At 46.6% G+C, this 72,089-nt stretch overlaps 2 protein-coding genes across 2 annotated transcripts; both read right to left on the bottom strand.

Annotated features, from left to right (window-relative positions):
• Positions 1–11,156: 11,156 nt before the first annotated feature.
• On the bottom strand, positions 11,157–12,400 carry LOC132395062 (uncharacterized protein K02A2.6-like; the record flags this gene model as incomplete). Its single annotated transcript, XM_059971375.1, has 1 exon — positions 11,157–12,400. A coding segment is annotated over exon 1 (858 nt), but the record flags the coding sequence as incomplete, so codon positions are not given.
• Positions 12,401–30,808: 18,408 nt separating this feature from the next.
• Positions 30,809–68,548, bottom strand: zgc:153675 (uncharacterized protein LOC768179 homolog). The gene is made up of 3 exons (XM_059972725.1): positions 68,377–68,548; positions 41,388–41,466; positions 30,809–33,771 (listed from the first exon to the last, which is right to left on the bottom strand). The coding sequence occupies exons 1-3, from the start codon at positions 68,383–68,385 to the stop codon at positions 33,479–33,481; spliced, it is 381 nt and encodes a 126-aa protein (XP_059828708.1). The 5' UTR covers positions 68,386–68,548; the 3' UTR covers positions 30,809–33,478.
• Between the last annotated feature and the right edge of the window lie 3,541 nt (positions 68,549–72,089).

Below are 72,089 nucleotides of genomic sequence, written 5' to 3'. Positions count from 1 at the left end.
CTCCCCAGTGCCTGCGGGTTGGAAGAGGAGGTTGATAGAGAAGATGTTGAAATTGGAAGGTGTCTTTTCTACTGACGAGTTTGATGTGGGTTGTTTCAAGAACACTCACCACACCATCTGGGTGACCGAGAACACGCCATTCAAAGAGAAAACGGCATTTATATGTCCTCTGGGACGCTTCCAGTTTGAAAGAATGTCCCAGAGAATATCGAGAGCCCCTGCAACCTTCCAGCGTGTTATGGAGAAAACAGTGGGGGATATGAAATTTCTTGAGGTGTTGGTGTACCTAGATGATCTCATAGTGTTCGGGTCCACTTGGAGGAACATGAAGCGAGGCTACTGAAGGTGCTGGGCTGCCTGAAAGCTGAAGGGTTAGAACTTCCCCTGGACAAGTGCCAGTTCTGCAAGATGTCTGTATTGGGCACATTGTCTCACAGACTGGAGTAGCTACAGATTGTCTAAGACAGAGGTGGTGACGACATGGCCAAGGCCCCAGCCTGTGAGCACTTTGTGCTTGTTTCTTGGGTTTTGTGGTTACTACCAGAGGCTCGTGAAGAGTTAAGTCACCAATTGAATCAGCTTCTGTCTGGTTACCCTCCCTTGGGGAAGAAAGGGAGGAGGACAAAAGGAGAGGAGGGTAAAGAGTATCTTAGCCCTTTGGAGCAAGTTAGGATGCAAAATATGAAGAGGCCTTTCAGTTGCTGAAGGAGCTGCTGCCAGGTGCCTGTGCTGGCTTTTGCAGACCATATATGCACAAGTTTTCCCTACCGAGAATCAGAGGGTGTCCATGGTGGCCAAAGTGTTATGGGAGAAGTATTTCATTTATTATGGCCTCCCCAGGTGGAGACATAGTGATCAGGAATGGGATTTTGAGATTAGGCTGATACATGAGCTACTGAGCATGCTTGGAGTCAAGAAGTCGAGGACTATGCCTTATCACCCGCAGGGTGATCCCCAGCCCGAGAGGTTTAATCAGACCTTGCTAGACATGCTCGGAGTCTTGGAAATCAACAAGGAGAACATGTGGAGTCAACATATTGGACATCTGGTCCACTGCTACATCTGTACACAAAATGAAGCTACCGGGTACTCGTCAGATTATCTGATGTTTGGGCGTGAGGTGAGGTTGCCCATCGACTTGGTTTTGGGACTGGTGAGGAAGACCTACCACCGAAGACTTATCTGAAGTATGTGAGGGTCAGTAAGGTTGGGCTTGGGGTTTTTGAGAGGGGAGAAGGGAGAAGACGTCAGAAGGGTCGACCCAGAGCGGGGGCATGATTCGACAAAGGGGTGAGATTGAAGGAGGATCGGAGAAGGGGAAACTGTGAGCTCCAGCGTGTGCACGTTAGACTGTTTTGTTAAAATGGGCCCTTTTCTTTTTTTGCTTTTTCTTTACTAGCCCTGTAGTCAGATTAAGAATTATAAAGCTAAATCTTTTAATTGTATGTGGTGTACTGTCTGTTATTTTGTGGTTTTGATCTGTTACAGGGGTAACGAATCACACAGCACCCACACCAACAGGGGGCTTTGGGGGGCTCACGCCTCAATCTCACATTTGGCGGGGTGGAGGGTGTCTTCCCTAGACTTATGCAGCCCAGGGAACCAGAGTGTTTCAATTGTTTGCTCGAGCATTCTTGTTCGCTTAACTGATTAATTATGGGTTATCGGTAAAAAATACATTTATTGCATACATTATCACATAACCACGTGATACATGCATGCCTCGCTTTAAGTAAAGATGAAGTTAGACCCATATTCTTGGACTCTTCTGTCTTCCTTGGAATTAGTTTAATATTTCAAAGTTACAAAACATAACATTAGTGACAAGGTATTTTAATACGACCACGAGGCGGCTACTAAGCTGTTAAAAGCAGCGAAGCATTCTATACATGCATCAAGAGGACAGGGAAGGACCACTCAAGGACAAAGGGGGGAACATTTTTTGGATGCAGAGAATGTGTGTGAGGTACTTAATGAGTACATTGCTTCAGTATTTACCAAGGAGAATGATATGGAGGACCAAGAGGTCAACACTGAGTGTATAAATAAGTTAGGGTGTTTAGAGGACAAGGAGGAGGTAGTGTTGGGCCTCTTACTGAGTATTAGGGTGCATAAGTCCCCAGAGTCTGATGAGATTTACCCCAGTTATTGAAGGAGGCAAAATACAAGATTGTTCTCTGGACACAAGCAAGGTCCCGGAGGACTGCAAGTGGCTAATGTTGTACCTCTATTTAAGAAGCGAACAAGGGAAAATCCTGGGAATTATAGACAGGTGAGTCTCACGTCAGTTGTATGGAAATTTTGCTGGAGAAAATTTGTAGGGTTAGGATATATGAGGCTTTGGAAACCCATGGCCTAATTAGGGAGAGCCAGCATGGCTTTGTATGGGGCAGGTCCTGTATTACCAACTTGACTGAGATTTTTGACAAGTTGATGAGAGAGATTGATGAGGGTAGGGCAGTGGAATTTGTCTACGTGGATTTTAATAAGGTGTTTGACAAATTCCCTTGTGGGAGGCTAATCCTGAAGATTAAGCTGCAAGGATCTGTGGCGAACTGGCTTCATGCATTCAGAACTGGTTTGCACGTAGAAGGCAGGGTAGTGGTTAAAGGGACTTATTCGAGCTGGAGGTCTGTAATTCGTGGTGTTCTACAGGGGTCTGTGCTGGGACCTCTGCTGCTTCTGATGTATATAAATGACCCAGATGAACATGTAGATGGGTGGGTTAGTCGGTTTGCGGATGATACCAAGACTGGAGGAGCTGTGGATAGTGTAGAAGACTGGTAAAGAATACAGCACAATATAGATCAGTTGTAGATATGGGCAGATAAGCCCAGATAAAAGTGAAATGTTGCACCTCGGTAGCACTAATGCAAGGAGACAGTATGCAAGGGCAAGGGCAAGACTATTGCAAGGGCAAGATCCTTAATGGTGTTGCTGAGCAAAGAGATCTTGGGATCCAACTCCATGACTCCTTGAAAGTAGCTGCACAGGTTAATAAGCTGGTAAGAAGGCTTATGGAATGCTTGTTTCTATTAGTCGAGGCATTGAGTCAAAATTCAAGAGGTTACTTTGCAACTTTATAAACTCTGGTTCAGCCACATCTGGAGTATTGTATTCAGTTCTGGTTGCCTCTCTATATGAAGGATGTTGAAGCTTTGGAGAGGGTGCAGAGGAGGTTTACTAGGATGTTGCCTGGTTTAGAGAGCATGTGCTGTCATGAGAGGCTGGATAAACTTGGATTGTTTTCTTTAGAGGAGTGGAGGCTGAGGGGAGATCTGATAGAGTTTAATAAGTTTATGACCATAGGACCACAAGAGATAGGAGCAGAATCAGGCCATTCAGCCCATCAAGTCTGCTGCCAGCTTTTCATCATGGCTGATCCAATTTTCCTCTCAGCCCAAATCTCCTGCCTTTTCCCTGTATCCCTTCACAGCCTGACCAATCAGGAATCTATCAAACTCTGCCTTAAAGACTTAGCCTCCCCAGCTGCTTGTGGCAAAATATTCCTCAGATTCACCACACCCTGGCTAAAAATATTCCTCCTCATTTCCATTCTAAGACAACACCCTCTCTTCTGAGGCTATGTCCTCTGGTCTCCTGGGCTCTCCCACCACAGGGAACATCCTCTCCACATCCACTCTCTCAAGGCCTTTCACCATTCGATAGGTTTCAATTCAGTCACCCCTCATTCTTCTGAATTCTAGTGAATACTGGCCCACAGCCATCAAACACTCTGCATGTGAGAAGCCATTCAATCCTGGAATCATTTTCGTGAATCTTCTTTGAACCCTCTCCAGTTTCAGCACATCCTTTCGAAGATAAGGGCCCAAACCTGCTCACAATATTCAAAGTGAAGCCTCGCCAGTTCTATAAACTTCCAATGTTACATCTTTGCTTTTATAATCTAGTCCTCTTGTAGTGAAAGCTGACATTTGTTGGCCAGAAAGAATGACAATCTACAAATCAATGAATTCAAATGAATCAAGCACAGTGCAAGCGGTCTTTGGTCTTGCCGCATGCATGGGGATGGAGGCTGCCATTTTGTGAAGACAATCTATTCTCCATTTTGTGAGCTTGACATGCTGGGCTTGATCAATGTTTTAAAGAAGACGCAACGATACTTCAGGTAATCTGCTGGACTGGAGATCATTTACAAATAAGAAGTTATTTGTGAGATGTACTTTGGTTGGCTATAACATACAGATTTGTGAATGTTGGGGTTGATGCCTGCCTGAAGTGATTTGAGCTCATTGCTGATTGAGAACAAAGAACCATAAATTATTGACTGTCACTTGATGGGAAGAGGGTAATAAATGAATGCTGGCTTGGAGGAGAGCCAATAACAAGGTGTTAAAGGACAGACACGCGACCTGTGGCCAATGACACTGAAATGTGATATTTGCATTGATAAGGAAAGGATATAAAAGTGGATGCTTCGTGTGTGCTGGCAGTGGTAACTTTGAAGAGTAATCATCGCAGATACAAGCGTAAGCAACCCTGTGTGAAACAGGACTGAATCGGGACAACGAGGAGTGCCTTGCCAGTGTCACCTCCTTTGCCCGGGTAATACCTTTGCTATTCTTTGACTACTCAGGAGAGTCAGGGAAACTTAGTGGGCGTGCACACAAGGTATTTAGTGTAAGAATTCATGTACTTGTTAGTTTGAACAATAAAGTAACTACAGATCTCTCTGTGCCTCACTGAGCATCATTATAAGAAGAAGTAGTATTTTTTTACAACACATTGCAATTGCCTTCCTCACCACAGACTCAACTTGCAAGTGAACCTTTAGGGAATCCTGTACAAGGACCCCCAAATCCCTTTGCACCTCAGTTTTTTTGTATTTTCTCCCCATTTAGAAAATAGTTAAACCTTTCATTTCTTCCAACAAAGTGCATGACCGTACACTTCCCAACACTGTACTCCACCTGCCATTTCTTTGCCTATTCTCCAAATCTGACTCAGGCCTTCTGTAGCCTCTCTGTTACCTCAAAACTACCTGCCCCTGCACCTTTCTTTGTATTGTCTGCAAACTTCACAACAAAGCCGCCAATTCCACCATCCAAATCATTGACATATAATGTAAAAAGTATTGTTACCAACACAGACCCCGTGGAACACCATTAGTCACCAGCAGAGAAGGATCCCTTTATTCCCACTCTTTGCCCTCTGCCAATCAGCCACTACATTATCCACGCTAGAATCTTTCCTGTAATACCATGAGTTCATAGCTTGTTCATAGCAAGGCTTGTTAAGCAGCCTCATGTGTGACACCTTGTCAAAGGACTACTGAAAATCCAATGACACCTGCTTGTTGTTTCTTCAAACAAGATTTGTCAGGCAAGATTTTCCCTTGAGGAAACCATACTGACTATGGTCTATTTTACCATGAGCCTCCAACTGCCCTGAGACCTCACCCTTAATAATCGACTCCAGCATCTTCCCAACCACTGTCGGACTAACTGGCCTAACTGCCTTTCTCTCTTCTTGATGTGTGAAGAGACATTTGCAATTTTCCAGTCTTCCAGAACCATTCCAGAATCCTGTGTTTTTTGAAAGATCATTACTTCTGCCTCCACGATCTCTTCTGCCAACTCTTTCAGAACTCTCAGCTGTACACCATCTGGTCCAGGTGACTTATCTACCTTCAGACCTTTCAGTTTCTTAAGAACCTTTTCTCTAGTGATGGTAACTTCACACACTTCATCCCCCCGACACCTGGAATGTTCACCATACTGTTAGTGTCTTCCACAGTGAAGACTGATGCAAAATACTTATTCAGTTCACCTGCCATTTCCTTGTCCCGTTACTACCTCTCCAGCGTTGTTTTCAGTGGTCCAATATCCATTCTCACCCCTTTTACACGTTATGCATTTGAAGAAACTTTTGGTATCCTCTTTAATATTATTAGCTTACTTCTCCATGGTTTGTCACCTTGTCGTGGTGGAGAAGCTGGTGTGGTCCTGAGATCCCGAGAGCGATGCCGTCTGAAGCTCTGCTCCTGGTAGGGTCACCCATGGCGGTAAGGTCGAGGGTGAGGTCCCTGACAAAGAACAATCCAACCAAGACCTCAACGGTGGAACAGGCGAACAAAGTTACTTCAAACTCAATGGATGAAGGCTGCAACAAATCCATCAGCTCCAGTCGTCGTGGTTTCCATGTCATTGGAATCAGCTGGTTGATTTGTGAAGTATCATGTGCTTCTTGGAGTGCAACATCAAGTACACATTAAACAAATACACGCACAGGCGTCTTCGCTCTGTGATAGATCAACGGAACGAACGCCATCATCCTCGACCTTAAGGGATAGCCACAACAATGAGTTAGCTTTCTGTCATATTCCATCATTGCCTTAATCACTTTTTTGTTGTTTTCTGTTGGTTTTTAAAAGATTCCCAATTCTCTAACTTCCCTCTAATTTTTGCTCTATTATATGCATTCTCTTTGGCTTTTATGTTGGCTTTGATTTCTCTTGTTAGCTATTGCAACATGCTGTGAGGTTTCACTGCTAATGTAATGGCCTCTCTGTAGCAGCAGTGTATGGGTTATGACTAGAGATAATGGGGTTTTGGAATGCGGGGCTAATCAATGAGAGAAATGTTGTTCTTTCTTGTGAGTCTGAAAGAGATTTTGTCGGTGAAGAGGAAGAAGGAGAGAGCTGGTGGACCACCGGACGGAGTGGACTGGGGGCGAAGGTCCGAAGGTCGGTGATACTTGGAGGAGGTCACTGGTTGATGAATAGCCGTGTTTGTGAGCTCCAACGTGCACTTTGGACTTTTTCCTTAAAATGAGACTCTTTTGTTTTATTTTCTTTACTATATTCAGATTAAGATTTACAAAGTTCAGTCGTTTATTTGCATACGGTGTATTGCCTGATATTTTGCGGTGCGGATTTGTAACCGGGAAACACATCACGCAGCATCCACACAAACGAGATTTCTCGGTTCGACGGGGCCAGAACTTGTCCTCCCCTAGACGAACACGTGCTTGTGGGGGTTACATTCGGGACTGATTCCGTGTGATAGCCCGGAGCATTGAAACAGTGCACTGTGTGTTTCAATGAGTGCTGGGCGGAGCAGACTTCTCAGTTGTTAGATGATTGGCAGTGCTCTGATGACGTAAGGCGAGAGGGATTGGTTGAAAGTTTGAAGGGGCTGGCGGCTACCGTGAGACTCGCAAACCCTTCGTTCTCCTTGCCGAATATCGAGACGCATTGGAGAGCGCTTTTGGTACGACAGGGTGCCCACTGGAGCCCTTGGCGGGGTTTCAGGAGAGCGGGGAGAAGTTTTCTGCTTACATTTTTCGGCTAGAGAGGCAGCTGAATTGCTCGCGGCGCGGGGTGTGTGTCATTCAGGCGGCTGAGGTGAATATGTTAAGAATGGTCCAGATAGCTAAGGGCGCTCAGTCCCAGGTCCTGATTGCTTGGGGTCTCAGGCAGTACCGCAAGACGCGCCACCCTCCCTCCTTTGTTGAGCTGATTAAAGAGGTACGCTTCGGAGGCGCGGGAGGGCTCCGTCGGCAGGGTACAGTCCTCGGCAGTAGTCCCGTTGTGGTGAAGGGACCACAACCCGGGCAATGGTAAAGGAGATTGTGGCAGAGCTCAGAGCTGAGATGTCCCGGGTGGGGACCCTCCATATGGTAGGATGGGTAGAGAGGGGGTTCCCCCGAAAGGGACGGGCTACGCAAAGGGCTGCGGGTGTCCAGGGTTCCGCGAGCAGGGGGTTGGCCGGTATCGTCTGCTCTAACTGTGGTGAAGAGGGCCACTTCAGACGGGAATGTGAGCGGTGGGAAGCCCCTCGGAGAGCGAGTTCCCGGACGCCTAAGCAGTCGTGTCGGGAAACTTAGAGGAGACCCACTGAGGGAGTGGCCTGGGGTCTCTGGGCGAACACGTTCCCAGCAATGTATCAAGGAACCCCCGAAAGCGAAAGACCTTATTCCTGAAGGTTTGGTGGGGCCGTGCTCCAATGTGTCGCTACGGATAGGGAGTATTTATGCTAAAGCCACACTCGACACCAGGTCACAGGTCACATTGTTGCACCGTTCGTTTTACAACCGGTATCTGAAGCATTTACCATTGACACCATTTAGTGCACTGTAGATCGGGGTCTCAGCGCCGGTGATTATCAGTGAAACTGGAGTTCTCGGAGGCCGATGTGGGAGAGTCTGAGGTCCTTGGTGCATTAGTGCTGGTTTGTCCGGACCCCGTTTCATTTCTGGCGGGAACTGGAGGGGGGAGAGGTCCTTAACTCGTCGGAGCCCTTTGGACCGAGGTGGGATGTAAACTGTGAGGAGGCCTTTCAGTCGCTGAAAGAGCTGCTGATCCAAGCCCAGCTGCTGGCTTTTGCAGAGCCCCGATCGCGTATGTACTGCACACGGATGCCAGCCTGGGGGCGTCCTGTATCAGGATCAGGGCACTGAGTTGAGGCCCATTGCGTTTGTCAGCCGGAGTCTGTCACCCTCCAGTTGGAATTTCTGGCTTTGAAATGGGCGGTGGTGGAGAAGTGGAGTGACTACCTCTACGGGACCGTTTGAGGTGAGGACGGACAACAACCCCCTAACTTATATCCTGACCTCGGCGAAACTGGATGCCACAGGCTTTCGGTGGTTGGCGGCCTTGTCTGCCTGTGATTTCAGCCTGAAGTACCGGCCGGGAAGCAGGAATATTGATGCTGATGATTTGCCCTGACAGGCGCATGAGGGACTGGTCAGGGACGAGGAGTGGGAGAGCGTTCCTGCCCCAGGGGTGAAGGCCATGTGTCAGTTTGCCATCATCATGAAGGCAGAGGAAAAGGAGGGGCAGGATCGAGCAGTGGATCAATTGGGAGCTTCTGATGACGCCATTCCCAAGTTTATTGTAACTTGACTGCTCTGAAGACCAATCTGCTGCCGGAATTGAGTCCTGGGGAAGCGGCAGCTGCTCAGCGAGATGATCCGGGCATTGGTACCATTGGGGCCGCGGTCAAAAAGGGAGACAGGCCTCAGGTGGAGGAGACAAAACACACGTCGGTGCCTCCATTACTGTGAGAATGACCCCGGTTGGAGTTGAAGAACCAGATCCTTTACCGGGTCACGTCACCCCCAGACCGACGTCGGTGTTGCCAGCTGGTTCTGCCCGAGAAGCGTGGGAGGATTGCGTTGAAGTCACTTCATGGTGTTTCTGGACATCTGGGGGTGGATTTCTCAGAGACTGGTTTTACTGGCCCCGGATGAAGTTGGAGGTCGAAGAATACTGCAAATCATGCATTCAATGCATACGGTCCTTCAGAGTGCGGGGCCTCTGGACCTGGTGTGTATGGATTTCCTGTCAATAGAACCCGACGCCAGCAACACGGCGAACGTCTTAGTCATCACGGATCACTGCACCAGATATGCTCAGGCATTTCCTACCAAGGACCAGAGAGCGTCTACGGTGGCAAAGGTGTTACGGGAGAAGTATTTAATCTATTATGGCCTTCCCAGGCAGATACATAGTGATCAGGGATGGGATTTCGTGAGCAGACTCATCCATGAGTTACTGGGCATGCTTGGAGTTGAGAAGTTGAGGACCACGCCCTATCATCCACAGGGTGATCCCCAGCCTGAGAGGTTTAATCGGACCTTGCTAAGCATGCTCGGGACCCTGAAGATCAGCAAGAAGAGCAGGTGGAATCAACATATTGGGCTTCAGGTTCATTGTTACAACTGTATCTGAAATGAAACTACCGGGCACTGTCGTGGTTTTTCGTGCCTCACAAATGACTAGGAGACGCAGAAGATTCTTCAAGAAGGGTTAAACTTTAATTTGCAAATCAAAGCTGAGACAGTCATTGAGCTAGTCGCTGATTGCCCACCGATCCCCGGACACTGCATTTTTTATAGCAATCTCCTGGTCCAGTTGCATTAGCATATGTAATCAATCTATAGTTGCTTATTACACATTCTACACGTACATCATGGGCCTATTGTTCCTATCAATTGGCTTAATCATGTTCTAATCTGCATCTCTTAGCTACCTCTCATTAACATGCCATTGTCTTCTACATTTTTAAGACTTCAATCTCCTACCAAATTGGGTACATGCATAGCAAATAATAAACTCAGAACTGTGCAATGTTCTAATCTACATTTCTTTAGCTACCTCTCATTAACACACCATTGTCTTGTACATTCCTAAGATTTCATTCTACTAAATTGAGTACATGCATAGCAAACTGACTAGTTACACAGCAAATGATACAAGTTTTATACTCCATAATATGTTTATACTCCAATATAATCCTCTTTGAGACCCAAAGGGACTCACACAGAGAAAGAAGACTAAGAGTCCGCGCACAAAAGCCTCAATAAACTCAAGCATTTATTCCCAAACCTCGGGTAAACTATAATTTTCTGCGCCAAGACCTCAAAGTATTTTCTCCTTGTTACCCTGGGCCGCAGAGCCAAAAACCTGTCCCTTTGTACCTGAGACAGGGAAAAAGACTCAGAAGCCCTCACAATCTACTCCCACACTGTCGTTTTGCTCTTGTTCATCCTGCAGGTGTTGTAGGCTGTAACGATACATTTTCGGTGTTTCTTCCTCCATTAAGCTTGCTTCAGTAATTGCCACGAGCATCGGAAATTGTTTGGCTGCAGCACGCACTACAAGAGATTTGAGACAAGGAAGAAAACAGCACAGCACAAACGCACAGCTCAACAATACAATACCGACAGTTATTGCCATTTTAGTCAGCCATGCTCCCCATCCTCTGAGTCTACTTTCTAACCAATCAAAGAACTGATGTTCAAATCCTGCATTCTGTTTGAACTCTGTCCGCAGATTCTTTAATTTATTCATTGCTTTAGTAAATGATCCTTCTGGGCTAGTATTGTTCGGTATGAAAGTGCAGCATTGTTCTCCAAACATTACACTCACACACCCTTTTTCTGCCAAAAGCCAATCCAGTACCTGTCTGTTTTGCCACGCCATCCTGCTAATTGCCTCTAGCTGTTGCCCTAAGGCCTCCAGTGCATCATTGGTGTAGTTGATGAATCTCTGCTGATTATAGTATATATAGTTTATCCATTCAACATTTTTGCTTACCCCTATCACAGGTATGATAGCTTCCCGGCCTGCAACAATCTCATGCGGTGTCAGGCATGTAATTCAATTAGTTTGCATGCGGTAACTCATTAAGTTTAGTGTCTGCACAAATTTTGTTTAGTTTGGCTTTCAGGGTTCCATTAATTCTTTCTACCATGCCCTGCGACTGAGGGTGGTATACACATCCAAATCTTTGCTTTATCCTCAGCGCCTGTAGTACCAGTTTGACCACTTTCTGGATAAAAGCTGAACCATTGTCTGAGCTAACTTCTGTAGGTATTCCAAACCTTGGGATCACTTCATTTGTCAGAAATTTTACCACTGTCTTTGCCCCTTGATCTTTTGAAGGTACCGCCTCCACACATCTGCTAAATTGATCAATTACTACCAGCATGTATCTTTTCCCTCTCACTGTCTTTAGCATGTCTACGTAATCGATCACTAGATGTTTAAATGGTCCTTCAGGTCCAGGAATGTGGCCTATTGGGGTTGTAATTCCCTTTCGAACATTATTCTGTGCGCATACCTCGCACTGTGACAAGACAAAGGCCACTGAAGCCTGTAAATAAGGTGACCAAAAACCATCCTTCTTTATTTTCTTTATCACTTCCCCCCTTGCACAATGGTCCATCCCATGCGCTTCTGAAATCAGAATCGTCAGGAGAGGGGTGGGTGCTACCAACAAACCGTCTTGCGTGCTCCACAAGCCTTCTGGGTTCTGCTTGGTCCCCCTTTTTCTCCACATTGTCTGTTCTGCCAAAGTTGCCTTACCTTGTATTTCAATTACGTCAGGTTCTGGAGCTAGGCTTACCTGGGGGACAATGACAGCTGACGTACACCCAGACACTTTTCTGGCTGCCTCGTCCGCAGCTTGATTTCCCTTTGTTATTACATCATTTCCCTTTTTATGTGCCCGGCATTTTACTATAGCCAATGCTTTAGGTTTCATCATGGCTTCTATTAAGTCTAGAATTTGCTGACAATGTTGTATGGGATCTCCGCTACTTTTTTAAAAACCTCTCTGCTTCCGCACTGACTCGAACAAATGGCATACTCCATGAGCATATGCCGAATCAGTATAGATGTCTACTGTCTCACCTTCCATCACTTCATACGCAGCTGTCAGGGCTTTGATTTCTGCTAGTTGGGCGGAACATGATTGGGGACAGGATTCCATCCTAATAATCTTATAGCTCGACTGATCCTGCTGCACGACTGAGAACCCTGCATGATTTCCATCATAGTCCCTTTAACAAGAGCCATCTACGAACAGAACCTTTTTATCTGCATCCTCTAGTGGTTCTGACCGTAAATCTGCTCTTAATTTGGCAAATGCCATCGTCTTTCCTACACAATCATGGGGTTCTCCTTCATAGTCTAAAGGGACAAAATCGGCTATATTACTGGTAGTGCATCTCTGTATAGTGATGTCTGGAAATGTCAATAGCATCTAATATGCTGCTATCCTAGCTGGCATCAACACAAATTTCCCTCTTTCCAGCAATTCTGCTACTTTATGGTGTGTGTACAGAGTCACGGGATAGCCCAGGGTTACAGATGATGCCTTTTCATATGCATAGTACAGCGCCGCCAATCCCTGATAACAGGGTGGGTACCCCTGAGCCACCTCATCTAGTCTCGTACTGTAATATGCTATCGGCTGCTTTGCTTTTCCTGTGCCTGTCTCTTGTGTTAGAACTGCTGTGACATAACCCTCCTGTCGGTTGGATACATACAAATGAAAAGCCTTCTCGTAGTCAGGCAAAGCTAATGCTGGTGCTGACTGTAACTCCTGCTTAATAGTATTGAAAGCTATCTCCGCCTCTCCATTCCACTGTAAGCCGTTCTTCAAATTTGTATGTCCTGCTTCTTTCATTATCTTTCTTAAAGGTGCCACAATCACAGCATATTCTCCTATCCAATCTGAGCTGTACCCTGCCATTCCCAAAAACGTCATCATCTGCCCTACAGTCTGGGGTTTTGGGGCCTTAGTTATTGCCTCAATCTGATCTGGTGCTATCGCCTTCACTCCCTTGGATATTACCCTGCCTAAGTACTCCACTTGCTGCGTGCAAAATTGCAGTTTCTTTTTGGATACTTTGTCCTCCATGCGCCAGCTTCTCTAACAGAGTTATAGTGTCCTGCTCACACTGTTCCTTACTGTGGGAGCAAATCAACAGGTCATCCACATACTGTAACAATGTACTTTCCAATGGCATGCCCTCTAGGTCTCCCTTCAATACCTGATTAAAAACGTGTGGGGAATGTTTAAATCCTTGCGGCATTCTGGTATAGGTATACTGAGCACCTCTGTAAGTAAATGCAAACAAATACTGACATTGATCGGCTAGAGGAATGCTGAAGAAAGCCGAACACAAATCAATCACTGAAAAGTAACTTGCTTCTGGTGGAACATTAGTCAAAAGCGTGTGTGGGTTGGGGACTACCGCTGGCCAGTCCTCTACCACATCATTTACCGCTCGCAAATCATGCACCAATCTCCACTTAGATTTATCTGGTTTTAAAACCGGCAGCAACGGGGTATTGCATGGACTGTTTGTTCTTTTAAGCACTCCTTTTTCAAGCAACCCCTGCACTGTCGACGCTATTCCCTCTTCTGCTTCTGGTCTTAGAGGGTATTGTGGTCTCCTGGGTGGAATTGCTCCTTTTCTCAGCCTTATTTCCACCGGACTCGCTGTTTTTATTTTCCCTCAGTCCGTGTCATGCTGTGACCACAGAATGGACGGCAACTCATCTAACCTTTTATCTTTCAGCTGGCCTCTTTCCTTTTCCAGCAAGGACAGGTGTGGTTGGGGAGTTATTTCGACCTCTCTCACTGTCCCTACCATATCTACACTTACCATTATTTTAATGCAGCTGTTGTCTTCTGATATCCACACTTCTGGCATGATTTCCCTCCACATTGTTACGGTTTCAGCACTAAGGGTCCTAAGTCTTTAGACTGATATCCCATGTTTACCAACAACGTTACGTGGAGACAGCCTCCGGTATCCTGTACCATTTTTCTAAAAAGGTGTTCCACTTAACTTGTAAAGCTGCCCCTTGCTTTCCAATTATCACAGCCTCCCCTTCCAGGCGCTGCTGGGTACACGCCTCTAGGTGCCATTTCTCTTCTAACTCCCTGTTCTGAGTCTCGTCAAAAATCACTGTACAATGTAGCTCAGATTTGGGCATTACAGCCCTGGATAATATAGCCTGCACGCCCTTTCCCCATTTCTCCCAGGTTTCCTGAATCTGATCTGCGATGTCTCCTATCCAAAAGACATTAGCCTTCTTGTCTTCTCATACTATCAATTGAGCCCCTGCTCTTTCCACACTCAGCCCATTTCTGGTGCATTCTAATTTTAATTCCAGTTTCAATAAGGCATCTCTGCCTAACAAATTAATTGGAGTTCCTTTAAATACTAGCACCGGCAAAACAATTTCTTTATTTCCCATTCTCAACCGCATTGGAGCCGTGCACTGTGTCAACTGCGTTTTACCCGAGAACCCTACCGTCTTAATAAACTTTCCTGACATGGGAAGGTGAAGGGCATACTGTGGCTGCACACTAGTGTCCGTGACTCCAGTATCTATCATCATTGGTGTCAGTTGCCCTTCTAACATAACCTGAACAATGGGTTCCTCGTCTGCCTCCCTTGTTATCATCGGGTAATGTCCCTTCCCATTCAAGTTCTCGGGGCACCCCTAATACCTCGCATAGGGGTTCACAGGTCTGCTTGGGCCTGTGGGGGCTGGTCCTTGGCTAAACTTTAGTTCCCTTCTTATCAGTTCCTGCTGGTGTGTGACAGGCCATAGTGTAAACGGACAATCTCTTCTCATGTGACCTGTCTGATTACATTCCCAGCAGAATCTCTCTACCTCTCTTTCCCCCTGTTTCCTCACTGGTCCCCTCTGCCCATAGCTCCTCTGTTTCCCTCCTTGGGACTTCCAGTCCTGTCTGGGCTGTTTGAATTTAGTCTGTTCCTGATAGGGCATTTGCGGGAATGCTCCCCCAAAGATGTCTATTGGCATGGGGTTTTCCAGCCCTTGTCTTACAGTATGATCAGTCCCTCCACATAGCAGTACTTTGTCCAGTTCAATGGCTGTAGTCGGACCGGTGGTTGCTGGCAGTATCTTTTTGCTTTTCTCTTTTTCCTTCTTTTTGAGTTCTTCGAGCTGCATTTGTATTAACTTCCTTTGCACCTCTTCCAGCTGCTCAGCCAACCTTCGTTTGGCTTTCCAGTATTTCTCAACCGCATGGACTATGTGGTCTCTAAATTCTTGTGGGGTCATTGACGTCAGCCCAACCACTTCCTCCAGTTTGGATTTTACTTGTGGAGGCATTGCATCCAAAATGCTATGTCGGAACAGTGAGGACATAAATAAGCTATTCTCCACCTCTTGCTCAGTCTCCAGTCTCCACCTTTTCAACTGGTTTTCTACGTAGGCTGCTGGGTTTTCAGTGTCTCCCAGTGGATCCCCCTTTTAAGGCTTTGGGGTCCACTTTGAGTGGATAAAGCTTTCTGAGGGCCTGCCATACCCTTTGCCTCACTCTGTCAAACCCGTCTCCATCAGTTCTTGGGTCATTTGAGTTTACTATGCCAGCCATTTCCATTAGTTCGTTAAATTTGGAGGTTCCCATCAACCTTATCAACAGTGCCTTCAAATCTCCCATAGCCAATAATTGTCCCGCTGTTTCTTCTTCAAAGGTTCTAATCCATTTCCCTGCTCCTTCATGTAGACTGGACAGAGTGTTTTTCAGCCCTTCTAGGTCCTGGGATCCCCAAGGGATATACTGCACTTGTTCTGATCCTTTTACTAACAATGACATCATTCTTCCTCCTTCTTCCCACCTGCCCTGGCTCTCCTCCTCACCTGACTCCCCATCTGTCTCAGGGCATGTCTTTACTGCCTCCCACACAAATTTCTCTGGGGTCCCCTTCTTCCCTCGGTCTCCCTGTGGAGTCCTTCCTTTCTGTCCTGATTCAATGCTTGGTTGGCCCCTGGAGTATTTTACGCATCTCTTCTGGCAATCCCCTCTCAGTAACTTATCTGGCTCTCTCTCTCTACTTCTGCAAGTCGCTCCCCTCCTTCTCCTCTTCTGGGTTTCTGCCTCCTACGTTTTCCCCACAAATTCTCACATCCTCTCTCTCTCCACTTAACTCTTGCTCCTCTAATGAGTCACCTTCTTTTCTAGTCTGTTTATTTCTATGGTATAATCAATACTCCACATACTCCTTTTCCTCTCTTAAGTATTTCATCCATTCTCCCATTTCTCTCTGGACCTGTTCTACCTTTATTCTTCCTGCCTGTATCTCCTTCCATATCACCGCTTTTTCCTTCTCGTATTGTTTTTTTTTCCTCCTCATTATCCCAAACTTGTACTTCTCCCTGCATGTTTACTGTTCCTGTCAGCATGGGGCACTGCTTAGGGGTTCCTTCCTCATTATAGGGAGGGGTTTTTTCTGTTTCTGTCACATCAGGGTACGGAGCTGAAGCCAGTTTCTCACCGTACCCTTCTCTCTCTCTAACAGGCTGTTTTTCCAGCACCTTAATGTCTTCCTCGCTTGTAATTAATATTCTACCTGTCCTCCTCAGCCTTTCTCCCTCCGTTCTGAAGAGTTTTAGCACTTCCATTTCTCGTTCTCTTTTTTGCCCTCTTTTCTTAGATTTATGTTTTGATTTGTAATTTTTAATTAGTCCCTCCATTTCTTCGCACAAACTTACATCAAACGTTCCTTCTCTTGGCCACTTTGTGACCAGGTTATTGGCTCTTTTTTCCCGTTTTTCTGAAGTTTTTGTGATCTCATTATTAATTAACGGGAATTTTTTGCTCAGAATCTCTACTGCCGTTCCTTTACCTGTCATGTTATTCTCTTTTTTTAAGGTATTTCAGAGATTCACAATTCGTTTACTGGATAATATTATTTACTCTAATTCTATGCCTAGTCTATTGTCTATCTACCAGCGCTTTAAACTATATATTGGACTGTCCTTGTTTCCTATTCTGTTCTGCCCGTGCAGACCTCTATTCAGAGCGATACCCACAGAACTTTCTCTTTGCACCTCGCCCATTCAGACCCTTATCTCTTAAGGCGGTATCCACAAGGATTTACCAACACCACGTGGACTTTTTCTTAACTTCTTATTAACTTATTTGTACTTACCCTCACTGCAGTGTTCTTGATCAATCCTCTGAGCCTCCTGTTAACCCCCAATTCTGCCAGATTCTTTGGACCGGAGAGACCCTGCGGCAGTGGTTCCACACTTCTGAGGCTCCAAGACCTCCCCAAAACCAACAGAATTCTTAGTCCAAATTGTCGCAAAAGCGCTTACCTTTTGTTTGGGTGCACCCTTAACTCTGTTAGCCTTGTGGGGTCCTGGAGGACTGGGAAGCGTCCCCAATCTGCCATTTCCTTTCCACGGGTCTCTATCCGGTCCTGTCACGGTCGCCAATTATGTCGTGGTTTTTCGTGCCTCACAAATGACTAGGAGACGCAGAAGATTCTTCAAGAAGGGTTAAACTTTAATTTGCAAATCAAAGCTGAGACAGTCATTGAGCTAGTCGCTGATTGCCCACCGATCTCTGGACACAACATTTTTTATAGCAATCTCCTGGTCCAGTTGCATTAGCATATGCAATCGGTCTATAGTTGCGTATTACACGTACTACACATACATCATGGGCCTATTGTTCCTATCAATTGGCTTAATCATGTTCTAATCTGCATCTCTTAGCTACCTCTCATTAACATACCATTGTCTTCTACATTTTTAAAACTTCAGTCTCCTACCAAATTGGGTACATGCATAGCAAATAATAAACTCAGAACTGAGCAATGTTCTAATCTTCATTTCTTTAGCTCTTTAGCTACTTCTCATTAACACACCATTGTCTTCTACATTTAAGACTTCAGTCTTCTACCAAATTGGCTACATGCATAGCAAATAATAAACTCAGAACTGAGCAATGTTCTAATCTACATTTCTTTAGCTCTTTAGCAACCTCTCATTAACACACCATTGTCTTCTACATTCCTAAGATTTCATTCTACTAAATTGAGTACATACATAGCAAACTGACTACATAGTTTTGGTTACACAGCAAATGATACAAATTTTATACTCCATAATATTTTTATACTCCAATACTATCCACATGATCAATGCTTTTCATTATCTTATAAACCTCTATCAGGTCACCTCTCATCCTCCATCGCTCCAAGGAGTAAAGGCTGAGTTCACTCCACCTATTCTCATAAGGCATGCTCCCCAATCCAGGCAACATCCTTGTAAATCTCCTCTGCACCCTTTCTGTAGTTTTCACATCCTTTCTGTAGAGAGGCAACCAGAACTGAGCACAGTACTCCAAGTGGGGTCTGTCCAGGATCCCATACAGCTGCAACATTATCTCTCGGCTCTTAAACTCAATCCCGCGGTTGATGAAGGCAAATGCACCATATGCCTTCCTAACCACAGTCAAGCTGTGCAGCAGCTTTGAATGTCCTATGGACTCTGACCCCAAGATCCCTCTGATCCTCCACACTGCCCAGAGTCTTACCATTAATACTATATTCTGCCATCATATTTGACCCACCAAAATGAACCACCTCACACTATCTGAGTTGAACTCCATCTGCCACTTCTCAGCCCAGTTTTGCATCCTATCAATGTCCTGCTGTAACCTCTGACAGCCCTTCACACTATCCACAACACCCCCAACCTTTGTGTCATCGGCAAATTTACTAACCCATCCCTCCACTTCCTCATCCAGGTCATTTATAAAAATCACGAAGAGAAGAGGTCCTCAAACAGATCCCTGAAGCACACCACTGGTCTGTGGGCAAGGCAATTCTGGATCCACAAAGCAATGTTCTCTTGGATCCCATGCCTGCTTACTTTCTCAATAAGCCTTGCACGGGGTATCTTATCAAATGCTTTGCTGAAATCCATATACACTACATCTATTTCTCTACCTTCATCAATGTTTTTAGTCACATCCTCAAAAAATTCAGTCGGGCTCGTAAGGCACGACCTGCCTTTGACAAAGCCATGCTGACTATTCTTAATCAAATATTCATAAATACTGCCTCTGAGGATCTTCTCCATCAACTTACCAACCACTGAATTAAGACTCACTGGTTTATAATTTCCTGGGCTATCTCTACTCCCTTTCTTGAATAAAGGATCAACATCCGCAACCCTCCAATCCTCCGGAATCTCTCCCATCCTCATTGATGATGCAAAGATCATTGTGAGAGGCTCGGCAATCTCTTCCCTCGCCTCCCACAGTAGCCTGGGGTATATCTCACTTCATCACATCTTCTTAATGTCTATATGCTCAATCTTTTCAATCTTGAGCTGTATGTCATCCCTACAATCACCAAGGTCCTTTTCTGTAGTGAATACTGAAGCAAAGTATTCACTAAGAATCTCTGCTATCTTCTCTGGTTCCATACACACTTTTCCACTGTCACACTTGATTTGTCCTCTTCTCTAATGCCTTATCCTCTTGCTCGTCACATACTTGTAGAACGCCTTGGGGTTTTCCTTAATCCTGTCCGCCAAGGCCTTCTCATGGCCCTTTCTGGCTCTCCTAATTTCATTCTTAACCTCCTTCCTGCTAGCCTTATAATTTTCTAGATCTCTATCATTACCTAGTTTTTTGACCCTTTCGTAAGTTTTTCTTTTCCTCTTGACTAGATTTTCAACAGCCTTTGTACACCATGGTTCCTGTACCCTACCATCCTCTCCCTGTCTCATTGGAACGTACCCATGCTTCCAAGTTCCTGCAGATAGGTTCATATTTCCCCTTACTCCAATTAAACACTTTCCTAACTTGTCTGTTCCTATCCCTCTCCAATGCTATGGTAAAGGAGGTAACATTATGATTATTATCTTCAAAATGCTCTGCCACTGAGAGACCTGACACCTGACCAGGTTCATTTCCCAATACCAGATCAAGTACAGGCTCTCCTCTTGTAGACTTATCTACATACTGTGTCAAGAAACCTTCTTGAACACACTTAGCAAACTCCACCCTAACTAAACCCCTCACTCTAGGGAGCTGCTAATCAATAATGGGGAAATTAAAACCTCCCACCACAATGACCCTGTTATTATTACACCTTTCTAGAATCTGTCTCCTCTGCTCCTTGACGTCCCTGTTATTATTGGGTGGTCTATAAAAAACACCCAGTAGAGTTATTAACCCCTTCCTGTTTCTAACTTCCTCCCACAGAGAATCAGTAGACAATCCCTCCATGACTTCCTCCTTTTCTGCAGCCGTGACACTATCTCTGATCAACAGTGCCACACCCCCACCTCTTGCCTCCCTCCCTGTCCTTTCTGAAACATCTAAAGCCTGACACTCTTAAGAAGCCATTCCTGCCCCTGAGCCATCCAAGTCTCTGTACTGGCCAAACATCACAGCTCCAAGGACTGATCCTGCTCCATCTCTTCAGTTCGGTTCCCACCCCCCAGCAATTCTAGTTTAAACTCTCCCCAATAGCCTTAGCAAACCTCCCCGCCAGGATATTGGTCCTCCTTGGATTCAAGTGCAACCCGTCCTTTTTGTACGGTCACAACTGCCCCAGAAGAGGTCCCAATGATCCAGAAATCTGAATCCCTGCCCCCTGCTCCATTCCCTCAGCCACACATTTATCCTCCACCTCACTCTATTCCTATTCTCACTGTCACGTGGCACAGGCAGTAATCCCGAGATTACTACCTTTGAGGTCCTGCCTCTCAACTTCCTTCCTAACTCCCTGTAGTCTGTTTTCAGAACCTCCTCCCTTTTCCTACCTATGTTGTTGGTACCAATATGTACCACAACCTCTGACTGTTCTCCCTCCCACTGCAGGATATCGTGGACGTGATCAGAAACATCCTGGATCCTGGCACCTGGGAGCCAAACTACCATCTGTTTCTTTCCCATGTCCACAGAATCGCCTGTCTGACCCTCTATCTATAGAGTCCCTATCACCGCTGCCATCCTCTTCCTTTCCCTACCCTTCTGAGCCACAGGGCCGGACTCTGTGCCAGAGGCACAACCACTGTTGCTTCCCCCAGGTAGGCCATTCCCTCCAACAGTACTCAAGCAGGAGTACTTACTGTTAAGGGGGACAGCCGCAGGGGTACTCTCCAGTATCTGACTCCTGCCCTTCCCTCTCCTGACTGTTACCCACTTATCTGTCTCCCGAGGCCCCAGTGTGACTACTTGCCTATTGCTCCTCTCTGTCACCTCCGCACTTTCCCCGACCAGACGAAGATCATCGAACTGCATCTCCAGTTCCCTAACACGGTCCCTAAGGAGCTGCAGCTCCACACACCTGGTGCAGATGTGGCCGTCTGGGAGGCTGGGAGTCTCCAGGACCTCCCACATCTGACACCCAATACAGAACACCGGCCTCACAGACATACTTCCTATTCCTCACAAGTAGCTTACCTCACCTCGAACTGTTATCGCTGAAGCCCCATTAAACCAAAGTCCTCCTACTCTGTCGCCTGCTCTTCCTACGTGCACTCTATAAAGTTGTCCCCTTTTTAAATCCTTTCTGCCAGTCCAACTCGCTGACGTCCATGTGGCCGCACCTCAACTATGCTGTAGATGTCTGTATGTAGTAATTGTATAATATCGTAGACTGTGTATTTAGTTGGTCTGCATTCTCCATTGAGTTGGAGTTTATAGATAAGCAGGAAAGACTGTTGTGTATTTGATATTGAAATAATATTTGAGTAATCTTGTCCATTTAAATAATTAGTTATGGTTTAAATGTAAGAATGCATACATAATCACGTGATACGTACTCACTTCGTTTAAAGTCAACAAAGTTAAACTCATATTCCTAGACTCTTGTGTCATCCTTGGAATTAATTTAATATTTTGAAGTTACAGAACATAACATTCTGGGGTCCTGGGTTAATGATGGACGCTGCCTTTTCGAGGCATTGCCTTTTGAGGATGTCCTGGATGCTGGGCAGGCTAGTGCCCATGGTGAAGCTGACTGAGTTCACGACTTTCTGCAGCTTTTTCTGATCCTGTGCACTGGCCCCTCCATACCAGACAGTGATGCAACCAGTTAGAATGCTCTCCATGGTGCATCTGTGCAAATTTATGAACGTCTTTGGTGACAAACCAAGCCTCCTCAAACTCCTAATGAAACACAGCTACTGTCGTGCCTTCTTTGTCATTGTGTCAATATCTTGGGAACAGCATAGATCTTTAGAGAGGTTGAACCCAGGAACTTGAAACTGCTCACCCTTTGCACTACTGATCCCTCGATGAGGACTGGTGTGTGTTCCTTCGACTTGCCCTTCCTGAATTCCACAGTGAGTTCCTTGGTCTTATTGATGTTGAGTGCAAGGTTTGTGGCAACACCACTCAACCATAATAACGATTGGTGTTGCAATGACTTTGCCGTAGAAGCAGAATTAGGCCATTCATGCTTGCTCAGTCTCTCCTTCTGGATTAACCAGAGTTTTATAGAGCTGCAGCAACCCCTTGCGTGGAATTGAGTCCAAGATATTGCAGCTCTGTAAAACCCTGGTTAGACCACACCCAGAGTATGTGTTCAGTTCTGATTGCCTCATGAAACGAAGGAGTTGGAAGTGCATCCCCTTCGTGTGTTCAGAAGTGGAGAGGGTGCAGAAGAGATTTACCAGGGTGCTGCCTGGGTTAGAGACCATGTCTTATGAGGATAGGTTGAGTGAGCGAGGGCTTTTCTCTTTGGCGTGACGGAGGGTGAGGGGTAACTTGTTAGAGTTGTGCAAGATGATAAAGGGAATAGAGTGGGCAACCAGAGACTTTTCCCCAGGGCATACATCGCTAATACAAGATGGCATAATTTTAAATAGATGGGAGGAAAGTAAAGAGGTGTTAGCAGAGATAGGCAGATCCATTGGGGACATTTAAACAACTCTTAGATAGGTACATGGCTGATAGAAAAATGGAGGGCTATGGGGGAGGGAGGGGCTAGATTGATCTTGGAATAGATTATTAGGTTAGCATAACATTGTGGTCTGAAGGGCCTTTACTGTTCTATGTTCTGTCCAGTTTCTCCTTACAACTCAAGTTGGCCTGCCCCAGCAACATTCTCATGAATCTTTTCTGCCCCCTCTCTTAGAGATAAGCCGCGTAGAAGGAAAGTCAGAAAACATCTTTTCCATGAAAGGCAATCTATTACTCTTCGATAGCTATTGCCCCCGCCATTTCTCTCCTTACTCTCCCCAAGCGGGCCATGGTAGTGCAGCAGTTGGTGTGACCCTGCTACAGTTCAGGTGTCAGAGCTCAGAGTTCAATCCCAGCATCCTCTGCAAGGAGTCACTGAATACGTGGGTTTCCTCCGGATGCTCCAGTGTCCCCCCACAGTCAGAAGACGTATCGGTCAGTGGGTTAATCTGTCAATTACGCTCGGATTAAATTAGGTATTGGTTATTGGAGGCTCCACATTGTATCTCAATAAATACATCCCTCCAAAGTGAAGGACAGACATCCTGATCAGTCTATCAATCACCTGATTGATAGTTACAGTGCTTTAAGATGCCAAGGGGTTGGGCACACGAGCAATTAAATATCCATTTAGAGATACAGCACAGAACAGGCCCTTCCAGCCCTTCGAGCTGTGCTGCCCGGCAACCCCCGATTTAACCCCAGCCTATTCACGGGACAATTAACAATGTCCAATTAGCCTACAAACCAGTGTCTCCATGGACTGTGGGAGGAGACCGGAGCACCGGGAGAAAACCCACACATTCCATGAGGATGACGTACAAAGTCCCTACTGAGGATGCCAGGAATGGACACCTCCATCTGTAATGGCATTGTGCTAGCCACTACACAACCGTGGGCCAGAGGTGTAGATCAGCGGTGGTGACACTGAAGAGAGACCAGGAAAGCCATTGGTATAGTCTGTGCAACGCGACGGTTGTGACTCCGGAGTGGGGTTACATTGCTGTTAATTCTTTGCAGATGCCAAACGAAGCCCTGACCACAGGCTGAAAGCAGATGAAAGCAGATGAAAGCTGCATCTTCTGACTGCCGTCTCATCGACTCTCACTGCAAGAAGAACGGATTTGCAGAGCTGGGGGGGGGGGGGGTGTAATTGAGAACAGACAGATGCGGGGAGGCCCCAGCTAACACTCCCTCATGCACAAGCGCATAATGCTAGCACCTACTTGCTATAGGTTGATAGGAAAGTTACCACACCAGGAACGTTTGCATCCAGCACATCAATCTCTGCAACTGCTGCCACCCGGGACCTTACCACCAAACACATATTTACCCCCTCCCCAAACCTCTGCTTTCTGTAGGGATCGTTCCCTCCGTGACTCCCCTGTCCAGTCATCACTCTCCACTAATCTCCCTCCTGGCACTTCGCTGCCCATTCAGACCCCAAACAATCTTTCCAGGTGAGGCACCACTTCACCTGTGAACCTGCTGGGATCGTCTGTTGTGTCCAGTGCGCCCGACGTGGCCTCCCCTGCATTGGTGGGACCACAGGGAGACAGCTTTGTGAGCACCTTTACTCTGTCCACAACAAGCTTGACTTCACTGCAGTCAACCATTTTAATTCCAGTCCCCATTCCCATTCTGTCATGTCAGTTCATGGCCATGGGTGAAGAGCAACACCTCATATTCCATCCAGTTAGCCTCCAACCAGATGACATGTATATCAATTCCACCTTCCAGTAACTTCTCTTTTTTTTCCCTTTTCCCTTCCCCCTTCCCTCATCTTCTACTCCCCACTCTGGCCTCCTACCTCTCCTCACCTGCGTATCACCTCCCCATGGTTCTCCTCCTCTTCCCTTTCTCCCATGGTCCACTCTCCTCCCCTATCAGATCCCTTCTACTTCAGCCCTTTAACTCTTCCACCTATAACTTCCGAGCTTTCTTCATCCCCCCTCTCTCACCTACCCACCTTCCTCCTCACCTGGTCCCACCTATCACATGCCAACTTGTACTCCATGCCTCGCACCATTCCCCCCCCCACCTTTTGTATTCCAGTGCCTAGCCCCCCAATACCTTTCCAGTCCTGAAGAAGGGTCTCAGCCTGAAACATCGATTGTTTATTCCTCTCTAAAGATGCTGCCTGACCTGCTGCGTCCCTCCACCATTTTGTGTGTGTTGCTGGGGATTTCCAGCATTTGCAGTATCTCATGTTTTTATGATGGGTGAGGTAATAGAGTTTTTGGCCTTTGCTGTTGCTGGAATTCCCCAACCAAAAGCAGGCAGAGAGTATCTTCCCTTCACCCAGTAGCATCGAGATAGCACCTCCACCAACCAATAGCAGCCAGGGAGCACATTCACCATCTAATAGAATCAAGGTAACACCTTCACCAGCCAGGGAGCAACTTCATCATCCAATAGTATTGTCACGGCACCTTTGTCATCCAATTGTATCGACATGGCACCTTCGTCGTCCAATAGCGACTCGGAAGCACCTTCACCCAATAGTGACCAGAGAGCACCAATACCTAATAGTGACTGGGGAGCGCCTTCACTATCCAATAGAGGGAGGGGCGAACCTTCACTATCCAATAGAGAGAGGGGAGAACCTTCACTATCCAATAGAGGGAGGGGAGAACCTTCACTATCCAATAGAGAGAGGGGAGAACCTTCACTATCCAATAGAAGGTTTAGGAGCACCTTCACCATCCAATAGGGGGAGGGGAGCACCCTCTCTAAAAGGACAGCAGCTCTTCAAAATGGTGACACCGAGAGGATGGCTCCCTAGGGTGTAGGACATAGAACACTTCAGCAGAGCACAGAGCCTTTGGCCCACACTGTTTAACCTGCTGCAAGATCAATCTAACCCTTCTCTCACCCATAGCCCTCCATTTTTCCATCATCCATGTGCCTATCTAAGAGTCTCTTAAACATCCCTAATGTATCTGCCCCTACCATCACCCTGGCTGGGCATTCCATGCCCCCCACCACTCTCTGTGTAAAAATCTTACCTTTGACACCCCCCACTATACTTTCCTTCAATCAGGTTAAAATGATACCCCCTCACATTAACAATTTCTACACTGGGAAAATGTCCACTTGATCCATGCCTCTTATCATCTTGTACATCTCTGTAAAGCCAGCACCCATCCTCCTTCACTCCAAAGAGAAAATCCCTCGCTTGTTCAACTTATCCTCAGGAGACACGTTCTGTAACCCAGGCCGCATCCTGGTGAATCCCCTCTGTACTGAGCTGAGAACAAGCTGCTGGAGGCGGTTTAAGCAGCGTCAGTGGAGGGAGGGGCAAAGGAAACATGGAATATTTCAGTCAACAACCTGCGCCAGCTATCAGTCTGGACAAGCAATGTCAGCAATTCCTCTCTCTTCTCCACGGCTGCATCTCAACCCACTGACTTCCTCCATTGGGTAGGGCAACAGATGCAAAATGATGGGGGAACTCAGCAAGCCAGGCAGCATCTGTGGAGCAAAACAAAGAGTTGACGTTTCCGACTGAGACCCTTCATCAGGTTGCACTTCTCCCCACTCCAGATTCCAGCACTCACAGTCTCCTGGACCTCTGATGAATGATCTATAGTTTGTCCACATTTGGAGAAGTTAATTAGCAAAACAGAAACTCCATTTTCTCTGCTCGACAAAGTACTTCAGTTGGGTGCCATGGTAGTGTAATGGTTAATACAATGCTAATACAGCCTGGGGGATTCTGGGGTTTGGAGTTCAGTCCGAGTGTCCTCTGTAAGGATCCTTCCTGAGGAATGAGTGGGTTTTCTCCAGGAGCTCTGGTTTTCTCCCACAGTCCAAAGGTGTATCGGGTGGATTAATTGGTCATTGTAAATTGTCCCTTGATTTGGTTAGGGTTAATCGGGTTGTGGGGTTGCTGGAATGGCACACCTCGAAGGGTTGTAAGGGCCTATGTTGTACTGTATCAGTAAATACATCAAAAAAAACTTGAAATGCAGACCATAGACTCAAGGGATTCTGCAGATGCTGGAAATCCAGAGCAACACAAACAAAATACTGAAGGAACTCAGTAGGTCAGACCCCATCTATGGAGGGGAATAAATATTCGATGATTTTGGGTGAGACTCGATTCTGTCCCCTTCCTTTCCAGAATGGGAAGGTAGGAAGGAGGGGAAGGAGTAAAGGCTGCCAGGTGATAGGTGAAACCAGATGAGGGGGAAAATGAGTGGGTGAGGAGTGGGGCATGAAGTAAGAAGCTGGGAGGGCATAGGTTGAAAAGGTAAGGGCTGAAGAAGAACAAATCTGATAGGAGAGGAGAGTGGACCATGGGTGACAGAGAAGGAGGAGGGGCACCATGGGGAGTTGATAGGCAGGTGAGGAGGGGAGACAGGGTAAGAGGGAACCCAGATCTGTGGTGCACTCCAATATACATTCCCCAGACATCAGACTATCAATCAAAGATCCTCACTATCTAGGCCAAGCCATCTTCTAGCAGCTCCCATCAGGCAGGAAGTACTGAAGCCTGATGTCCCACATCACTGGGTTCATGAACAGCTACTTCCCATCAGCCGTTTATTTCTTGAACCAACCGGCTCAACCTTAATCGCGACAGATAGTAACACAATGACCACTTTGTACAAAAATGGTCATTTCTTTTCTGTTTCCTTGCAAAAACAGTTGCGTTTTCCCATTGCTACCATTAGGGAGGAGGTCCAGGAACCTAAAGATCCACACTCAACATTTCAGGAAAAACTTCTTCCCCTTCACCATCAGATTTCTGAATGGACATTATCTCAATATTTATTTTTTTCTATTTTTGCTCCCTTTTTGCACTACTTAATTAGTTTCTATTTATTTCATTTTGCAATTTACCGTTTTTATTGTGAAGTAACTGCTGCGACATTACAACTAATTTCACAAACTACGCCAGTGACGTTAAACGTGATTCTGATGCCACCTGCCTGTGACGCTGCTGCCAGGTTGCCCTTACCTGCTCCTGTGGACACACTGATGTACTTGGACTTTGACTCTTGACTTTGAATAACCTGTGACTTGCTGAGATGTTCCAGCGGCCTGTGTGCATAACTCCACAAAGAGCTGGAGGATCCAACCATTCGGTTTTTGAACCAATCTCTACTACCTGATCACTCCCTCAGTACAGCAACACCATGAGCACTCCGCGCTACTTCGAACTTTACATTTCCTCTCACCATGTTCTTTTGTGTAGAAGGTTCATTTTGAAACGACCATAAAACACAAAAACAAGCATGTACTGCGGAGGCTTTATTTTTGGTGACACCGCATTTGGAGAATTGTGAGCAGTTTTGGGCCCCTCAGATAAGAAAGAATGTGCTGTCATTGCAGAGGGTCCAGAGGAGGTCACTACAATGACTCCAGGAACGAAAGGGTTAATGTATCAGGACCACTTGATGGCTCTGGGTCCATATTCGCTGGAGTTTTGAAGAAGAAGGGTAGAATCTCATTGAACCCTATCTAATATTTAAAGGCTGAGGTAGACTCAGTGTGGCGAGGAGAGGTTGTTTCCCGTGGTGGGGGAGTCCAGGACCAGAGCGCGCGGCCTCAGAATAGAGGGATGTCCATTTAGAACAGAGAACGAATTCCTTTAGCCAGAGGGTGGTGAATTCATTCCTACAGGTAGCAGCAGATGACAAGTCATCAGGCAGATTTAATGTGGTTAACAGGTATTTAATTAGGTTACGGGGAGAATAGGGTTGAGAGAGATAATAAATCCTAAATATGCTTTATGGTATATACAATATGCTGTGATGTTTTTCTCGTGAAGATCATGTCTGGTGCCCTGTGTCAGTGAACGTTGTGCCTGATGCTCTGTGTCAGTGAACGTTCTGTTGACGCACTGTGCCAGTGATGTTTTTATTGTGAACATTGTGTCTGACGCACTGTGCCAGTGATGTTTTTATTGTGAACATTGTGCCTGATGCTCTGTGCCAGTGAATGTTATGTCTGATGCTCTGTGCCTGTGATGTTTTTCTTGTGAAAGTTGCGCCTGACACTCTGTGCCAGTGAGCGTCATGTTGACACTGTTCCAGTGTCCATCGTGTTTGATGCTCTGTGCCAATGAATGTTGTGTTGATGCTCTGTGCCAGTGAACGTTGTGTCTGATGCTCTGTGCCTGCAATGTTTTTCTTTTGAACGTTGTGCCTGATGGTCTGTGCCAGTGAACGTTGTGTTGATGCTCTGTGTCAGTGATGTTTTTTCTTATGAACATTGTGTCTGATGCTCTGTGCTAGTGAATGTCCTTTGAGATGCTCTGCCAGTGAACCCCATGCCTGCTCTGTGCCAGTGAGCATTGTGCCTGACGCTCTGTGCCAGCGAGCATTGTGCCTGATGCTCTGTGCCAGTGAACGTTGTGTCTGGTGCTCTGTGCCAGTGATGTTTTTCTTGTGAACGTTGTGTTGACACTCTGCCAGTGAATGTTGTGTCTGGTGCTCTGTGCCAGTGATGTTTTTCTTGTGAACGTTGTGTTGACGCTCTGTGCCAGTGAACATTGTGTCTGGTGCTCTGTGCCAGTGATGTTTTTCTTGTGAACGTTGTGTTGACGCTCTGTGTCAGTGAACATTGTGTCTGGTGCTCTGTGCCAGTGATGTTTTTCTTGTGAACGTTGTGTTGACGTTCTGTGCCAGTGAACGTTGTGTCTGGTGCTCTGTGCCAGTGATGTTTTTCTTGTGAACGCTGTGTCTGATGCTCTGCACCCGTGAACTTTGTGTTGACGCTCTGTGCCAGTAAACATTGTGCCTGATGCTCTGTGCCAGTGAACGTTGTGTCTGGTGCTCTGTGCTAGTGATGTTTTTCTTGTGAACATTGCGTCTGATGCTCTGCACCAGTGAACGTTGTGTTGATGCTCTGTGCCTGCGACGTTGCTGCAAGTTTTTCATTACACCTGTGCTCACATGGACTTGTGCAGATGACAATATACTTGATTGAATCTGGTGTAACAATCGGTCACAACTGCATCCATTGCTAGTTGCCTCATCCTTACAGAGAACATATTTTACACAATCAGGATAGCTAACCAATGCCTCTATTTTCTGAGGAGGCTGAAGAGAGCTGGACTTTGCACATCCATACTCTTGACCTTCTACAGATGTGCAGTAGACAGCATCCCAACAAACTGTGTCACTGCATGGTACGGAAGCTGCACTGTGGCGGACAGGAAGCTCTGCAACGGACAGTCGAAGCTGCCCAATGCATCACTGGCACCAGCCTACCCACCATCAAGGACTTTATACAGAAAGATGCCAAAAAAGGGCCAGAAACATTGTGAAGGATCCCACCCACCCTGCTCATGGACTGTTTGTCCCACTCCCTTCAGGGAGGAGGTTACACAACATCCACACCAGGACCACCAGACTCAAAAACAATTACCTTCCCCAAGCAGTAAGGCTGATCAACGCCTCCACCCACTAACCCACCTCTCCACACCCCTAACCACTACTACTGTATCATTTCCTGTCAGTCACCCTGTATACAGACACTCCTGTGCCCTGCATCACTTTATGGACATAAAATCAATCTATGCATAGAAGCTATTTCGTGTATTTCTATTTATTGTGTTTTTTTTACATTTTTGTTGTGTTCTTTATCTTATTGTGTGTAGTTTTGTGTTGCATCAAATCCAGAGTAACAATTATTTTGTTTTCCTTTACACTTGTGCACAGGAAATCACATTGAACAATGTTGAATCCAACACCTGGCCGTTCAAGTGGAGCTTCTCTGAAATTCACTGAACAATATGCAGTTGCTCAACCAGTCATAAAATGGAGAACATCAGGCAGAGATCTGCTAAACAGATTTATTCAAAGAAAGGTGTAAAATACAATACTGATAAAACGAGTTTCTATGTAAGGACACATACAAAGCCTGCCCACCATCACACTGTGGCCTCTTTCTGCAAGCTGGTAGAGAGATGGCAACACACCCAGAGAGTGGGCACAGCTCTGAGGGTAACTGACGTTCTGGATACCATCGTCCACCCAGCATAAATCAGTACAGGCAGTGAACGGGCAGCCCGAAAACAGGCAAGGCCTTTAGCTCCAGCCTGCTCAGCTGACCAAAATGTAACTGAGGTTGGAAAATACCTGCCGGGCTTTGAGGGCAGGAGGCTTTTAAAACTGTAAACTGAACACGATATGTTTTTCTTTAAACTCTCAAACCATTTTTTTTTTTATTCAGGTTAATCTCGTTTCGGGCTCAGCGCAGGCAGCAGTCCACTGATGAAAGGCTTGTTGAGTTGGGAGTCCCAGATTCATACACGTGTACGTACACACACACACGCACTGTAGTACAATATACACGTGTACGTACACACACACACGCACGCGCTGTAGTACAATATACACGTGTACGTACACACACACACGCACGCGCTGTAGTACAATATACACGTGTACGTACACACACACACACACACGCACGCGCTGTAGTACAATATACACGTGTACGTACACACACACACACGCACGCGCTGTAGTACAATATACACGTGTACGTACACACACACACACACACACACACACACGCGCTGTAGTACAATGCATCACACCCAGGTCAGAGGTGGTTATGTGATAAAATGGGTGCATTCGCTTTAGCAGTCCCGTGAACAAGGTGGAGAGGATTTAAGACCATTGCCTCTCTCACAGATTAAAAACAAAGGATTTGAACATTAAACATTGTCAAAGATCCCAAATTTCATAACATGCAATTACGTTTATTCCGTGACAACTCCTCCTTAGATTAGAAACTAGATTACAAGGAGGTACGTAACCCCATTATTTGAAATGGTTCTGTAAGACAACAGTGATGCAATCATCGTAGGCTCTCAGTCCAGGCACAGCCCACTCTGTCCATTGAAGATGGCAGGATGAATATCTGAGTGTCGGGGCAACCGTGAGATTGTTAAGTGTGCGACACACACACCTCCCAGGCGATCTCAGTCAACGACTGATCTCCTGGATCATCAGGGAGGGAAAATACAGCTAAGGCCGTTCTTTGCCGTTACACCGTCAGTGGATTCAGGATGCCGTCAAACTAGTCAAACTGCAGACGGGATACATGCAGGGTGGGAGTCCAGGGGAACTGCAAGGGCTCCAAGAATGAAAGACTGATCGGATTCAGGCAGCTGGGAAGAGAAGTCACTTGATAAAAACCTTCCAAAATATAGTCCCACCAGAGCAGGCAACACCAACAGATGGACATTTTTTACATTTATGAATCATGAGTTGACTTACTTTCCTGACAACATCAGAAGTTTAAAAGATTCTTTTTCCCTCATCTTTCCACATGAAAGCTCGGCATTATAAAACGCAAAGTCTGTGTTCACCGTTCTCGCACATTGGAGAGGCTGAATGGCTCAGATTGTTCCCACGTTAGTTAGCAAAGCTAACCCTGCACTCAAGAGTAACACACACAGAACTCAACACGTTAGGCAGCATCTATAGAGAGGAACAAATAGCCCAAGTTTCGGGCCGAGACTCTTTAACAGGGAAGTCCAGTTGAAGGGTCTCGGGTCGACAGCTTTTCCCCATCCATTGATGTTACCCAACCTGCTGAGTTCCTCCATCATTTTAATGTGTGCTACCTTCAAGATCAGCCCCAAGAGGTGAGGGTCCCAATCTTGACCTTCACAGTGATAACAAGCAGGGTGCCCTTGCCGCCAAGCTTGTGGGCCTTTTCAGAACTGAATTGCCCTGTTTTCATCCTTTGATTTGTACTTGCCATTCAGCTGAGCCAGGGAGTACGTGAAATGGAGGGTGTCGGCCATTCCCCCCCCCCCCCCGCTTGTATTCAACAAAACAAAATGGCGGGTAGGTCAGCCATGAAAATGGAACAGAACTGGCCAATTTCAGAGTAGGACAGGATCTTCTCAGTAAAAGTGACCAACGATGTTCAGCAAAACGCCAGTCATTTGGAAAACCAATCCCTCGCTGAGATTTGCCTAGCCCGAGAGGATCAGGCCGGTCCAGATCAAACAGCTATTTAAACCTGAAACACTGCAGAATGCCAGGACGCCTGCGGTGGGCTCTCAGAATGTGGGTTGGGTGCAGTACGTCACCGCTCTTCCACATGGCGACAGCCTCCTCAGTCACACACAAGAATGCCTAGATAGCAATTATATTTTTACTGGGGGAGATGAGGAGCTGTCAAAGAACTCTCTCCCCTACCCCTCCCATCAAAACATTTCAGCTTCACCCCTGCATTCTGGTGGATACTGAAGTCCAGCAGCTCCCTTAGCGATCCACACTGTCTTGGGCCACGGTCCAGACGTATCTGGATCCAACGAAACCCCGTGCATGAGAAGCTGATAGATTCAGAAGACCCAAAACGCAACCCCTCAGACCAAAAGGTGGTATGTTGCAAATCCTTTCCCCCACCCCCACCCCCCTCCCCGGTCCACCTGGCAGAGTCCAAGTGCCAGGTGCCCATTTCAATGGCTGCTGCCAATCCAGTCTTCAGTCAGATTTGTCCTTCTTCTTAGTGGTAAACGGGACCTTGCTGGCCACAGTGGAGCCCACTGTGGAGACACCTCCTGCCATCGCGGACATGCCGCCCTTCACCAGTCCCACACCAGCCGCCGGCACAGAGGTCACGGCCGTCTTGGTCGCCGACAGACCTTTCCCGCCCAGCCACACCACGCCTCCGACCGTGGCGCCGACTGCTCCCTTGGTGATGTTGTAGAGGCCGCCAGTGACCTTCCAGATCATTCCAGCTTCTGTCTTAGGGTGGTCCTTCGAAGTGTCAGGAACTGGGAAGGAGAAATCAAAGGGTCAGAGGTCACACCTCACGATGGGAAGGATGTGGAGGCTTTAGAGAGATTTACCAGGAGAGCACGTCTTAGGAGGGATGGTTGAGTGAGCCAGAGATTTCCCCTTTGCAGCGAAGGTGATGACAGATGACTTGATGAAGGTGTACAAGGTGGTAAGAGGCACAGATAGAATGGACAGCCACAGACTCTTCTCCCAGGGCTGAAATGGTTAATAGAAGAGGGCATAATTTTAAGGTGATTGGAGGAAATTATAGGAGGGCAGATGTCAGAGGCAAGTTTTTAATTTTACACAGAATGTGCTGGGTGTGTGGAACACCCTGCCAGGGGTGATGGTAGGGGCAGATACATTAAGGATATTTAAGAGACTTATGGACAATAGAAAAATGGAGGAAAGGGTTAGATTTAGCTTAGAATATAGAACACCACAGCACAGTATAAGCCCTTTGGCCACACACCGTTGTGCCAACCTTTTAACCTACTCTAAGAAACAACTAAAATCTACAAATCAGGAATGAGGGAAGGGCAGAGGAAGTAAAGGCCAGGTGATTGAAGGAACAGAGGCGGCCATTTTGTGAACTGGTTGATTCAATTGGAGCAATTCAACGTGGACACAGAGTTTGAAGCAGAATTAGTCCATTTGGCCTATCAAGTCTGCTCTACTATTTCATCCTGGCTGATTTATTATCCCTTTCCTGCCTTCTCCTTGTAACCTTTCTCATTGACTGATCAAGAACCTGTCAACCTCTGCTTTAAATACACCTGACAGCTGCCTGTGACAACGAATTCCACAGATTTACCAGCCTCTGGTTAAAGAAATTTCACTGTTCTAAATGTCCCTCAATTCTGAGGCCCTGCCCTCTGGTCCTAAACTCACCCACTATTGGAAACCTGCTTTCCACATCCACTCTGTCTAAGCCTTTCACTATTCAATAGGTTTTAATGAGATTCTCTCTCATTTTTCTAAACTCCAGTGAGTACAGGCCCAGAGCCATCTAACATTCTTCACACGTTAACCCTTTCATTCCTGGAATTATTCTCATGAATCTCCTCTGGACCTTCTGCAATGCCAGAGCTTCTGAGATGAGAAGCTGTTTATTTGGGTGTGTGGGAAGAGCAGGCGCAGGCCTGTAGAAAGAACAACTTGTGATCTGAGCCTAGAATTTGGATGACCAGGCTAAACCTGTCTGAGTTTGAAAGAACAAAGGAAGTTACTGGAGACACAAATAAGACCGTAAGATATAGGAGCAGAATTACAGAATTAGGCCATTTGGCCCATTGAGTCTATTCTGCCATTTCATCATGGCTGATCCAATTTTCCTCTCAGCCCCAATCTCCTGCCTTTCCCCCATATCCCTTCATGCCCTGACCAATCAAAAATTATCAATCTCTGCCTTAAGTATACATAAAGACTTGGCCTCCACAACTGCCTGTGGCATTGAATTGCATTCCAGATTCACTACTTACTGGATGAAGAAATTCCTCCTCACCTCTGTTCTAGAATGACACCCCCCGATCTGAGGCTGTGCCCTCTGGTCTTATTATGTGGGGGAAAAGAGTTATAAAGTAAGACCACTTGCAGCCTTGGATCAGATCCACGATTAAGCTGACACAGGTCAGTTAAGAGAAGCCTGAGCCAATGAAATCGAAAGATAACAGACTGATCTGATGAGGAAAAGGATAAGAATAGAGGGTGTTGGGAGTACGGACAGTGACAACTCTGTGGAGAGTGACCGTTGCAGATGTGGTAATCCCATATCAGAAATGTGGAGATTACAGTAAGAATGCCCAGCCAGCGTAGGCTCCAATTCCCGCACATTATAGAGAACAGAGAACACGACAGCACGGTACAAGCCCTTCAGCCCACTATGTTATGCCAAACTTTTAACCCACCTCAACATCAATATATCCCTTCCCTCCCACATAACCCTCTATTTTTCTATCATCCACGTGCCTATCTAAGATAAACGCCCTTAATGTGCCAGCACGTTCCACACATCCACCACCCTCTGTGTAACAAAACTAACTCTTACACCCCTCCTATACTTGCCTCCAATCATCTTAAAATTACTCCTCCTCGTTTAGCTATTTCTGCCCTGGGAAGAAGCCTCTGGCTGCCCACTCTATCTATGCTTCTCATCTTGCACGCCCCTATCAAGTTACCTCACATCCTCCGCTCCTACCCCAAGATCAGTCTGACCCTTTCCCCCCGATAGAACAAATGGGGGGGCTATCATCCGTGTGCCTATCTCACTCAACCTGTCCTCATAAGCATGCTCTCTATCCCAGGCAGCATCCTGGTAAATCTCTCAAAAGCTTCCACATCCTTCCTATAAGCAGACTGAACACAATACTCCAAATGCTGTCTAACCCTGGTTTTATGGAGTGCCGTTTGAATACAGAAGGTGCCATTAAACAAGCAAGTTGCAAGGAAACATTGAAGGAAATATCTCAGCCCACAGTCAGATTTAAAGCTTGACCATTTGGGAGTGGTACAGTTGATTCCAGCTCATTGGGGCAGCTGCTAATTGAGAGAATAGCTGGGATTGCCTTTGTTTGATTGGGACACGATGCCACTTCACCGGGGCAGGAGAATGCTCACTGTGGCTTCAAGCTTGGAGAAGCCACAAACTTCCGGGAATAAAAATGAAACAATTTCACTATTTCAACAAGTTAGAAACTACAAAGAATTTGAAGGTATCGACAATCGTCTGATGAAACTGAAGATTTGGAGGATGCAACTGAAGATTCTATGAAGGCAGTCCATTATTTGGACGAGGAGCTTGCACTGATTTTATGCTGGATAAATTTCTCCGTTGATAACTATTAGGAACTAGTACAGTTTCATAGTATGATAACACTATTGGTAGCGTTCTAATTTGTTTGCATCCCATTTAAATACACAATTTGTTACCTAGTTGGTCTTTTTTATACCTTTTAACTATTTCCATGAAACTTCAGCTCATTGGGGTAGCCTTAAATTGGGCCAAAATGTACTGGTCCTGATATGTCCCAATAACCCGGAATCCCCTGCACTGGGAACTGTTGCTCTGCTAACGGGTCAGTGAACATCTGGAAAGCTCCAGCAAGAAAGCTGGTGAAGCACGCGCTCAGTAAAGATCAAAAATCTTCAAAGATGAGCTTTATTTGTCTCATGTACATTGAGACATACAGTGAAGTGCACCACTTTGCGTCAACCACCAGCACAGTCCAAGGCTTGGGTTGGGGGCAGCCGACAAGTGTTGTAGCACCTCTGATGCCAACACAGCATGTCCAGAACTCACTAACCACCACCCCGAGTGTCCAGAACTCACTCACCACCAACCCGAATGTCCAGAACTCACTCACCCACATGTCCAGAACTCACTAACCACAAACCCGCATGTCCAGAACTCACTAACCACCAACCCGCATGTCCAGAACTCACTAACCACCAACCCGAATGTCCAGAACTCACTCACCACCAACCCGAATGTCCAGAACTCACTCACCACCAACCCGAATGTCCAGAACTCGCTCACCACCAACCCGAATGTCCAGAACTCACTCACCACCAACCCGAATGTCCAGAACTCACTCACCCGCATGTCCAGAACTCACTCACCCGCATGTCCAGAACTCACTAACCACAAACCCGCATGTCCAGAACTCACTAACCACCAACCCGCATGTCCAGAACTCACTAACCACCAACCCGCATGTCCAGAACTCACTCACCACCAACCCGAATGTCCAGAACTCACTCACCACCAACCCGAATGTCCAGAACTCGCTCACCACCAACCCGAATGTCCAGAACTCACTAACCACCAACCCGAATGTCCAGAACTCACTCATCCGCATGTCCAGAACTCACTAACCACCAACCCGAATGTCCAGAACTCACTAACCACCAACCCCAATGTCCAGAACTCACTAACCACCAACCCCAATGTCCAGAACTCACTAACCACCAATCCCAATGTCCAGAACTCAGTAACCACCAACATGAATGTCCAGAACTCACTCACCCACATGTCCAGAACTCACTAACCACCAACCCGAATGTCCAGAACTCGCTCACCCGCATGTTCAGAACTCACTCACCACCAACCCGAATGTCCAGAACTCGCTCACCCGCATGTCCAGAACTCACTAACCATCAACCTTCATGTCCAGAACTCACTCACCACTAACCCGAATGTCCAGAACTCACTCACCACTAACCCGAATGTCCAGAACTCACTCACCACCAACCCGAATGACCAGAACTCACTCACCACCAACCCGAATGTCCAGAACTCACTCACCACCAACCCGAATGTCCAGAACTCACTCACCACCAACCCGAATGACCAGAACTCACTCACCACCAACCCGAATGTCCAGAACTCGCTCACCACCAACCCGAATGTCCAGAACTCACTAACCACCAACCCGAATGTCCAGAACTCGCTCACCACCAACCCCAATGTCCAGAACTCACTAACCACCAATCCCAATGTCCAGAACTCAGTAACCACCAACATGAATGTCCAGAACTCACTCACCCACATGTCCAGAACTCACTAACCACCAACCTGAATGTCCAGAACTCACTCACCACCAACCCGAATGTCCAGAACTCGCTCACCCGCATGTTCAGAACTCACTCACCACCAACCCGAATGTCCAGAACTCGCTCACCCGCATGTCCAGAACTCACTAACCATCAACCTTCATGTCCAGAACTCACTAACCACTAACCCGAATGTCCAGAACTCACTCACCACCAACCCGAATGACCAGAACTCACTCACCACCAACCCGAATGTCCAGAACTCACTCACCACCAACCCGAATGTCCAGAACTCACTCACCACCAACCCGAATGTCCAGAACTCACTCACCACCAACCCGAATGTCCAGAACTCACTCACCTGCATGTCCAGAACTCACTAACCACCAACCCGAATGTCCAGAACTCGCTCACCCGCATGTCCAGAACTCACTCACCACCAACCCGAATGTCCAGAACTCGCTCACCCGCATGTCCAGAACTCACTCACCACCAACCCGAATGTCCAGAACTCACTCACCACCAACCCGAATGTCCAGAACTCACTCACCACCAACCCGAATGTCCAGAACTCACTCACCTGCATGTCCAGAACTCACTAACCACCAACCCGAATGTCCAGAACTCGCTCACCCGCATGTCCAGAACTCACTCACCACCAACCCGAATGTCCAGAACTCGCTCACCCGCATGTCCAGAACTCACTCACCACCAACCCGAATGTCCAGAACTCACTAACCACCAACCCGAATGTCCAGAACTCACTCACCACCAACCCGAATGTCCAGAACTCACTCACCACCAACCCGAATGTCCAGAACTCACTCACCACCAACCCGAATGTCCAGAACTCACTCACCACCAACCCGCATGTCCAGAACTCACTCACCACCAACCCGAATGTCCAGAACTCACTAACCACCAACCCGAATGTCCAGAACTCACTCACCACCAACCCGAATGTCCAGAACTCACTCACCACCAACCCGAATGTCCAGAACTCACTCACCACCAACCCGCATGTCCAGAACTCACTCACCACCAACCCGAATGTCCAGAACTCACTAACCACCAACCCGAATGTCCAGAACTCACTCACCACCAACCCGAATGTCCAGAACTCACTCACCACCAACCCGAATGTCCAGAACTCACTCACCACCAACCCGAATGTCCAGAACTCACTAACCACCAACCCGAATGTCCAGAACTCACTCACCACCAACCTGAATGTCCAGAACTCACTCACCACCAACCCGAATGTCCAGAACTCACTCACCACCAACCCGAATGTCCAGAACTCACTCACCACCAACCTAAATGTCCAGAACTCACTCACCCGCATGTCCAGAACTCACTCACCACCAACCCGCATGTCCAGAACTCACTAACCACCAACCCGAATGTCCAGAACTCACTCACCACCAACCCGAATGTCCAGAACTCACTCATCCGCATGTCCAGAACTCACTAACCACCAACCCGCATGTCCAGAACTCGCTCACCCGCATGTCCAGAACTCACTAACCACCAACCCGCATGTCCAGAACTCACTCACCCGCATGTCCAGAACTCACTCACCACCAACCCGCATGACCAGAACTCACTCACCACCAACCCACATGTCCAGAACTCACTCACCACCAACCCGAATGTCCAGAACTCACTCACCACCAACCCGAATGTCCAGAACTCACTCACCACCAACCCGCATGTCCAGAACTCACTCACCACCAACCCGCATGTCCAGAACTCACTAACCACCAACCCGCATGTCCAGAACTCACTAACCACCAACCCGCATGTCCAGAACTCACTAACCACCAACCCGAATGTCTTTGGAATGTGGAGGAGACCGGAGTACCTGGAGAAAAGTGCGTGTGGTCACAGGGAGAATGTACAAACTCCTTACAGACAGCGGTGGGAATCGAACACTGATTGTCGATCGATGACTGCTGCTGCAAGACGTCGGGCTAACCACCTGGATACTGCGCTGCCTGTTAACGGCTGCGGATGCCCAGCCCGAGAGGAAAATGGTGGCGGCAGAACTGTCCTGAAGGAGAGCTGCCCCCCTCCCACCCCCCAGTCCTGCCACTGGCATGAAGGGCGGAAGCAGGAGGGCGATGATGCCAAGGACCCCGAGGGCTGGAAGAGAGGCGAGTGGATGATGGAAGAGAAGAAGGGTGTCTCGGACTCAGTCAAACGAGATAGAGGAAACAGGCAGCACACTCGCACAGCGGTTAGCACAAAGCTCTTCTGGCACCACGGAACTGGGTTCAATTCCCCCCACTGTCTGTAAAGGAGTTTCTCCGTTCTCCCCACGAGCACGTGAGCTTCCCCCAGGTGTTTTCCTCCCACATTTCACAGGCAGATTGGGCACAGGCTTGTTGGGCTGTAACTCCAAATTAATTTAGAGCGCCACAGTAGCGACTCGCTCGAAGCTATTACAGCTCAGTGCACTGGAGTTCAGAGTTCAATTCCAGTGTCCTCTGTAAGGAGTCTGTACGCCCTCCTCATGGAATGACTGGGTTTTCCCTGAGTATTGTGGCTTCCTCCCACAGACCAAAGGCATATCAGTCAGTAGGTTAGTTGGTCATTGTAAATTGTCCTGTGATTAGGTTAGGGTGAAATTGGGGGTCGTTGGGCCTATTCTGTGCTGTATCCCAATCAATGGATAAATAAACTTCTGAGATGGAAAGAGTTATGCAAGAATTTAGGGACAAAGTTAAGAAGCATAACAGTCAACTCCCAACTAAAGAGTTTAGTAGCAGAGTAACCACTCTGATCTAAAATGGACTGCTTTCTTTTCATTCTAATTCTTATTTTCTTGCTTGCTGCTGTAAGTAAGTTCTTCATTGCACCTGGGCACACAAGGACTCGTGCATTGTCAATAAACATGACATTGACTGTGAACAGACTGAAGATCAATGGCTTATTTAGGGATAGAGCACTGTAACAGGATCTACCAGTCACACAAACCCACACCATCCAATGAACCTACTAACCCGGTACCACCCTGGCTTCTCATTTCACTTGTTTCCAGTCAGGCGGACTTTCTTACCTTCTGGTTCGTGCTCCAGAACGCTTTCCTCCTTCGTGCTTTGCGATGGTGATCGGTTCATCTCTGTGCCGTTCACAACCTGGAACGACAAGGAAGTGTTTCCGTGAAATCATAGGTCTGAAACCAGAGTTCTCAGCCATAAGTTGTACGAACAAATAAACGTTACCAAAACGATTCAGCAACATGAATCACGGCGCGCGGAACAAGAGAAGGCACGTAACCTATCCAGCAATGACTCCAGCACGAGGGGACAGGAGGGGAGGGGAGGGGGGTGCGAACAAAGAAATTGTCGACATTTTAGGTGGAGATACTACATCTGGGTTGATTACTTCTGCAGTCATTGAAACGTATCCAATCTTCCATTGTATTTAATCGTATTTGTCCTCAGAACAAGGGTATACCAGCTGCTCAGCCACAGTATGACAATGGAGTGCTGCACACCAGCTGTAAGATTAGGTTTCAATTCCCACTGATGCCTGTAAAGCAGCTGTACGTCCTCCTTGTGACCACATGGTTTCCACCAGGTTTCCTCACACATCCCGAAGACGCTTGGGTTAAGGTTCGTGAGTCCTGGCCGTGCTGTGTTGGCGCTGAAATTGTAGAAACACTTGCGGGCTGCCTCCAAACATCTTGGATGCATTTTATGATACGTTAAGATGTACACGTGACAAATAAAGCAAATGAAATGAAACCTTTGCCCCTTCTGTGTTCTTGACCTTACTTCTCCTCCTAATGCCACAACCCTCCAAACTCTAAGGATTTGAAATTAGTTCAAAGAAAACAAGTTTGTGCCCAACTGTTGAGCATAAATAGCATTTAATGGGCGATTTTGGACTTGACTTCCAGTGTTCACATCAGAAGAATGAGAAGAGATCTTATAGAAACATCGAATTATGAAAGGGATACATAAGATAGAGGCAGGAAAATTGTTTTCACTGGTAGGTGAGACTAGAACTGGAGGACATAGCCTCAAAATTTGGGGGGGGGGGGTAGGTTTAGGACAGATTGAGGAGAAACTGCTTTTCCCAGAGAGTGGTGAACCTGTGGAATTCTCTACCCAATGAAGCAGTGAAGGCTACCTCAGTGAATATATTTTAAACAAGGTTGGACAGATTTTCACATAGTAGGGGAATTAAGGGTTATGGAGAAAAGGCCAGTAGGTGGAGATGAGTCCATGGCCAGATCAGCCATGATCTTATTGAATGGCGGAGCAGGTTCGACGGGCCAGATGGCCTACTCCTGCTCTTACAGGTGCCCCGCCCTTTACAAAGGTAGAGTGAAACCTTTCTGAAGCCAAAATGGCGTAATGAGAAAAACCATTAATTTATATGGGAAAAATTTTTGTAAAAGCAAAAATCCTCTTTGTAATGCGAAAACAGGTTACTAATGTGGGTCTTTTGTAAAAGTGAAGTGGCATAAAGCGAACATTCATAAAGCAGGGGACACCTGTATTTCTAATGTTCTTATGACTCTGCCAATCAGGAAGGTCACTCAACTCTCCCCAACACCCTCCATGATGACATCTTATGTTGTATTAGAGTGTAAAGTGGTTATTTTTCTTCTTATTTAACTTTCCTGTGCTTGCTCATAATCAGATGTATTGTTCAGGAAGTTTTCAGTACATATAGAGTCAGAATCAGGTTTAATACGTTCTGAAATTTGATGCCTTTGTGGCAGTAATGCGTTACAATACATAACAAAAACTTTAATTACAATAAGTTTCTATAAAAGGAAAGTTAAATTAAATAAGCAGCGCTTATTTCTGCCTCAAGAACAGTGAGGTACTATTCATGGGTTCATTGTTCATTCAGAAATTTGATGGCGGAGGGGATAGAAGTATTTCCTGAATCGTTGAGTGTGTGTCTTTGAGTTCCTGACCTCCTCCTTGATGGTAGAATTGAGAAGTGGGAATGTCCTGGGTGATGGAGGTCCTTAATGATGAATGCTGTTCTTTTGAAGCAGCACATTTTGAAGATATTCTCGATGCTGGGGAGGGTGGTACCCATGATAGAACTGGCTGAGTTTACAACTTCCTACAGCTTTTCCCTCAATCCCGTGCAGACTATGTTTTTGTAGAGGGTTCTCTGCAGCAGGTACCTCACCACAGAATCTGATCATTTCATAGGCTGATCCTTATCACTGGAATGTCTAGTCTGAGCTGTCTTTTTGGAGAAGACAACCACAACTTCTCATCCTTTTCCTTCTCATTCTTTGTTCTCTCCCTTCCTTACAGTAAAATTAATTAGTTATTGAAGTACATATATATATCATATACAACCCTGAGATTCATTTTCTTGCACACATTCACAGGAAAACAAAGAAACACAAGAGAATTTATGAAAAACTATACATAAAGATTGACAAACAACCCGTGTGCAAAAGACAACAAACTGTGCTTATAAGTTGGTAATACCGAGAAGAAAGTGAGTCTGTAGATTTCACTGTGGTCTCCATTGTAGACAGGGACGGTGTGGGTTACAGCTGGATAGCTTTAGTATGGGGTGTTCAGTCCAACACATACTCTGCAGGTGGATGTGAAGCATTGTTTGCCAATAACTGTTTATCACATCTGAGCCCTGGGCTGGGAACATTTAAACCTCTTTAACCAAAAAAAAATCAACAACTGAGAATAAACACTTCAGATTCTGCAGATGTTGGAAATCCAGAGCAACACACACAGAATGCTGGAAGAACTCAGCAGGTCAGGCAGCATCTGTGGAGAGGAAAATCAACAGTTGACATTTTAGTAGAGAAATTCAGAAGAACTGAAAGGATAGAGGGCAGAAGAAGGGGAGGGAGGAGAACAAGCTGGCAGGTGTGAGGTGAGGGAGAAGATGAGTGTGTGAAGGTGGGATGAATTGAGAAGCTGGGAGGTGATAGTTGGAAGAGGTAAGGGGCTAAAGAAGAAAGAATGTGATAGGAGAGGAGAGTGGACCATGGGATAAAGGGAGTGTTACACATCAATGTCGGAACTGACAAAGATAGGTAGGCTCGAAGGGCTGAATGGCCTAATTTTGCTCCTGTATCTTGTGGTTTTATGGGATGTGCTGGCATTGGAGAGGTTCCATTCACAAGAATGATCCCAGGAATGAAAGGGTTCACGCACGAAGGGCGTTTGTTTGTTGTCTCGGTACTGTACTCGCAGGAGTTCAAAGAAACGGAGAAATTTATTTAGTCCGAGGGTGGTGAATGTGTGGAATTCACTGCTAGACAGCTGTGGAGGGAAAATGTTCAAGAGTTCCTTTGCATTATAGTCTAACTCGAAACATCCCCTGTTCCTTCAGCTTACTGCAAGTTTACAGCATCTCACGAGGACTTAGCCACCTCTTCCCCCCCTCTGGCTGGGTGGATCGGTCGTGGATCATAATGGCACTGCAGGCATCCAGTATCTGCACTCCGTTCATCATGACCTTCTGGGGCTCCAGTTACCAGTCACTTCCATTCCCCTCCCCTTTCCCACCTGTATCCCCCCTCCATCTCTGGCACTGCCAGGAGTTTGACGAAAACTAGCTGAACAACACCGTACATCCTGCCTGGGTCATCTACAACCCTTCACCTAATTCTCCAGTTTCAAAGTTCAAAGTAAACTTAATTTCAAAGTTTGTATACATCACCATATGCAACCTTGGGATTCATTTTCTTGTGGGTATTCACAGTAGGACAAAGAAATACAACAGAATTGATGAAAAGCCACACAAAAAATGGATTGACGGACAACTGAACTGAAACAAACTGAACATACAACAAACTGAAAATACAAGAAATAAATAGACAAGTAAATAAAAAATACTGAGACGTGAGTTGTAGAGTCCTTGAAAGTGAATCAGTTCGGTGTTGAGGTGAGTGAAGTTATGCACACCACTTCAGAATCCTGATGGGTAGTAACCATTCCTGAACTGGTGGTGTGGGTCCTGAGTCTCCTGTACCTTCCTCCTGATGGCAGCAGCGAGAAGACAGGATGACCTGGGTGGTGGGAGTCCTCGATGATGGGTGTTGCTTTCTTGCAATAGCCTTTTTGGGAAAAGTACTCCCCACCCCCCCACTACCCCAGTCAACTGCCACCCTTTCTTTCCTCTCCTCCGGCCACCTCTTCCGCTCACCCTAAATGGGCCCACCTCCAATGGCTGCACCCTCTGGTCTTGGACTCACCCACTATCGGAAACATCCTCCCGACATCCACTCTTTCACGGCCTGCCAACATTTCACAGGTCCCTTCACATCCTTCTAAATTCCGAGTACAGGCCCAGAGTCATCAAACGCTCCAAACACATCAACCCTTTTATTCCCAGGATAATTCTGTGAACCTCCTCCAGACCCTCTCCAATGCCAACACACCTTTTCTTAGATAAGGTGCCAAAAAAAAACCAGGTGGGCATTGGGGGTGGTGGCGGCCTGACCAGTGTCTCAGAGACAAGTGATTAAGGTCACACGAGGTGAGCGATCTCAGTGTGGACAAAGGACGTAGTTTGAATGTTGGTTCTTCAATCAGCCTGGCATCGGGGGGAAACAAAATTAGCAAAGCCTGTTTTTTTCCTCTCTGTGAGGAATTAGAACTCCAGTGAGGTGTAAAATCCCACCATGGATGAATCTTGCGTGTTGCACATTTAAGAGAGTCACACACCAGAGAACAAAGACCCAAGAGGGGAGATATACTGCTGAAACTGCACTGAATATCCCCATCACGTGCCAACACATGAGAATGTGCAGAACGCTGCTCAGCTCTGGGTAAGACCAGGTCTCTTGGTGGGGTGTGGGGAACGTTCTTGTGCCTAATGTCATCGTTACAGCTGTGCCCTGAGCAACCTCAAGGTCATCCCACATTATTCACATTTCCTCTCACCTTTCACACTGAACACCTGCTACATCTTAAATTAAAATCACCAGCCTCCCTATTCCACTTAACGAACATTAACGGGCACTAACGATCCATCCGAGGGAGGAAGACATGCTGCTAGCTGCAGGAGTTTGTGGAGAATTGGCATGTCACCAAAGACACTTGCAAGTTTCTCCAGATGTAGCTTGGAGAGCATTCTAACTGATTGCATCACCATCTGGTGTGGAGGGGCCACTGTACAGGATCGGCAGAAGCTGCAGAAACTTTTAAACTCAGCCAGCTCCTTCATAAGCACTAGCCTCCCTAGTACTGAGGGCACCTTCAAAAGGAGATGAGGCAGAATCCTTCATGAAGGACCCTATCACCCAGTGCCCTCTTCTCATTACTACCATCAGGAAGGAGCCTGAGGACACACACTCAACGTTTCAGGAACAGTTCCATCAGAATGGACAATGAAGCCAGGAACACCATATGGCTATACTTCCTCTCTATTTAAAAAAAGATTATACATCTCAATCAGAAGCACATCTGTGTATTTACACACACATACAGATGCCCTTCTGCCAACTACTGTTATAAAGTGTGGCTCTTTGAGGTACTGTCAGCTTGAACCAGTCTGGCAATTCTCCTCTGACCTCTCTCAGTAACAAGGCATCTTTGCCCAAAGGAAGTTTCCTTTGTTTCTTGCACCATTGTTGGGTGTGTGAAAACTCCAAGGTATAAGTCAGCCATGATGAAATGATGGAGCGGACTTAATGGGCTGAAGGGCCTAATTCTGCTGCTGAGATCAGCAGGTTCTCAGATACGCATGTCTGCTACCAACAAACATCCCACAGTGAAAGTCAACTAGATCACATTTCACCTCCGTTCTCGTGTTTGGTCTGAACAACAACCTCCTGACCATGTCTGCATGCTTTCATGCACTGAGTTGCTGCCACACGATTGGCTGGTTGGATATTGGCATTAACAAGCAGGTGTACCTAATGAGAGGAGGGGGAAGATTTTTTTAAAATGGTAAATTATGGTACATTTTATGGACTGCTCCATACTGCTACCTCAATACATCAGATTTCACAATATATGATAATAAATCCATTTCTGACGATTCCATACACTATTAGGTCAACTGGGCAAGTCACCATAGCCTGAATCACATAGGATGGGGTTTTACATGACAGGTGACGACACGTCCACTTAAACTGGACTAAACAGGCACACATACAGTATACAACCGCACATATATGGCTCCTCTGTGGAAAGAGGCAGGAGCTCCAAGTTTCTGGGGATGCACATCATGGGCAATGTCATCTGGCACTTCAATGCCACCTCCAAAGTCGTGCGGGTTAGTAAGTTGATTGGCCACGTGGGTGTAATAGAGCGCTGCGGGCTCTCTGGCCGGTTATCGTGCTGTATCTCTAAATAAAATGCATCAGCTTGAATAGCAGAGTAGACTTGAATGGCAGAATTCTGAAAAACAGCCGCCTAGGCCCTGACCTCTGCTATGGATCGAAGAGCCCGTTCCAGGCTGTGTTTCTATAAAATAAAAATAACCTACAACATAAAAACAAATAGTTTCTCCCCACAATTCCTTTGACCCATTATGAACAGGAAACCCTGTTTTCAATAGCTATTGACTCTTCCCGTTGCCATCATTCGTTCAGGCGGGTCATTATGGATTTATAGCACATTTGTAACCCCCCCACCCATTCCTCAATAAACCACCCCCCCCCCACCTTTAAAACTCCACCATGGACAGTTCTAAGCCCGGCTGTGAAAGGTGGCGAGTTGGACATGGGGCTAGCAACCCATATCCCGCGAATACCCAGTGCTACAGTAACGCGAACACCAGCTCCAAAGATCTCACCCTGGGAGAGGAGGAAAGCACCAAGAAGATGGGTTACACCTGAGGACAAGGTGAAAGACTGGTTCCAGGACACAGGGCTCTGGCGAGCTACTGTCGGCGGTCTAGGCCTCAGTAGGAGTGATGGGTTTGCCATTATACACACACAGACCAGACCAGGTAGGAGTGACCCACTTCCTCCCTGAAGGCATTAGTGAACTCGACAGCTTAGTAGTTTCATGGTTATCTTTACTGTAAAACACTGGACAACAATTTTGTTCCTAAACACTTCTGGGTGTATCTTACAGATTTCGAGCTGATCGTGAAAATCACCATGAAATTTTCCCCTTCACCAACTCTTTTTTTATGTCTATATTTGTTATTTCAATTCAAAATTCAAGTCAATTAAACTGGTGCCCGCAATGCAAGCTGAAAAGTTTTCCATCCTGCCCTGGTGTGCCTGGGCATGCTTAGGCAGGGCAGATGCTGTAAGGTTGGACAGGTTTTTAGAAAAACTTAGTTTCCACTAAGGATTTTGATATGTGAGACAGATGCTTCCCAGAATAGCTGATGCCAAGATTAAGGACTGAATTTTTATTGGTCCAGAAATCAAACAGGTCATCAATGACAGGCAATTCAAAGAACTTCTGGTGGGAATGTAGAAAATTGCATGGAAGGCATTCAAGGATGTTGTTGAAAACTTTCTTGGCAACTGCAGAGCAACAAATTATGTGCAGCTTCAAGCATACGAAACCATGAAGTGCAACATGTCTCCAAAGATGAATTTTCTACACTCCCGTTTCGACTTCTTCCCTGCAATTCTTGGTGCTCTCAGTGACGAGCACAGTGAAAAATTTTACCAGGACATCGCTGTCATGGAGAAACGGTATCAGGGCAACTGGAATCCATTAATGCTGGCTGATTATTGTTGGACACTTAAAGCGAGAAGCCTCAGGCACTGAGAGCAAATGAAAATCAACAACACATTTATAGCTTAGCTGAACTATTGCACCAAGCGTCAACAGTTATGCAATTAAACGCATTATATTCAATAAAAGTTAATTTCTCGTCTCTCCAAATACCTATGCGATAGAAGAACTCTGAAATTATATTTGTGTTCAGCTTGAAGTGCTCCATCATAAGCAAACACAATTTCGGAGGAAGCAACACTCCCGAAAAAATTTGCTGTCTAGCGAGACAAATTTAGATGATACAGTGTGATCAGTGGTCCAGAACTCTGTGAGTTAGGCCAGAACTTAATCACCATCCCCTTCCCATCTACTGTCTCTGGATCCTTCAATTTTATACACCTCAGTTAGGTACACCCCCCCCCCCCCCCCCCCCACTGCCAAATAAACACCAACAGCCCTGCTAATCACTTCAGTCATCACATTTCTCCAGTTCTGACAACAGAATTCTGGAGATCATTCTGATTACATCACTGCCTGGTATGGCGGGGCCACTGCACAGCATCAGAAAAAGCTTTAGAGGATTGGAAACTCAGTCAGCTCCATCACGGACACAAGCCTCCCAGCGTTCAGGACATCTTCAAAAGGCGATGCCTCAAAAAGTGGTATCCATTATTAAAGACCCTCATCACTCAGCACCCCTACCACCAGGGAGGGGGTACAGGAGCCTGAAGACACAGCTTCCTCCCCTCTGCCATCAGATTTCTGAATGGACAATGAATCGATGAACACTACCTTGTATTCCTCTTATAAACTATTTATTTTTGTAACCTGTTGGAACTTTTATGTCTTGCACAGAACAAGAAATTTCACGACATACCCCAGTGATAATGCCGTGGAACAACACACACAAAATACCGGAGGAACTCATCAGGTCAGACCGCAATGGAGGGAAGGTCAACGTTTTGGGCTGAGACCCTTCATCAGGACTGGAAAGGAAAGGGGAAAAAGCCAGAAGGAAGTACGTAGGGGGAGGGGAAGGAGGACAAGCCGGCAGGTGAGGTCAGGTGAGGGGGCGTGAGATGAGAAGCTGTGAGGTGATAGAAGGCTGAAGGAGGAATCTGACAGAAGAGGGGTGCGTCTTGGGAGAAATGGGAGGAGAAAGGGAGCCGGGGGAGGAGATGGGCAGGTGAGGAGAAAGAAGGGGTGAGAGGAGGAAATGGAAAAACAGGGAAGGGGAAGGGGGAAGCTCCACCATTATAATAAGAAATATAAAAGATAAATTGTGCAAAAAGAGAGCAAAGTAATTTGGTTGTTGAGAGACTGTTCAAAAATCAGATGGCAAAGCATATACCTGAAAAATATCTTCAAGTAGACAAGCACCGTTATTGTGGTTGAACCAAGTGGATAGAAACTGCTTGGTAGAAAACCACAGTAGAATTGCTTAGAAGTAGCTATAAACACGCGAACAATGAACAACAAGCCAAGCTATCTGCATTAAAGTCAGAGACCACCCATGCACAGGGGAGATCAGAGAGTCAAAGGAGATTGATTGAGAGTGAATGAGTATGGGTGGGTGGGAGGGAGGAAACATGGTTTGTTTTGTTGCATCCTGCCCGAAACATCGACTGTACTCTGTTTCATAGACGCTGCCTGGCCTGCTGAGTTCCTGCAGCATTTCATGTGCACTACTTGGATTTCCAACAACTGCAGACTTTCTCGTTCGTTTTGCTGTCGTTGCTTTGCTGTGTTCTGTCGTGTTGCTCTGCCGAGCATTGTGGGTACGCTACGTTGGTGCCGGAGTACGTGGCTACATTTGTGGGCTACCCCCAGCACATCCTTAGGTTGTGTTGGCTGTTAGGGCAAACAACACGTTTCGCTGTGTGTTCATGCAATATGAATCTGAAACCGAGTGTATGGCAACACTTGCGGCTGTCCCAGCTCATCGTTGGTGTGTTGGTTGTTAAAACAAACAAAGCATTTCACCATACACTTTGAAGTACATCTGATAAATACATCTAAATCTGATTAGGACTCCACTGATCTAAAGCCCGTAGGGTATGGGAGCTGATCAATTGTGAACACAAGAGGTTCTACAGATGCTGGAAATCCAGAGCAACTCACACAAAACACTGGAGGAACTCAGCAGGTCAGGCAGCGTCTATGGGGGAAAAAAAGAGTAAACAGTCGACATTTTGGGCTGAAAACCTTCTTCAGGACTGGAAAGGAAGGAACAGGGAAGATACCAGAATAAAAAGGTGGGGTGGGAGTTGGGGGAGGGAAGGAGGACAAGCTAGAGGTGATGGGTGAAGTCAGTTGGGTGGGAAAGGTAAAGGCCTGGTGAGGAAGGAATCTGATGAGAGGAGAGTGGATCATGGAAGAAAGGGTTGAAGGAGAGCACCAGGGGGAGGGGATAGGCAGGTAAGGAGTTAATTAAGAAGTCAGAGTGGGGAATACAAGAGGGAAGGAGGAGGGTAAAATCAACTTACTGGAAGTTGGAGAAACCAATGCTCATGCCATCAGGTTGGAGGCTACCTAGATGGAATCCGAGGTGTTGCTCCTCCATCCTGAGAGTGTCCTCGTTGTGGCAGAAGAGAAGGCCATGGATCAACATGTCAGAAAGGGTCCTGACGAAGGGTCTCGGCCCGAAACGTCGACAGTGCTTCTCTCTATAGATGCTGCCTGGCCTGCTGCATTCCACCAGCATTTTGTGTGTGTTGTTTGATGTCAGAAAGGGAATGGGAATAGGAACTAAAATGGTTGGCCACTGGGAAATTCATTGCTCTAATGAAAACCTGCCAGGTAACTCTCCAACTGCTTTGCATACAATACCTCCCTCCGGCAAAACATTACCTAGGAGCTTCTGAATCCGGGAGCACACTCCCAGTGTCCAAATAACTGGAAGCAAACAGCAGTAGCAAAGGTGTCATCGGTGTGGCTGAATTTTTAGCTACTTGGCAGGCATTTGCTGCAAATTCAAATGCTACTCCTAAAACCCCAACAGTGTTTTATAGGTTGGAGCTAACAAAGATGATGCTGTCAAGGATGTGGAGGATTTAGAGAGGGTGCAGAGATTTACCACGAAGCTGCCTAGATTAGACAGTGCATCTAACAAGGAAACGAACAGTGAATGTGCTGCTTATGTCAACGTCCAATACAGTCCGAGGACATGCCTGTAAGTGTCATCTTGCCTCTAGCACCCACACAGCATGCCCGTAACTTAAGGACCCTAAATCGTACATCTTTGGAATTTCGGAGGAAACCCAGGCGGTCATGGGGAGAACGTACAAACCCCTTGTAGGAAAGGGAAGTGAAGGAAATCGAATCCCAGTCGGTGTTCACTGGAACTATAAAGCGATTGCACTAACTGCTTTACTAATGTGTCTCCCCAATGTTTCCAACCCTGATCACCACTGCCAACCACAGCAATGTAGCAATGATCTGAATCAGGTTTTATATCACCAGCATAAGTCATGAAATCTGTTAACTTAGTGGTAGCAGTACATGATAATACACGGGGGAAAAAAGTAAAAGTATATATATATATACTAAATACAGTTAGCTTAAAAATAGTGCAAAAACAGAAATAATAAAAGTGAGGTACTGTTCATGGGTTCAATGTACACTTAGGAATCAGACAGCAGAGGGCAAGAAGATGGTCCTGAATCACTGAGTGTGTGCCCTCAGGCTTCTGTATCTCCTTCCTGATGGTGACAATGAGAAGAGGGCATGTCTGGGTGGTGGAGGTCCTTAATGATGGACACCGCCTTTTTGAAGATGTCTTGGATGCTGCAGAGGCCAGTAACCAAGATGGAGCTGACTAATTTTACATCTTTCTGTAGCTTTTCTCAATCCTGTGTAGTAGCCCCCCTACACCCCCATACCAGACAGTAATGCAGCCTGTCAGAACGCTCTCCACAGTACATCTATAGAGGTTTTGAGTGACTTAAGATGACAAGTCAAAGCTCCTCAAACTCCTAATGAAATATAGCTGCTGTCTTGCCTTCTTTATAACTGAATCCACATGTTGGGACCAAGACAAAAGATTTTGACAGCCAGGAACTTGAAACTGCTCACTCTCTCCACTTCTGATCCCTCTATGAGGATTGGTATGTGTTCTCTCATCTTACCCTTTCTGAAGTCCACAATCAGCTCTTTGGTCTTACTGACATTAAGTGCAAGGTTGTTGCTGCGACACCACTCAACCAGCAGGTATATCTCACTCCCGTACACCTTCTCATCTCCATCTGAGCTTCTGCCAATAATGGTTGTATCATCAGCGAGTTTATAGACGGCATTTGAGCTATATCGAGCCACGGTGATTGGGTACAGCGACAGCAGAACAGTGGGCTAAGCACACATTCCTGAGCTGCACCAGTGTTGATTGCCAGCAAGGAGGAGATATTAATATCAATCCACACAGATTGTGGTCTTCTGGTTAAGAAGTCAAGGATTCAATTGCAGAGGGAGTTAGAGAACCAGGTTCCATAGCTTACCGATCAAAATTCAAAGTTAATTTATTATCCAAGTACATACACAGTACTGTGCAAGAGTCTTAGGCACCCTTTACCTTGTTTCACACGGTCTGGCCTCCACACAGCCCTGATCTCAACATCATCAACACTGTCTGGAATCTCCCGGAGAGACACCAGAGCCTGCAGGAAGAACTGTGGCAAGTTCTCCAGGATGCTTGGAACAATTTTCTTATAAAACTGCACCACAGTATACCTAAGAGAATTGATGCAGTTTTAAAGGCAAAGGGAGGTCACACCAAATATTGATTCAAATTAGTTTTTTTTAAACTGTTTACTGCTCTTTATAGTAAGTTTTTTGATATTTAAAAGCTTCAATTCATTAGTTTTCAAAACATCTTCACAGATTTTTTACATGTATCTAAGACTTTGCACAGTACTGTATGCCACCATATTCAACCGAGATTCATTTTCTTGCAGGCATTCATAATAGAGCGAACTGACACAGAATCAATGCAAGCCATACCCAATGTGCAATAAAAACTGTGCAAATACAAAAAGAAAAACAAAACAATAAATACTGAGGACATGAGATGAAGGGCCTTTGAAAGCAAGTCCATGGGTTGTGAAATAAGCTCAGCATTGAGATGAGTGAAGTTATCCCCTCTGGTTCAATAGCCTGATGACTGAGGGGCAATAACCACTGCTCAACATGGTGGTGCGAATGCCTAGACTCCTGTATCTTCTTCCTGATGGCACCCCCACAGGCTCCTGCTTTCACCAGCCGTCCCTCTTCCCCAGACCCCCTCCATAACTCGGCCCTACGAAGGTCACACTTCCAGTGCCAACAGAGCATGTCCACAGCTCACCATCCCTAATCTAATCTTTAATCTTTTTGATGAGCTCAAGTCTGTCTCGGAGTGGCTGACTTCACACAATCAGGAAAGCTCGCTGATGCATCAATGTTCTGATGAGGCTGGAGAGAGCTAGACTTTGCATGTCTTTCGACAGATGCACAGTAGAAAGCATCACTTCTATGATACGGAAACTGCACCGCAGCAGACAGGGATGTTCCATAGCGGGTAGTCAAAACTGCCCAATGCATCACCAGTACCAGCCCACCCACCATCAAGGACATAAATATTCACAGAAAGGTGCCAGAAAAGGGCCAGTAACCATGAAGGATCCCACCCACCCTGCTCATGGACTGCTTGTCCCACTCCCATCAGGGAGGAGGCTACAGAGCATCAACGACAGGGTCTCCAGACTCAAAGAAAGTTACTTTCCCCAAGCAGTAAGGCTGATTAACACCTCTACCCACTAACCCCACCCTCCATACCCCAATCACCACCACTTCATTTCTTATCAGTCACCTTATGTACAAACACTCCTATGTCTAGCATCATGTTATGGACATACAATCAATGGATGTAAGCCACCTTATGTAATTATATTTATTGTGTTTTTTTTATTATTGTGTTCTTTATCTTTTGCGGTGCATCGGATCTGGAGTAACAATCATTTCATTCTCCTTTACACTTGTACTGGAAATGACATTAAACAATCTTGAAGATTAAAGATTAGCTTCACAGTTCACAAGTCAATGACCACTGCAGGTTGAAGGGGCAGCCTATAAGTGTCGCCACGATTCAGGCAATGACATAGCATGCCCACAACTCATTAACCCTGACCCATACCTCTTAGGACTGTGGGAGGAAACCGGAGCCCCCCTGAGGAAATCCACAGGGTCAGAGGGAGAAAGTACAGACTCCTTAAATATAGCAGTGCCAATTGAACCCAGATCACTCACTGTAACACGTTACGCTCGTCACTGTGCTACCATGTTACACCAATGAATGTCCTGGACTTAGTCATCTGCCAGCCATTCAGACGTGAAAATGGGAACTCGGGCTCAACAATACTTGAACAGCAAGGGTTAGAGTCATAGAACACTACAGCACAGAAACAGGCCCTTCAGCCCATCCAATCAGTGGCGAGCCATTAATCTGCCTGGTCCCATCGACCCACAGCCCTCCATAACCCTCCCATCCAGGCACCTATTGAAATTTCTCTCAAGCGTTGAAATCAAACCCCCATCTACCACTTGCACAAGCAGTTCATTCCAGTCTCACCACTGAGTGTTCCCCTTTAATATTTCACGTTTTACCCTTAACCCGTGGTAAAAAGCCTGCTTGCACGTATCCTATCTATACTCCTCGTCATTTTGTATACCTCTATCAAATCTCCTCTCAATCTTCTACATTCTTGGGAATAAAGTCCTAACCTATTCAAACTTTCCTTATAACTCAAGTCCCAGTAACATCTTTGTACATTTTCCCAGATCCCTCTGTTCTACCACATTCCTCGGTTACTCTTTCATTCACTGTACAAGACATGGTTGGTCCTACTAGTCTGCATTAAATTCCATCTGCCATTATTCAACCTATTTTTCCATTTGGTCCAGAACCTCCTGCAATCATTGACAGTCTTCCTCTCTGTGGTCCACTACATTCCCAATCCTGGTGTCATCTTCAAATTGGTTGATCCAGTTTTCCATGTTATCATCCCGGTCATTGATACAGATGACAAACCACAGTGGACCCAGCAACACTCCATTAGTCATAGGCCTCCTGTCAGAGAGGCAACCATCTGTAACCATTCTCTGGCTTCTCCCACAAAGCTAATATCTAATCCAATTTATTAGCTCATCTTGAATGTCACGCAACAGAACCTTCTCGAGCAAACGCCCACGTTGGACCTTTGCTGAAGTCTGGATAGACAACATCCACTGGCTTGCCTTCACCAACTAACTTCCTCAAAAAAATCTACAAGATTGGTTAGACACCTCCTAAAGCAAAATGCATACAGCAATGCGGACTTGCCCTAATCAGTCTGTATCTATCCAAATCCATCTGGTCCCTTGGAATACCTTTCAATAACTTTTTCCACTACTGATATCAGGTTCAGCAGCCTGTAATTTCCCAGTTTATTCTTAGTGTCAACAATAGCTAACCTCCCAATTCTTTGGCACCTCACCTGTCACTTTTTAAATATCTCTGCTAGAATCCCTGCAATTTCTGCACGAGCATCCTACAGGGTCTGAGGGAACCCTGATTTGCCTTAAGACAGCAAACACCTCCTTCTCTGTAGACTGTATAGTGTCCATGACATCACCTCCGTAGAATATGAGTCCATCTCCCAAGTAAGTACAGATATAGGTAATCCATTTAAGATCTCCCCCATCTCTTCTGGCTCCACACATAAATTACCACTCTAATCTTCTAATTTTGTCCTTTGAAATCCTTTTGGTCTTAATAGATTTGTAGAATCCCTTCTTCCCTTGTCTGCCAGAGCAACCTCATGCCTTCTTTTAGCCCTCCTGATTTCTTTCTTAAGTGTTCTCTTGCATTTCTTTTTTTTTTAATTTTTCTTTTTTTAAAATTATAGGAAGGAGAAGGGAAGGGATACAGACAGGGGGTTTGGACAGGAACAATCCAGCAGTCCCTCCTCTTCCTTAACCAGGGCCTCAACATCTCTTCAAAATAAAGGTTTCCCAAACTGGTTATCCTTCTACTGTGACAGGAACACACAAACTCTGTACTTTTAAAATTTCACTCTCGAAAGCCTCCCACTTACCAAGTACACCTTTGCCAGAAAACAATCCACAATTGCCAGAGTAGGCATCTTGCCAGATCTTTCTGATACTGTCAAAATGGCTCTTCTCCAACTTAGAATCTCGACCGAAGGACCAGGCCTATCCTTTTCCATAATTACCCTGAAATTAATGGCATTATGATCACTAGAGACAAAGTGCCCCCCCACACTAAAATCTGTCACCTGCCCTGTCTCATTCCCTTATTGGAGATCTAGACTTGTACTCTCTCTAGTTGGGACTTCTATCTATTGATTAAGGAAACTTTCCTGAACACATTTGCCAAACTCTATCCCATCCAGCCCTTTTACAGTATGGGAGTCCCAGTCAATAAGTTAAAATCATCTCCAACCTCTTGATAAATTTGCTCCTCTAAATCCTGCGGCCTATTAAATGGTCTATAGTAAATCTCTTTAACCTGGTGCCTTTCTCATTCCTCAGTTCCACCCATAAGCCCTCGCTAGATGAGCTGTCTAGTCTGTCCTGTCTGACATTTTCCTGAGTAGTAATGCCACCACTCCCCCTTTATCCCCTCCGACTCTATCGTGTCTGAAACAACAGAACCCCAGAATACCAAGCTGCCATTGCAGCTCCTCCTGCAACCAAGTCCCACTAATGGCTACAATATCATAACTTCACGTGCCTGAGCTCCTCTGCCTTTCCGACAATACTCGCTTTGAAATAAACACGGCTTAGAACATTATCCCACCATGCTCAACCTTTCCATTCCTGACTTTGTATGTAACCTTAACATCATCTTCCTCCACAACCACTCACTATCCATTCTGGCACTCTGATTCCCATTCCCTCACAATTCGAGTTTAATACCCCTCCCCATCCAGCAAACCTTCCTGCTAGGATATTAGATCCCCTCAGTTCAGATGCAATTCATCCCATTCTGTACAGGTCCCACGGTCCGTGGAAGAGACTCCAATGATCAAAAACTCTGAAGCCTTCCCTCCATTGTCATCTCCTTATCCAAGTGTTAAACTGTATCATCATCCTATTCCTGGTCTCACTAGCATGTAGCACAAGTAGCAATCTTGAGATCACAACCCTGGCAGGCCTGTCCTTTAACTTAGCACCTAACTCCCTGAACTAACTTGCAGGACTTCGTCACTCCTACCTATGTCATTGCTACTTCTACAGACCACAACCTCTCACCCTCACCCTCCCAACCTAAGAATGCCATGGACTCAATCTGAGACGTTCCTGACCCTGGCACCCGGGAGGTAACATACCATCTGGGAATCTCATTCTCGTCTACAGAACCTCTGGTCTGTTCCCCTAGTGAGCCAGAGGCCTAACCGCTGTAGCTTTCTTCTGCTAGTTCACCACACCCCACAACAGTATCCAAAGCAGTCTACCCATTGTTGAGGGGAAAAGTCAATGGGGTACTCAACACTGGCTGCCAATCCCCCTTCCTTCTCCTGACACTCACCGAGTCTCCTGTGTCCTGCACCTTGGGTGTAACTACCTCCCTGAATGTCCTGTCTATCAACCCCTCAGCCTCCCAAATGATGGAGTCCATCCATTTCCAGCTCCAACTCCTTAACAGAGGCTGTTAGAAGCTTCAGCGGGATGTACTTGTTGCAGTTGTAGTCATCAGGGACACTGGAGGTCTTCCTGGCTTCCTACAGCCTGCAAGAGGAGCCTTCAACTATCCTGCCTGGCATGCCTATTGCTCTAAATTACTTAATTCGATTACTTTTTGATCAGCAGCCGCGCAATGTTTGAACTCAAAGGGCAACTTTTATCTTTGATAAGCAATCGAGTGGTGCAAGAAATCTGTGATCCTTGCTCAACAACCTGCCAAATAAAACCGTGGCCACCGCCACGCAACCATTTCAGTTTGGAATTCTGATGCATTCACAGATACGTGGAAGGGCACGCGTGTATGCACTCACACACACACGGCAGTGTGCACAGTCACAAACACACAGAGGTGTACACAACATTCACAAACATACGGGGTTGTACACACACACACAAACACAAGGAGCTGCATGCTCAGGATAGAAGATGTAGCATATCTATTTTCTCAACAGGGAGAAAATTCAGGAATCAGAGGTGCAAAGGGACTTGGGAGTCCTTGTGCAGAACACCCTGAAGATTAACTTGCAGGACGAGTCACTGGTGAGGAAGGCAAATGCAATGATAGTATTCATTTCGAGTGGACTAGAATATAAAAGCAAGGATGGAATGCTGAGGCTTTATCGGGCAGTAGTCAGACGGTAGTTGGTGAGCGGTTCTGGGGCCCCTATCACCACCGAGATAAAGGGAATTGAAATTCACATATGTCATCATATCGATATTTAGCACAATGGTGGGGAATGCATTCCTACAGACACTGGAATGAGCAACACACACAAAATGATGCAGGAACTCAGCAGGTCAGGCAGCACCTATGGAAATTAAAATACAGTCAACACTTCAGGGTGAGACTCTTCATCAGGACTGGAAAGGAAGGGGGAAGACACCAGAATAGGAAGATGTTGGGGAGGGGAAGGGAAGGAGGATAGTTAGAAGCTAAAAGCTGAAGCCAGGTGGGTGGGAAATGTAAAGGGCTGGACAGGAAGGAATCTGATAGGAGAGGAGAGTGGAACATGGGAGAAAGGGAAGAACGAGGAGCATCAACGGGAGCTGATAAGCGGGTGAGGAGAAGAGGTACGAGGCCAGAGTGGAGGATAGAAGAGGTATGAGGCCAGAGTGGAGAATAGAAGAGGTACGAGGCCAGAGTGGAGAATAGAAGAGGTACGAGGCCAGAGTGGAGAATAGAAGAGGTACGAGGCCAGAGTGGAGAATAGAAGAGGTACGAGGCCAGAGTGGAGAATAGAAGAGGGAAGGGGTGGTGGGGGGAGAGAAAAAATACCAGAAGGAGAAATTGATGTTCACGCCTTCAGGTTTGAGGTTACCCAAACAGAATACGATGTGTTGCTTCTCTAGTCAAAACGGGAATAGGGATGGGAATTAAAGTTGTTGGGCACCAGAAAATTTCACTTTTGGCAATTGGAGTGGAGGTGTTGAACAAAGTTGTCTCCCAAGCTACATGTGAGCTGTAAACCATGCCAATTTTCCACCTAAATCACTGCAACAAGCTGCCTTTAATTATGTCTAACGCTTCACGGGAGTGAGACAACAGTCTAAGGGGAGTTAAGGGGCAGAAACTGCCAACAGTTATTACCGCTGGAAGAGGCTCCCTTTGTGAAATTGCAAGGCGTCGTGTGTGCGGAGAAGAATGTAAAATTAGACTAAATTTTGTGCTGAAATCACCAAAACAATTTAAATGCCCTATCTAAAATATCTTATGTAAGAAATCATTAGAGAGATTCAAAATAGATTAACTAAGGTGTATTCTACACTAAGAACAAAACTTTTAAAGGAAAGAAATTACAAGGATGTTGCTGAGACTTGAGGAGCTCAGTTATCGGGAAAGGTTGAGTAGGTTAGGACTTCATTCTCTGGAGTGTAGGAGAATGGGTTAAGGGTGAAAGATGGAATATTTGAGGGGAACTGGTTGGGAGCCTCTTCATTCAGAGGGTGATGAGAGTGTGGAACAAGCTGCCGTTGGAAGTGGTGGTTGCAGGGTTGGTTTCTGTACTTAAGAGAAGCTTGGGAGAGCTATGGAATGGGTGCAGGTCAATGGGGCTCAGCAGATTAATAGCTTGGCATGAACTAGATGGATTGAACAGCTTGTTTCTGTGCTGTCGTGTTATAAAGTTCTTTCATAAGAAGAACCCATGACCGAGACTAACAGCCATCCTCCCCCATTTATAGCCGGGAGAATAGACCCATTCTTATCACGATGCAGGCACCATTGACAGGTTTAGATTCCTTACATGAGTTGAGCTGTGTACTGTCCTGATGATTCCATTAACAAACTGGGCAAAATCCGGCCATTAGGTCACCTGATTAAAATCTCAGCCCAGGCAAAGGAAGATTGCAAATTCAGAGCAGCTGAGGCAAATCCAAACTTCAATGTGGATAGAAATTAAAACAATAATTGCACAAAGGTGCAGGTAATGCAGAAGAAATCAAACAGTGTGGACATCCTATGGAATTTTGGGATGAGAAGTTGTTCCAGGTGGAAGAGATTTTGGACTTCTGGCCCTTCTAGCAGGTGGTAAAGTCAAAGTTCAAAGTAAATTCATTACCAAAGCTTGTTAATGTCACCTATTGCATAGCTCAAGTGTATCAAGGTGCTGGTGACCTACGGCAACATTTTGCAGCAGCTCACAAAACCAGTGAATGTTCTTCTGAGCTGCAGCCTGCAACTTGCCGTGAAGAAATGCACTTCTCAACCACCGAATCAAACTAGCAACTTTACCATCTCCTGAAGGAGTCGGCGAACTTGACTCTCGGGTACGGCATGTTGAAGTGGTTGGCGTTTTGCCCGAAGAGAGTTTGCTGGGACGGACTTCAGACAGATTAGAGCATCGAGGGCCAACAGCAGAGAACCAATTGGTGCTCAGCCCCACACTCCAAGCCAGCCAAGGTCGCCCACCTGCACAGGAGCCACTTGCCTGCCTTTGACCCATCCCTCTCCCTTCTCAGCACCACCCTCGGGTGGAGGGTCCAGGAGTCTTGACTCCCAGGCCACCTGGTTTCCGAACAGCTGTTGCCCCACAACAATCGGGCTTCACTCGCCTCAGCGCTGAACTGATTCCACAGCCTCCAGACTCACGCTCAGGGACTCTGCCTTCGTTGTGTGTGGTTTCTCATGGATCCTGAGGATGCCCGCAAGAAAAGGAATCTCAAGATTGTACATGGTATACATACTTTGATAGTAAATGGACTTTGAGATCCATTTACGTCGGCATTTGCAGGAAAAGAAAGAAAGGGAAGCGGTACTGGAGCCTCAGGACCCAAACCACCAGGTTCAGGAACTGTTGTCACCCCCTCAATCAGACTCTTGAGCAAGAAGGAATAATTTCACTCATCTTCCCTCACCCCATCACTGAACCGTTCCCACAACCTATGGACTCACCTTCAAGGACCCTTCATCTCATGTTCTTGATATTTATTGCTTGTTTATTTATTTACTTGTACTTGCACATCAGTTGTTTGTCCATCCTGTTGTGCTGGTTCTCAGGGTTGCATATTGGTGACACATACATACACCTCGATAATAATTGTAAGTGGACGTAAAGTGTTTGAGAAAGTTTCAAAACATGTGTTCTGAATGCTCAGCCACACCACCCCCCCCCCCCCAGCCCATCCCATAAACATTAGATCACTCCCCCTGACTCAGTCCAGAGGGAATTTTATTTTAGGGTCTTGGCAGTTAAAGATATATAGAACAGTACTGCACAGTACAGACCCTGAACAGAACACAATACTCCTAGTGTAGTCTAACCAGGGTTCTATAGAGCTGCAACATTGCTTCACAGCTCTTAAATTCAGTCCCCTGACTGATGAAGGCCAGCACACCATACCCCACCCCTTAACCAGCCTATCTACTTCCACAGTAACTTTCAGAGATCTATGTACATGGACCCTGACCCCTCTGTTTCATCACACTGCTAAGAGTCCTGCCCTTCGGAGTTTAAGCCCGGCTCCAGGTCAATGATATTCTACACAGCAAAACAGCCATTGCATTAAATCTGACATAAACTACATCCCTCAAGCTCTGGTACAATTGGCTGATCAAAATGTGTCTCTTTCTTTCCAAACAAAATTATAGCAGGAGAATTAAGATTATGGTTCACAGCAGGCACAGTAATTCCCATAGCATGAAGAACTAAAAATACCCCAGAAATGGGACTTGCTGGCTTGCTTGCAAAAACGTACCGCTCATTCTCAAACCTTTGGGGGATCAGCCACATAATTAATGAAGTTTAATTCATTTTTACACCTGAACAGGTCCCCGAGGCTGAAATTACCTTCCCCCACCACCCTCCTGGATATACCACAGAGAGCATTCTAACTGGTTACATCACCAACCCTCCTGAATGTACCACAGAGAGCTGGTTCCATCACTGTCTGCTACCGAGGGGCCACTGCACAAGATCAGAAAAAGCTGCAGAAAGTCGTGAACTCAGTCAGCTTCACCATGGGCACTAGCCCGCCCAGCATCCAGGACATCTTCAAAAGGCAATGCCTCGAAAAGGCAGCGTCCATCATTAAGGGCCCTTAGCACCCAGGACATGCCTCTTCTCATTACTATCATTAGAGAGGAGGTACAGGAGCCTGAAGACACACACTCAGTACTTTAGAAACATCTTCTAACCCTGTGCCATCTGACATCTGAATGGGCAATGAATCCACACACACTACCCCAGTATTTTATTTTTACTGTCTTTTTGCACTACTCATTATAATTACACCCCCCCCCCCCCACCAATGAGGAACTCAGCATGCCAGGCAATGGAATAAACAGTTGATGTTTCTGCCCTAGACCTTCATCTGGACTAGAAAGGAAGGGGGAAGAAGCCAGAATAAGAAGGGGTAAAAGAGGAAGGAGTACAAGCTGGTAGGTGATAGGTGAAAGCAGGTGAGGGGGGGAAGATGGGTGGGTGGGGAGGGGGCTGAAATGGGGCACAAGTGGTTCTGCAGATGCTGGAAGTCCAGACTAATGCACACCAAATGCAGGAGGGACTCAGCAGGTCAGGCAGTGTCTGTGGAGAGGAATAAACAATGGATGTTTCGGACCAACACCTTTCATCAGGACTGGAACGGAAGAGGGAAGGATCCAGAATAAAAAGGCGGGTGGAGGGGGAAGGAGGATAGAAGGTGATAGGTGAAGCCTGGTGTTGTATGTGTGTGTGTGGGGGGGACGACACAAAGACACTGGGAGGTGAAAGGTAGGAGAGGTTACAGGCTGAAAAAGAAAAAAAATCTGATCGGAGTGGACGGTTGGTAACCTCCAAACTGATGACATGAACATCGGCTTCTCCAACATGCGTTAACGTCTCTCCCTTTTTGTCCATTCCCCATTCTGGTTCCCCCCTCACCCCCCCCCCCCGCCCCCCCGGTCATCCCTTCTCCTTCCCCTTCTCCCATGGTCCACTCTCCTCTTCAGCCTTTTACCTTTTCCCACCCGTCACCTCCCAGCTTCTCTGTTGACTGTTTATTCACTTTTATCGACGCTGCCTGACCTGCCGAGTTCCTCCAACATTTTGTGTGTATTACTTTGATTTCCAGCATCTGCAGGATCTCCTGTGTTTACGACCAATAATAGTTCTGTTCACTGAAGGAGCTGTAAAATATTTGAGTATTTCTTGTGCTTGTGCAACTTTTTTTTGTAAGCATATTGCATTGTCGAGGAAACATTCACCCACCCACAACTGGGGCACGGTATTTATCAAGAGCACACCTTTGCTTTCTCTCTGTGGTAGACAGGGTTAAGGGATGGGACACAATGAGATAACTGCTGCAACCTTGCAAAATGGAATTCCAATGGCCAAGTTAAATACAATATAAATCAAGCTGGGTGTGTCTTACTATAACCCGGATAACAAGATTCATTTGCCAATGGCTCGGTTTAGTTCCACATTATTCAGTACTTGGAAGGGAATACACACACTAATGCTGGAGGAACTCAGCAGGCCTGGCAGCATCTACGGAGAGGAATAAACAGTCAACATCTCAGGCTGAGACCCTTCATCGGGACTGAGAAGGAAGGAGTAAGATGCCAGAATAAAAAAGGTAGGTGGATAGCTGGAAGGGTGGGAAAGGTAAAGAGTCGGAGAAGGAATCTCACAGGAGAGGAGGACCAGAGGAGAAAGGGAAGGAGGAAAGGACCCAGAGGGAGGTGATAGGTGCAGAGGTCAGGAGGACAGAGTGGGGAATGGATGAAGAGAGAGGGTACGGAGAAATCAATGTTCATGCCACCAGGTTGGAGGCTCCCCATACAGAATATGAGGTGTTGCTCCTCCACCTGGAGAATAACTTCATCGTGGAGGCTTTAGAGAGGGCTCGGAGGAGATTTAAAGGATGTTGCCTGGATTAGGGAGAGTGTCTAATGAGCATGGGTTAAGTGAGCCAGGGCTTTTCTATTTAGAGTGAAGGAGGGTGAGAGGTGACTCGATAGAGGTGTACATAAGAGTGGATGGTCACTGTCCACCTGATTTTGAGGTGATTATTGAAAATTTAGGGGGGATGTCAGGGGTAGTTTTTTCTTGATACACAGAGTGGTGGGTGTATAGAATGTCCTGCCAGGGGTGATGGTAAAGGCAGCTACATTCAGGATGTTCAGTTAACCCTTAGATAGGTGCAAGGATGATAGGAAAATGGAGAGTTCTGTAAGAGGGAAGGATTAGGTTGATCTTGGAGTAGGTTGAAAGGTCGGCAAAACAATGGGGTGTACTGTTCAATGTTCCTTTGTTCAAGGGAACAGCTTAAAGTGAAATGGGGGCTGTGGTGGAAGGAGGAGGGGAGGGCAAGTTTTAAAGAGGAAAACAGATATAATCCCAGGCACACAAGAGATTCTGCAGATGCTGGTGATCCAGAGTAACAGACACAAAATGCTGGTCAGGTCAGGGAGGAATAAACAGTCGATGTTTCAGGCTGAGACACCTCAAGACTTGGAAAAAAATTGTTTTCTCCCTCAGAGCTGCTGCTATTACTGAACGTGTTATTGTACTATAGCCGGCATATGACTACTATTCCTAGAGAGATGCCCTGCCCACCACAGTGGAACATTTATATTAACCCTTTAGAATCAGAGAGACAGTTAATGAGCACAGACAACAGTCCATTCACCCAACCCAGCCTGGAGACCCTCCTGATACCCCTCCCAGGGCCCGGAGACCCTCCCGATACCCCTCCCAGGGCCTGCCACCCGCTACCCCTCCCAGGGCCCGGAGACCCTCCCGATACCCCTCCCCAGGGCCCGGAGACCCTCCCGATACCCCTCCCCAGGACCCAGAGACCCTCCCAATACCCCTCCCCAGGGCCTGGCCCCATGCCGATTCCCCTCCCCAAGGTCTGGAGACCCTCCCGATACACCTTCCCAGGGTCCTGGGCCCTCCTGTTCCCTCTCCCCAGGGTCCAGCACCCTCCTAAACTCTCTCCTCCTCTCCCTTTCAGATGCCACACCTGAATGGAAATGATTGCCATGATGCTTGACCAAACCATAACTCAGACCATAAGAGATTGTCGCACCATTGGGCCATTCATCCCATCATGTCTGTTGAACTGCCAATTTATTATCCCTCTTAACCCCATTCCCCTGCCTTCTCATTTGTAACCTTTGACGCCCTGACTATTCCAGAACCCATCGAGCTCTGCTTTAAATGACTTGGATGAATTCCACAGGTCAGCACCTTCTGGCTAAAGAAATTCCTCCTCATCTCTGCTCTAAAGGGTCACTTCTCTAATCTGCCACTGTCCCCCCTGGTCCTAGACTCCCCCAGCCTCTCCACACCCACTCTATCTAACCTTTCCAATATGCAGTAAGAGTCATAGAGCACCACAGCACAGAAACAGGCCATACAGCCCATCTACTCTGTGTCCAACCAGTCCCATCAACATGCACTTATGTTTCATACAGAGGGGGACTCTAGGACTGGAGGGCACAGTGTCCCTTTACAGCAGAGAGGGGTAAGTATTTCTTTAGCCAGAGGGTGGGGAATGTTTGGAATTCATTCCCAAAGATGGCTGTGGAGGCCAAGTTATTGGGTACATTTAAATCACAGTGTCGATAGGTTATTGATTAGTCAGGGCTTCAAAGGTTGCAGGAAGAAGGCAGAAGGTTCTGGGCAGGAGAATGGGGCTGAGGGATAATAAATCGGCCATGATGGAATGGTGGAACACACTCGATGGTCGAATGGACTTATTCTGTTCCTGTGTCTTACAGAATGTTCTGCAACACGATGGGCCAAATGGCCTCCACCTGTGCTGCAAGGAGATACAAGATACTGAGATCCCAGGGCAAGCTGGGCGGTGTTGTCAGGAACTCAAATTGTGAAGATAACTGTGTGGCTGAACAAGATGAAGACCAGGAGATGCAAGACTTAAGGTCATACCGTAGGAGCGGAGTCAGACCACTCGGCCCATCGAGTCTGCCACCCCATTCCATCCTGGCTGATTTATTATCCCTCTCAACCCCATTCTCCTGCCCAGAACCTTTGACATACTGACTAATCAGGAACCTATCAACCTCTGCCCTAAATACATCCAATGACCAGGCCTCCACAGCCCACTGTGGCAATGAATCGCACAGCCACCACTCTCTGGATAAGGACATTTCCTCCTTGCCTCCGTTCTAAATGAATGCCCCTCTAATCCGAGGTTGTGCCATCTGGTCCTAGACTCACCCACTTATGGAAACATCTCCACATTCACTCTCTCTGGGCCTTTCAATATTCAACAGGTTTCAATGAGATCCTCCCTCATTCTTTAAACCCCAGTGACTACAGGGGCAGAGCCAGCAAAAGCTCATGTTAACCCTTTACTTCCTGGGATCATTCTCCAGAACCTCCTCTGGACCCTCCCCAACGCCAGCACATCTGTTCTTAGATAAGGGACCCAGTACTGCTCACAATACTCCTAGCGCAGTCTGTCCAATGCCTTATAAACCTCAGCATCATATCCTTGCTCTCATATTCTAGTCCTCGCGAATTGAATACAATACGCAGTAGGTCGAATGCAATTCCATACACCAGGGCTGGAGATGAAGGGGACCTTCGCTGCATGGGGCTCAACATATCAGAGCCGACCTTCGGCGGACCTTGGTGACATGGCGCTCACTGACTTGTCACCGAGCAGCCCGCTTAACTAACTGGAAGGGGCAAACGCGAACCCGGTGTAACGTTACACATAAACTTCCACAACTTTGGACTGTTTTTCTGCTCACACACCACGCAGCTGAGCAAAGAAAGCCGTGGAGCACAATCGTGCCACTTTTTACCTCGTGTCAGTACCGTGCAAAAGAGGCTAAGACCTTCTCTTCCCCTCTCCTCCAAACTACACCGCGGTCTTCGTGCAGATCATCCGCTCCTGGAACGTTTATTTCGGGTAATATATTAATTCTCTCTCTCTCTTTGGGGGAACAGCGTCAAGAATAAATATGCACGTCTACTTAAGAGTAAATAGTATATTTTCACTGCAGATTTCAAAACAGTTTTGGGATCTTACTTTAACATCAATTCTCTCGCTCCTTTTTGAAGCGCAATAGACAGGCATGTCCACTCAGTTTAAATATTTCAGATTTTTAAATAGATCTTTGCTTTAAACAAAAAAAAAACAAAACAAAAAAGTTGTGTCTTACTTTCCTGTGACAATAACAGAAGATAAAGACGTTCCCCTGACAATAACAGAAGATAAAGACGCCTGTGATACCTTCACCATTCTTGGGTCGCCCTCTGCTCCGCGGCCGGTGAACACGCAGCTCCCGGGCTCGGCGGGGCTCAAGCAGTCCGCCGTCTGCACGGTACCGACCCGCTCGGGGACTCTGCGGCTCACGGCTCACGGCTCACGGCTCCTGGTTCTCCGCTGCCGACGTGGCGCTCCGCCCCACTCCACACATACACACACTCAACCGGACGTGGCGTCAACTACAACGCAGGAGAGGGGGGAACTGCCAAAACGACAGTTAATTGTCACTGCACAGCTGTCAGTGGAAGGAGGAGTAACGGGGGGGAAATTAGCGTCTGAAGCTGAGGCGTCACAGCCTGTTGTACGTGTGGATCCGACCACAGCATCTGCGGTGTACTTTGTGTTCACAGTTGAGAGGTTCCCGCTGGAGAAGAGGTCGGAGTCCACGTGCAGGATTCTCCTAAAGGTTAAATGTGCAGGTTGAGTCGGTGGTAAGCGAGACAACTGCAGTGTTAGAACTCATTTCGAGGGGACTAGAATACTAAAAAAAATACAAGGTTGTGATGCTGAGGCTGTATAAGGCATTGGTGTACCGGGGTATTATGAGCAGTTTTGGGCCGCTTATCTAAGAAAAGGAATGTGCAGGCATGGTGAGAGTCACGAGAATGATCCCGGGAATGAAAAGGTTAATGTTTGAGTAGGGTTTAATGCCTATAGGCCTGTAATCGTTGGCGTTTGGAAGATTGGGGGTGGGGGAATCTCATTTTTAAAAACCTATCGAATATTGAAAAGGTCCAGGGAGAGTGGACGTGGAGAGGACGTTTCCTGCAGTCGGGAGTTTAGAGAGTACAGCGACGTCCCTTTAGAACAGAGACAAGGAGCAATTTCTTTATCAGAGGGCGGTGAATCGGTGGAATTCATTGCCATGGATGTTGTGCCGGGTATATTTAAAATGGAAATCATAGGTTCTTGATTAATAAGGGTGTGAAAGGCAGGAGAATGGGTTTGAGATGGATAATAAATCAGCCATGTTGGAGCAGACTCGATGGGTCAAATGGCTCAATTTTGCTGCCACAGCTAATCTACATCCAATTGACCACAGCCGTCCTTCACATGTTGCAAAGATACAATGCTCATGGAGAACTCCTGTAACTACAGGGGACTTCCTACAATTATTATTAATCCTTTACTCAGGGTCCACTTTTAATAGAAGACCAGAATACGAGGAAGCAGAATTTGGCCATTCTGCTAGTTTCTCCACTCCACACCATCACTGACCTCATCCGCTCTGGAGAACTCCCAGCCACTGCCACCAAACTCATAGCTCTCTTACCCTGTACTGCTCGCTTCTACTTGCCACAAACTGGACTGTCCGGGTAGGCCTATTGTTGCTGCCTGCTTCTGCCTTACTGAAACTGTGTCCTCACACCTCGATTCCATTTGATCCCCCTCGGATCAGCACCTTCCCACCTATATCCGCGACACTTCTCATATTTTCGATCCCCTCACTAACTTCCAATTCCCTGGCCCTGACCACCTCATTTTCACCATGGATGTCCAGTCCCTATACACTTCTACCCCCATCAAGAAGGCCTCAAAGCTCCCCACTTACTCCTGACAGAAGAACCAACCAATACCCCTCCACCACCTCTCTGTCTGGCAGAACTGGTTCTCACACTCAACAATTTTTCCTTTGGCTCCTCATGGTTGTGGGGAAAAGGCAGGTCGGTGGAGATGAGTCCATGGCCAGATCAGCTGTGATCTTATTGAATGGCGGAGCAGGCTCAATGGGCCAGATGGCCACCTCCTGCTCCTATTTCTTATGTTCTTATGCTATGTTCTTCTTCCTCCAAACCCGAGGGTCAGCCGTGGGCCCAAGTTAAGCCTGCCTCTTCGTCGGCGATGTAGAACAGTCCATGTTCGAATCTTTACGCGGTTATACTCCCCAACTCCTCCTCTGCTAAACTGACGACTGCATTGGTGCTGCTTCATGCACCCAAGCTGATCTTGTCAATTTCATCAATTTTGCCTGTAATTTCCACCCTGACCTTAAATCCACGAGGTCCATTTCTGACAACTCTCTCCACTTTATCAATCATCTGTCTCCATATCAGGAGACAAACTGGCAACTGAAATCTTTTATAAACATACTGATTCCTGTAGTTATTTTGACTATACCTGTCCCCATCTTATCTCCTGCAAAAGTTCTATTCTCTCATCTCAGTTCCTTCACTTCTGTGACTTTCTATTCCAGGATCTGGAGATGTCCTCCTCCTTTAAAGAACAGGGTTCTCTCCCTCTGCTATTGGTGCTGCCCTCACCCGCATTTCTTCTATTTCCCAAACAACAACACTCACCCTATCTTCCCACCATCATAATCGGGATGTAGTCCTCCTTGTTCTTACTTACCACCCCAACAGCCTCCGCATCCAACACATCATCGTCCTCTACTTCTGCCACCTCCAAAGAGATCCATTAAGCATATCTTGACCTCCCCCCATCTCTCCACCTTCCGCAGGGATCACTCCACAATTCCCTTGTCCATTCATCTCTCCCCACTAATCTCCTCCAGGCACTTATCCCTGCAGGTGGCCTAAGTGGTACACCTCCTCCCTCACCTGCATTTGGAGGCCCAAACAGTCCTTCCAGGTGAGGCAACACTTCACCTGTGAATCTGCTGGGCTTGACTATTGTGTCCGGCGTCCCCGAAGGAGCCTCCTCTACACTGGTGAGACCCGTCGTAGATTGGAGGACCTCTTCGTTGAGCAGCTCCACAGCATCTCTCCACAGGTGCAATTTGCCAGTGGGCAAACATTTTAATTCTGATTCACTTCCCCTTTCTGACATAGCGATCCATGGCCTGATCTTATACCAAGACGAGGTCTGACTCAGGGCAGAAGACCAACACTTTATATTCCGTCCGGGTACCCTCCAACCTGATGATAGATTTATCTTTTTCTCCCGCCGGTGAACAAAAATTCCACCACCACCCCATTCCCCACTCTGATCTCTCACCTGCCTATTACTTTCCCCTGGGTCTTTTTCCTCCTTCCCTTCTTCCTATTGTCCACTCTCCCTCTGTCAGATTCTGTCTTCTCCAGCCCTTGACCTTTCCCACCCACCTGGTTTCACCTATCACCCTCCAACTAGTGTCCTTCCCTTACTCCCACCCTGTATTTCAGGCATCCCATCCCCTCCCTCTCAGTCCTGAAGAAGGGTCTCGGCCTGAAGTATCAACTGTTTACTCTTTTTCCATTGACACTGCCTGGCCAGCTGAGTTCCTCCAATGTTTCCTGTGTATTGCTTTGGATTTCCAGCATCTTCAAATTTTCTCATGTTTGAAATTAGGCCATTCAGCCCATCAAATCAACTCTGCCATTCCATCATGGCTGTTTTATTATCCCTCTCTACCCCATTCTGCCTTCTCCTTGTAACCTTTGACTCTCTAACTTAACTAAAAATGTAACAACCTCCACTTTCACAACGCCCAGTGACCTGGCCTCCACAACCATCTGTGAAAATGAATTCCACAGATTCCCCACCCTCTGGCTAAAGAAATGTCTCCTTATCTCTGCTCTAAAGGGACATACTTCTATTCTGAGACTATGCCCCATTGTCTCTGTCTACCTCACTATCAGAAACATCCTCTCCACATCCACTCTGTATAGGTCTTTCAAATGGAATAGGTTTCAATGATATCCCCCACCCTCAAACTACACAATATAGGAGTAGGGCCA

This window comes from Hypanus sabinus, chromosome 6 (assembly GCF_030144855.1).
Source record: "Hypanus sabinus isolate sHypSab1 chromosome 6, sHypSab1.hap1, whole genome shotgun sequence".
Taxonomy (NCBI): Eukaryota; Metazoa; Chordata; class Chondrichthyes; order Myliobatiformes; family Dasyatidae; genus Hypanus; species Hypanus sabinus.
The sequence above is the reverse complement of the archived record's forward strand: the minus strand, read 5'-3'. Positions and strand labels throughout refer to the sequence as shown.

Coding starts and splice junctions, on each gene's coding strand:
- zgc:153675 (XM_059972725.1), bottom strand. Junction 33,772..41,387: donor TCTGGAGCACGAACCAGAAG/GTAAGAAAGTCC, acceptor TCTCCTTCCCAG/TTCCTGACACTTCGAAGGAC.